Source organism: Ammospiza caudacuta, chromosome 24, assembly GCF_027887145.1.
Source record: "Ammospiza caudacuta isolate bAmmCau1 chromosome 24, bAmmCau1.pri, whole genome shotgun sequence".
Lineage (NCBI taxonomy): Eukaryota > Metazoa > Chordata > Aves > Passeriformes > Passerellidae > Ammospiza > Ammospiza caudacuta.
Window position 1 is genome coordinate 6,237,387 of NC_080616.1, and position 60,948 is coordinate 6,298,334.

The 60,948-nt window shown below is 45.9% G+C and overlaps 4 protein-coding genes across 4 annotated transcripts; 2 read left to right on the forward strand and 2 right to left on the reverse strand.

Moving 5' to 3' along the window:
• Positions 1 to 10,351: 10,351 nt before the first annotated feature.
• LOC131567705 (acidic mammalian chitinase-like) lies at positions 10,352 to 16,210 on the reverse strand. The gene is made up of 11 exons (XM_058819417.1): positions 16,127 to 16,210; positions 15,476 to 15,505; positions 14,720 to 14,921; positions 14,321 to 14,377; positions 14,051 to 14,216; positions 13,814 to 13,938; positions 13,558 to 13,681; positions 13,265 to 13,450; positions 12,154 to 12,273; positions 11,931 to 12,072; positions 10,352 to 10,682 (listed from the first exon to the last, which is right to left on the reverse strand). Exons 1-11 carry the CDS (start codon positions 16,149 to 16,151, stop codon positions 10,435 to 10,437), a joined length of 1,425 nt encoding a protein of 474 aa, XP_058675400.1. The 5' UTR covers positions 16,152 to 16,210; the 3' UTR covers positions 10,352 to 10,434.
• Positions 16,211 to 19,109: 2,899 nt separating this feature from the next.
• Positions 19,110 to 23,408, forward strand: LOC131567715 (acidic mammalian chitinase-like). The gene is made up of 11 exons (XM_058819431.1): positions 19,110 to 19,145; positions 19,754 to 19,783; positions 20,389 to 20,590; positions 20,876 to 20,932; positions 21,036 to 21,201; positions 21,314 to 21,438; positions 21,702 to 21,807; positions 21,882 to 22,067; positions 22,246 to 22,365; positions 22,447 to 22,588; positions 23,254 to 23,408. Exons 1-10 carry the CDS (start codon positions 19,121 to 19,123, stop codon positions 22,579 to 22,581), a joined length of 1,152 nt encoding a protein of 383 aa, XP_058675414.1. The 5' UTR covers positions 19,110 to 19,120; the 3' UTR covers positions 22,582 to 22,588; positions 23,254 to 23,408.
• A 2,469-nt stretch (positions 23,409 to 25,877) lies between these two features.
• Positions 25,878 to 35,658, forward strand: CIMAP3 (ciliary microtubule associated protein 3). The gene is made up of 6 exons (XM_058819232.1): positions 25,878 to 25,911; positions 27,239 to 27,381; positions 29,512 to 29,610; positions 31,216 to 31,355; positions 33,320 to 33,446; positions 35,590 to 35,658. The coding sequence occupies exons 1-6, from the start codon at positions 25,887 to 25,889 to the stop codon at positions 35,656 to 35,658; spliced, it is 603 nt and encodes a 200-aa protein (XP_058675215.1). The 5' UTR covers positions 25,878 to 25,886.
• Positions 35,659 to 38,728: 3,070 nt separating this feature from the next.
• Positions 38,729 to 50,776, reverse strand: TAF8 (TATA-box binding protein associated factor 8). Its single transcript, XM_058819461.1, has 8 exons — positions 50,717 to 50,776; positions 49,281 to 49,434; positions 48,236 to 48,334; positions 46,874 to 46,936; positions 45,256 to 45,380; positions 43,016 to 43,163; positions 41,301 to 41,443; positions 38,729 to 40,146 (listed from the first exon to the last, which is right to left on the reverse strand). Exons 1-8 carry the CDS (start codon positions 50,774 to 50,776, stop codon positions 40,003 to 40,005), a joined length of 936 nt encoding a protein of 311 aa, XP_058675444.1. The 3' UTR covers positions 38,729 to 40,002.
• Positions 50,777 to 60,948: the final 10,172 nt, after the last annotated feature.

Consider the following 60,948-nt stretch of genomic DNA (forward strand, 5'->3'; position numbering starts at 1 on the left):
CAGGACACAGCAGTGATGGGATAAGGGATCAAAATTTCTCCCATCTCCCAGAATTTTTAAGGCCATAAAACCAATCAGGACACAGCAGTGGTGGGATAAAGGACTAAAATTTCTCCCCTCTCCCAGAATTTTTCCGGCTAAAAACAATCAGGACACAGCAGTGATGGGATAAGGGATCAAAATTTCTCCCATCTCCCAGAATTTTTAAGGCCATAAAACCAATCAGGACACAGAAGGAATGTGCAGGACTAAAATTCATCCCGTCTCCCTGAATTTTTTAGGCCAAAAAATAATCAGGACACAACATGGTGGGACAAGGGACACGCCAAGTCCTTGGCACTGCCACAGAGACACCCACAGACAGGAATCCAGGGAAAATTGGGAAAATTTGTGGGAAATTTATTCTCCAGGATGGAGAAAACCAAGCCTGGGAGATGGCACCCACTGTTCCAAGGCAAAAAAACAATCAGGACACAGCAGGAATGTGAAGGAACTAAAATTTCTCCCCTCTCCCTGAATATTTCAGGCTAAAACCAATCAAGACACAGCACTGGCGGGATAAAGGATCAAAATTTCTCCCCTCTCCCTGAATATTTCAGGCTAAAACCAATCAAGACACAGCACTGGTGGGATAAAGGATCAAAATTTCTCCCCTCTCCCTGAATTTTTCAGGCCAAAAAGCAATCAGGACACAGCACTGGTGGGGTAAAAGACTAAATTTTCTCCCCTCTCCCTGAATTTTTCAGGCCAAACCTCCCTCCTCGGGTCTGTCTCACACCTTTCCTTCTAAGGCAGGCTGGACTGAAGGATTTCCCCTTTCCCTGCTGACACACAACTACGAAAAACAGATTTTTTTTCTTTTCTTAGAAACGAGAAGTACAAAAATAAAACCAACAAAGAAAAAACCCCAGACCTCTGGCTGAAACCACAAGACAGGAATTTTATTTTTTATATATATATATATTTTTAAGGGTAACTGGGCTGCCAAAGTGCAGCTCAGCCAGGCTGGGAGGAGCTGCCAGGGCAGCACATTGCCCAAAATCTGCATTTTTTTGCCCGTTTTGAAGAGAGGGGAACGCGGGGTGCAGCTCCATGGCAACCCCAATCCCTGCCACCAAAACAAGGCCAAGGAACACCAAAGCTGCAGCAGCTGGGAAGGGAATTTCTGACCCTGCTGGGCTTGAAGAGGAGGAGGAGAAGGAAAAGGAAAAGGAAAAGGAGAAGGAGAAGGAGAAGGAGAAGGAGAAGGAGAAGGAGAAGGAGAAGGAGAAGGAGAAGAAAAAGGAGAAGGCACATCCAGATTCCTCCATCTTGCCTCTTGAACGCCCATTCTAAAACCCCAAAATTCTACTTTTTCACCCTGTGACAAATTCACCATCATTTTACTCAAACCCCTGTGGCTTGTAACTTCTCACGCAAAGTTGTTTTAATTATTAATGAAGTATTATTAAATATTATAACTACACAATAATTATTAAATTAGTAATAATTTTAGTATTGCAATATTAATTATTATTAAATATTATTAGATTATTTTCAAATGAAAGAGGAAATGGTGAAGAGCATCCCAAACAATAAGAAAAAGCCATTCCAGATATCCCAAATAGCAAACCCAGGCACAGATCTGAGCTGAGCCTTATAAATCCTTCCATCACTAAAAACATTGAATAAAGAAATTCAGTGAAGAGGGCTGGACAGGGAATGGGAGAATTAAATATATTGAATTAAGAAAATAAAGTGGAGGAAGAAAGGGGCTGGTGGAAAGGCCCAGCAGAGCAGGGAAAAATAAAAATACCCCACAAATAAACGGCTCCAAGGCCCCTGATCTGAGCTGAGGATTACATAAATCATAAAAATCCCCCATAAATGGCTCTGATCCCACTGAGGGGTTGTTCCTATTTGGGATCAGGGACATTAAAACGGGAATGGCCCAGCAGAGCAGGGAAAATCCTCTATAAAATCCCCTATAAATGGCTCCAAGGCTCTCCCCGCCCTCTGCCCTTGCCAAGACAACCCCATGGCCGTGCCCTTGGAGCCTGCCGAGGCTGGAAAGGCAAACAGAGCTTTAAAAGGGTCTCAAATTCCAACCTCCCACTCCCTCCTCCTCCTCCTCATCCTCAGGAGAGCTCCTGAGCTGCTCTCACAGGCCCCAAAGGCCTCTGGAGCAGAAAAAAACCAGCTAAAAATATCTCCCACCCCCTCAGCCTGCCGGATCCACAGCCCTGGAGGGTTTTCCTTGGCCTCTGGCCACGCTTTTCAACCATAAATGAGATTTTTTTTTTTTTTTTCACTTTATTCCCCCAAGGCCCTGTTGCGCTCCAAGCGCTCTGCTCAGGAATCCCAGCTCTGAGCTCCTCAAATCTCCCTGTTTTGAGACTTTTTTGCCCCATTGTGAGGGGTGAGCAGAAAAGAACCCAGCTAAAAATATCTCCCACCCCCTCACCCTGCTGGATCCAAACCCCTGAAGGGTTTTCCTTGGCCTCTAAATGAGATTTTTTCCACTTTATTCCCCCAAGGCCATGCTGTGCTCTAAGCCCTCTGTTCAGGAATTCCAGCTCTGAGCTCCTCAAATCTCCCAATTTTGAGGGGTGAGCAGAAAGAAACAACTAAAAATATCTCCCACCCCCTCAGCCTGCCAGATCCACAGCCCTGGAGGGTTTTCCTTGGCCTCTGGCCACGCTGTTCAACCATAAATGAGATTTTTTTTTTTTTTTCACTTTATTCCCCCAAGGCCCTGTTGCGCTCTGCTCAGGAATCCCAACTCTGAGCTCCTCAAATGTCTCAATTTTGAGGGGTGAGCAGAAAAAAACCCAAATAAAAATATCTCCCACCCCCTCACCCTGCTGGATCAAAACCCCTGAAGGATTTTCCTTGGCCTCTGGCTATGTTTGTCAACCATAAATGGGATTTTTTTCCATTTTCCTGGCTAGGCCGTGCTGTGCTCCAAGTGCTCTGCTCAGGAATTTCAGCCCTGAGCTCCTCAAATCTCCTAATTTTGAGGCTTTTTTTTTATTTTTGAGGCTTTTTTTGCCCCCCTGTGTGGGTTGGTTAATTAATTAAGAGGAGGTTTTGGCTGTGGAAAAATCTGGAATTGCTCCTGCTGATCCTCAACAAGGCCTGAAATGCAGGAATGAGCTGAGGGAAGAAGAGAATAAGGAAAAAAAATCTAAATTTCCCTTTGGGCTGGTGCTGTTTTGGGGTAGAGATAAACCACAGGGATTTGATGGATTTTAGAAGCCACGAAATTCCTTCATTTTCCCTGTGGATTCCCTGAAATTCCCTGATTTTCCCTGTGGAGCAGAAGGTGATGCTCAGAATTTCCTCACCCCAAAGCTGAGTCCCCTTTGCTCCTCCTGTTCCAAGTACAGCCAGAGTAAAACCACAGGAAATTTATGGATTTTAGAAGCCATGACATTTTTTAAAAATGGATTTTATAAGCCATTAAATACCCTGATTTTCCCCATGGACCTGGTGTGTCCCACCTGAACCCGGATTTTTCCCAACCACTCCTCAGGTTTAATTTGCTTCAGAGCTGAAACAAGAGAAACAAAAAATCCTTTTTTTAACAAAAAGGAAGGGAAAAATTGGAAAATTGGAGTTGTTCTCCTCCAGCCTTACCCCAACAGCAGCAGCACAACAAGGTCCACTTCAAAGGTGTCACCTGAGCCACACCTGACCTGAGAAAATCATCAGCAGGGCCCCTGGGGATGCTAAAAATTGCCCCCCAATTACTCTGTGGGCTGCTAAAATTCGGCATAATTGCCTTAATGACAACTAATGACACCTGGGCTATGCAAAGAAAGGCAGCACACGTGGGATGAAAAAGGCTCTGACCACATCTGGCCCAGGGTGAGAAGCTCCTGCTGGTCCCACTCTGCTCCTTGCCCTGCCCAGCAGGTTCCAGCTCCTCCAGAAGATCAAAGCCCTGGGTGTGATCCTCGGTTTTGGCTCTCTCCAGTTTGGGATAAAGGGATTTTCCAGCATCTCCCAGTGTCCTTCAGCTGGGGCCTCTGTAATCTGATTTTTTTCCCTGTTGATTTCTTTATTTTTTGCTGATTTTTTTCATATTTAAGAGCAGGACCTGCCTTATCTCCCACCACCCACATGAGAGGAGGGATTTGCAGCCAGGTCAAGGAAAAAGGGCCTTGCCTTGAATTTGGGGTTTTCCTTCTCCAGATGATGAAAGCCCTGGGGGTGATCCTCATTTTTGGCTCTCTCCAGTTTGGGATAAAGGGATTTTCCAGCATCTCCCTGTGTCCTTCAGCTGGGGCCAACTCCTACTCCCCTTTTAAGCTACATTTATTTTTTTTAACCCCTTTTATTTTTTTATACCCCTTTATTTTTATCCCCATTTATTTTTATCCCCTTTTATTTTTACTCCCATTTAATTTTTAGCCCCTTTTTTTGTCCCACTCTTTTTTATTCCCTTCTTTTTACCCCCCTTTATTTTTACCCCTCTTTTTTATCCCCTTTTAAGACCCATTTATTTTTATTTTTATTTTTAATTCCCATTTATTTTTACCCTCCTTTATTTTTTATCCCTTTTTATTTTTATCCCCCTTTATTTTGTATTCCCCTTTTATCCCCTTTTTATCCCCCTTTATTTTTTACCTCCCTTATTTTATCCCCCTTTATTTTTATCCCCCTTTATTTTTATCCCCCTTTATTTTTTACTTCCCTTATTTTATCCCCCTTTATTTTTTTACTTCCCTTATTTTATCCCCCTTTATTTTTATCCCCCTTTATTTTTATCCCCCTTTATTTTTTACTTCCCTTATTTTATCCCCCTTTATTTTTATCCCCCTTTATTTTTATCCCCCTTTATTTTTATCCCCCTTTATTTTTTACCCCCTTTATTTTTTACCCCCCTTTTATCCCCTTTTTTACCCCCCTTTATTTTTTACCTCCCTTTTTATCCCTCTTTTTTAATCCCCCTTTTTTCACCCTTCTATTTTTCTAATCCCCCTTTCCCAAGCATTTGAAGTCGCCAATTCTCCTTTACTCCCCCACAAACCTTCTGAACCCCCCCAAAAGTTCCCCAGTTCTCCCCCGGGACTCAAAACTCCCAAATTTTTGGGGAACCAAAGGATGTTTTATCTTTTCCCTTTCCAAACGAGCCACAACTGCTTTGGAGAGGCTTGAAATGGGGAGGAAAAAAAATCAAATTTAAAAAGAATTCTGGCGAATAATCCCAACCTCAGCAGCAAAACGCTTCTTAAAGAGAAAGAAAAATACTGTGCTGAGCACAGGGGGGATAAAACAACAACCCTGGAGTGTTTATCCCTGGAGCTGACAGATCCCAGCTGTTCCCAAATCCCAAATTCCCAAAAAAGGGCCGCGCTTCCCTCGCCTGACGCGGCCCCGCGGACGTCAGCGGGAGCAGCAGGGAGCTCCAAAACAAATGACGTGGGAGGAAAAAGCTGCCAGGGAGGGCTGGAGAACAGCCAGGCTGCCAAAGATGGAGATCCTGACGGAATTCCACCCCGGGGAGCCCCGGGAATGTCGGGGGGCTGCTGGAGAGGGGCTGGGGTTGGAGGGGTGAATCCAGCCTGGAAGTGGGGAAGGAGTGGGAGAGAGACAATCCCTGTTTTCCTGGCATAAAATAGAGAATTGTCAGTGGGAGAACAAATCCTGTTCCTAATGTACAGAGCCAAGGGGTTCTGTCCTTTATTTCTGTGGGAGAAATAAAGTATTAGGAAATGGAAGAGGGGAGAGGAACGTCAGGGATTCTTGGGAGTGGGACAGATCCAATCCCTATTTTCCTGCCCAAAAATAGGGAATTATCAGTGTGAAAACAGATCCAGTTCTGTGTACCAGTTTTGTTTTCTTCCCTGTGGGAGAAATAAATGATTGGGAAATAGGAGAGAGGAAAGTCAGGGATGCTTGGGAGTGGGAGAGATCCAGTCCCTATTTTCTGCCAGGATTGTCAGTGGGAGAACAAATCCTGTTCCTAATGTACAGAGCCAAGGGCTTCTGTCCTTTATTTCTGTGGGAGAAATAAAGGATGGATAAATTGGAGAGAGGAACATCCAGGGAGAGGAGGGGGTGAATCCAGCCTGGAAGTGAGGAAGGAGTGGGAGAGATCCAGTCCAGGCAATCTGGCAGAAAATAGGGAATTGTCAGTGGGAAAAGAGATCCCATTCCATGTTCTGGATGGGACCAGGGGCTCTGGAACACAGCCAGGCTGCCAAAGATGGAGCTCCTGACGGGATTCCAGCCCTGGGGAGACCCGGGAATGTCGGGGGGCTGCTGGAGAGGGGCTGGGGTTGGAGGGGTGAATCCAGTCCAGGGAATCTGGGAAAAAAATAGGGAATATCTGGCAGAAAACAGGGAATTGTCAGCAAGAAAACAGACCCTGTTCCATGACCCAGTAATGGACAAAACCAGGGGGTTCTGTCCTTTATTTCTGCGGGAGAAATAAAGGGTTGAGAAATTGAAGAGGAGAGAGGAACATCCAGGGAGAGGAGGGGGTGAATCAAGCCTGGAAGTGGGGTAGGAGTGGGGGAGATTCAGTCCCAGATATCTGGGAAAAAATAGAGAATATCTGGCAGAAAATAGGGAATTGTCAGCAGGAAAAGGGGTTCTGTTCTGTGTCCCAGTAATGGACAGAACCAAGGGGTTCTGTCCTTTATTTCTGTGAGAGAAATAAAGGATTGGGAAAGAGGAGAGAGGAACGTCAGGGATGCTTGGAAGAGGGGAAGGAGTGGGAGAGATTCAGTCCCAGATATCTGGGAAAAAATAGGGAACATCTGGCAGAAAATAGGGAATTGTCAGCAGGAAAACAGATCCTGTTCCATGTCCCAGTTTTGTTTTCTGCCCTGTGGGAGAAATAAAGGATTGGGAAATAGGAGAGAAGAGAAGAACATGCAGGGAGACAGGGATGAACCCAGCCTGGAAGAGAGGAAGGAATGGGAGAGATCCAGTCCAGGGAAGGAAAAGTCCACATTACAAACTTCAAAAGATCCATTATTAGGTTAGTGGGGAAAATAATCTAAGTATCAGTTCTTAATTAAATAGTCTCATCTTAAAAGACCTTATAACAAAAAAGTTAAGCATTTTTACCTTACTAATAAAAAACTACAAAACTCATAGTTATAGGACTTTTTCATTAATAAAAAATAATAAATACCTCAGTCCAAACATTCAAACACCTTCAATCCCAACCTCAAAAAACTAATACACCCTCAAAAGCCATGATCCCCTAACCCTCCCCCTCGAGATATTCCCAATTTCTGCCTTCGTTCCTTAATTTTCATTCAGGTTTTTAATTCATTTCCCTTAATTTTTCATTTCAGGTTTTTTCCTGCTCTGCCGACTGAAGCATTGCTGAGGGAACAGGAAATTCTGTCCCAAATAAAAACCCTTGAGGGGGATAAAAGGGTGTTGGGAGATAAACCCCATCCAGATAGATTTGGAAGGGAAATTTCTGCTATTTCCAAACAAGGCCAAGTGGCTGAGCCAGCGTGGGGACAGAGATGATGTCCCTGCCCCAGTGAAGGTCACCTTAAACCCCGCTCAGGAAAGCTGAACTGGGGGCTCAGCCTGACTCCAGAGCTATTTTAAACCCAGGGAGGTTGAAGGGCACCTGCTCCAGCAGGGAATGTTTTATTTAAAGGCTATTTGGTTGCTCAAGCTGGGCTCAAAATGTCATTAAATTATTAAAAATCCTTTTTTTTTTTTTTTTTTTTGTTTTGTTTTAATTATCCATGCCAGGTCACTCATATCTTCCCCTCCAAGTTGTGTCTTCCTCCTTGATTTTTTCCCCTGCTTTTGCAACACCTGTCAGGTTGGTTTTGGCCTGTTTTGGTCCTTTGCACTGCACCTCATTTCCTCCCAGACCATTTTCTTGTAGTCACTAAATAATCCTTTATTTTAACCAGCAGGAATTTATGGATGCGAATGAGAGGAGCTCACACCGTGTGCTGGGGGGGATGTGACGATCCACAGCCATTTTTAAACCCTTTTATTTTATTTTTTGGGAGTTTTTTTTTTTTTTTTGTAAGAAACGTGGGGTCAGCTGGGTTGTCTGTGGTAAATATTTCATGGGAAGCTGATCCAGCCTCCCTGCCCAGATGGCTCCAGCTCTGGAGCTGGGATTAGGGGGGACAGGCAGATGTTGCCTCAGCACAAGGGGTTAAACTGGGATTAGATGGGCTGGGATGGGGCTGGGGGGCAGAGAATCCTGGGAGAAGGAGAAGGAGAAGGAGAAGGAGAAGGAGAAGGAGAAGGAGACGACGACGACAGCGCACACCCAGATTCCTCCATCTTGCCTCCTAAACCCCCATTCTAAAAACCCCCAAATTCTCCTTTTTCACCCTGTGACAAAGTCACCACCATTCTACTCAAACCCCTGTGGCAGGTAACTCCTCACACAGAGTTGGGAATTGTTTCCATGGGCTAAAATCAAAGGCACAGGTGGTTTTGACTCCGTGCCAAGGTCTCTGAGCCCCTTGCCAGGGCCTTGAGTCAGCCAGGAACGGGCTGGGTTCCCACAGCCCAGCAGGGCCGGGGTTATTTGGGGAACAGGACGGGCACAAATTGAGCTGGAGCTGTTTCGCAACACCCGAGAGAGCTCGGGGTTTGTTCACAGAGCGGAGAAAACGAGGAGTGGGGAAAGATGTGAGAGACGGGAGGGACGGACAATGGGAGAGGGGGCAGCAGGGCATGGAACCATCAGGGGAAAATTTCTGGGCGCTCCTCGAACATCCCCGGGGACAAGAGGGGGACAAAGGGGCCTGGAGGAGCCAAAGGGGGGCGGCTGCAGGATTTCGTAAGGCGGTGAGTCAGAGCCGGCATTGCTGGGAAGGAGGGAGGGAAGGAGGGAGGGACGGAGGCAGGAACCGCCCCGGAGGGCAGCGCGGGGAGCCGGGAATCGGCGCTGCTGCCGGGGCTGTGGAGATCCAGGGGAAGGTGGAGCTGGGGTTTGAGCTTGAAAATAGAGACATTTATAGTTATAGTTATTTCTACTTATATTTATACTCATATTTCTATGTGTATTTCTATTTCTATGTATATTTCTATTTCTAGCTATAATTATATTTCTATTTATTTATCCATATTTATGGGTATAGGTATAGTTGTATTTATTGATACTACTTATATCAATATATACTTATATTTATACTAATATTTCTATGTGTATTTCTATGTGTCTTTCTATTTCTATTTCTATTTCTATTTATCCATATTTATGGGTATAGGTATAGTTGTGTTTGTTGATACTATTTATATCAATGTAGACTTATATTTATACTAATACTTCTATGTGTATTTCTATTTCTATTTGTATTTATAGTTATAGTTATAGTTATAGTTATAGTTATTTCTACTTATATTTATACTAATTTTCTATGTCTATTTCTATTTATATTTTTATGTATACTTTTATTTCTATGTGTATTTCTATGTGTATTTCTGTGTATATTTACATTTATATTTATATTTATTTCTACTTATATTTATACTAATATTTCTATGTCTGTTTCTATTTATATTTTTATGTATACTTCTATTTCTATGTATATTTCTATTTCTATCAATATCTACATCTACATCCACATCTATATCTATATCTGTATTTATGGGTATAGGTATTGATGTGTTTATCTATACAATTTATGTTCTTATGTTTATGTTTATGTTTATTTCTACTTATATTTATACTAATTTTCTATGTCTATTTCTATTTATATTTTTATGTATACTTCTATTTCTATGTGTATTTCTATGTGTATTTCTATGTGTATATTTATATTATATTTATATTTATATTTATATTTATATTTATATTTATATTTATATTTATATTTATATTTATATTTATATTTATATTTATATTTATCCACTGAGCTGGTGGGACTCAGAGAGAGAGGAGCTTTCCTGCCTGTCCCAAACAGGAAGAATGGCCTGTGGTGGAATGGGATGAACTTTAAGGTCCCTTCTAACCCAGCCCACGCTGGGATTCCGTGATTCCATGTCTCCCACAGGCTTTGAAACCCTGGAGAAACAAACTCTGCCTTTATCCTGTTTTTGGGGGTTTTTTACCTATCAAAGTGCTCTATTTCTATTAAAAAATGCTTAAAAAATTCCTCTTTGCCTCAGATATGGATTTGTGACAAAGATGAACAACAACTCAGCTTTCAGGCTTGCAGCCGCTTTTCTTCTCCGAATGTTGCCGGAAAATCTCTAAAAAACTCCTGGAAAATTCCCTCCACCACGGCCGGGAAGAAGAGCAGGCAACATTGACACCTGCTGTCGGGAATTTTAACAGCCACGCACTCCAGGATTCCCTGAGAGCCATGAAAATGCAAAAAAAAAAAAAAAAAAAAAAATAGAGTTACAACAGAGAGGATTGCTCTGAGAAAGCTTTGTTTAATCATGATTATTGCACACAATGAAATCCGAGGGATGGACTGGCTGTGAAAGGGTTGGCAATCACTGGGGCCAGTTGCAGCAGGAGCAGGCGGGGTCGAAGACCAGCCCCTGCTCGCAGCTCTGCACGAAGGTCTGGCCGTTCAGGCAGCTGTAGAAGTTCCTCTTGTTGTTGGGGTCTGCGTAGATCCCGTTGGGTTTCCCGGCACAGAATCCAGAGCCGCCGGAGCCGCCAGAGCCGCCAGAGCCGCCGGAGGTGGTGGTGGGAGCCTCAGTGACGGGAGGAAGGGGCTTAGAGGGGGGAACGCAGTCTGGAATGCAAGAATTCAACCAGGAATAGGGTTATTTTAACGTTCCTGGTGTTTCATCCCACACCTACATAGGAAGCTCCTCCATAAAGAGCTGCTCCTTTTGCTGGTGGTGTTGGGAGACTCAAATGGGAGGAGGGGGAACAGAGTCTGGAATTTAAGCAGTAATGGGTTGGAAGTGTTTGATTCCTCCTCATCCTTCATAGGAAGGTTGGGAGTCTCCATGAAGGAGCTGCTCCTGTTGCTGATGGTGGGAACCTCAGTGATGGGAGGAAGGGGCTCAGAGGGGGGAACGCAGTCTGGAATGCGAGAATTCAACCAGGAATAGGGTTATTTTAACATTCCTGGTGTTTCATCCCTCTCACACCTACTTAGGAGGGTTGGGGGTCTCCATCAAGGAGCTGCTCCTGTTGCTGGTGGTGGTGTTGGGAGACTCAAATGGGAGGAGGGGGGGACAGAGTCTGGAATTTCGGCAGGAAAGGGTTGGAAGTGTTTGATTCCACCCCATCCTTCATAGGAATTTTGGGAGTCTCCATGAAGGAGCTGCTCCTGTTGCTGATGGTGGGAACCTCAAATGGGAGGAGGGAGAAACACAATCTGGAATTTAGGCAGGAAAGGGTTGAAAGTGTTTGATTCCACCCCATCCTTCATAGGAAGGTTGGGAGTCTCCATGAAGGAGCTGCTCCTGCTGCGGGTGGTGGTGGGAGCCTCAGTGATGGGAGGAAGGGGCTCAGAGGGGGGAACGCAGTCTGGAATTCAAGAATTCAACGAGGAAAAGGTTTATTTGAATGTTCCTGGTGTTTCATCCCTCCCACACCTCCATAAGAAGTCCTTCCATGAAGGAGCTGCTCCTGTTGCTGGTGGTGGGAGCCTCAAATGGGTGGGAGGAAGGGGAACAGAGTCTGGAATTTAGGCAGGAAGGGGTTGGAAGTGTTTGATTCCACCCCATCCTTCATAGGAATTTTGGGAGTCTCCATGAAGGAGCTGCTCCACAAGGAGCAGGTTTGTTTTAACGTTCCTGGTGTTTCATCCCTCCCACACCTCCATAGGAAGGTTGGGGGTCTCCATGAAGGAGCTGCTCCTGCTGCTGGTGGTGGGACCCTCAGTGATGGGAGGAAGGGGCTCAGATGGGGAACACAATCTGGAATTTGGGTGGGAAAAGGGTTGAAAATGTTTCATCCCTCCCACACCCCTGTAGGAATTTCGGGAATCTCCACCAAGGAGCTGCTCCTGCTCTCTGGAGCCACTCACCGCTGCTCTGCAGCCCCAGGCCCTTCTTCAGGCTGGAGATCAGGGGGTATTTGCCTTCCTTGCAGAAATCCCCAGTGAAGTCATCCATGTCCAGGGCCCACACCATGGCTCCTCCAAAGTTGTTCTTCTTCAGCCAGTCCACCTATGGGGAGGAAAGTCCTGGTGAGCGCCAGGAATTGATCCCACAGGAGAATCCAGCCCCATCCCAGCACTGCCCCCAGACCTTGAGGCCAAAGCTCTTGACGTTGTCGTAGCCGACCCATTCGCTGCCCTTGTAGGCGTAGGGGACATCCTGGGGTTCATCCCAAGCCTGGGTGGCTCCAGAGCTCAGGAGAGAGCAGATCTAAGGAGAAGGAAGCAGGAATGTTATCCACAAAAAGGGAAAAGCCCAGGCTCTGCCCTTGCCTTGGCTTCATCCTCTGGTTTTGTGCTGCCTCCCCATTCCCTGAGTGCACAACTCCCTCCTGGTGATTCCATGGAGAGCTCTGTGCCTGAGCCACGCAGAGAGCTCCATGGGAGCCTCCTGATCAATTCCTTCAAATGGGAGCTTCCTGATCAATTCCTTCAAATGAAACCTCCATGGGAGCTTCCTGATCAATTCCTTCAAATGGAAACTCCACAGGAGCTTCCTGATCAATTCCTTCAAATGAAACCTCCATGGGAGCCTCCTGATCAATTCCTTCAAATGGGAGCTTCCTGATCAATTCCTTCAAATGAAAACTCCACGGGAGCTTCCTGATCAATTCCTTCAAATGGAAACTCCACAGGAGCTTCCTGATCAATTCCTTCAAATGAAAACTCCACAAGAGCTTCCTGATCAATTCCTTCAAATGAAACCTCCATGGGAGCCTCCTGATCAATTCCTTCAAATGGAAACTCCATGGGAGCCTCCTGATCAATTCCTTCAAATGAAAACTCCACAAGAGCTTCCTGATCAGTTCCTTCAAATGGAAACTCCACGGGAGCTTCCTGATCAATTCCTTCAAATGAAACCTCCACAGGAGCTTCCTGATCAATTCCTTCAAATGGAAACTCCATGGGAGCCTCCTGATCAATTCCTTCAAATGGAAACTCCATGGGAGCCTCCTGATCAATTCCTTCAAATGGAAACTCCATGGGAGCCTCCTGATCAATTCCTTCAAATGGAAACTCCATGGGAGCCTCCTGATCAATTCCTTCAAATGAAAACTCCACGGGAGCTTCCTGATCAGTTCCTTCAAATGAAACCTCCATGGGACCCTCCTGATCAATTCCTTCAAATGGAAACTCCACGGGAGCTTCCTGACCAATTCCTTCAAATGATTTGAGCGAGGAATGTGATGGAACATCCCTACCTCGTAGTAAGCCAGAGTTCCAGCCTCCCTGGTGTAGGGTCCAGCGGGGCCAGGGCCGGATGCTGGAGCTCCAACGGAGGTGTCAGATGGGTTCTGCAGGGTGAAGCTCTTTCCATAGGTTGGGAATCCCACCAGGAGCTTCTCAGCTGGGGCACCATTGCTCTTCCAATAATTCATGGCGTATTCCTGCAAGAAACCATTCCCTCTCAGATCTTTGCTAGGATTTGAAGGATGAATTCCTCGAAATCTCACCCAGGATCTGGGAGCTGTGGGTGTCCCAAAGAAGCACTCACGACGTTGAAGTATTTGTAGTCGCCGCTGTCGGCAGGGCCAGCGAACAGGGGGCTGTTCTCTCCAGTGTTCCTCTCCCAGGAGCCGTGGAAGTCGTAGGTCATGACATGGATGTAATCCAGGTACCTGCAGGGAGAGGGACTCTGTGCTCACCCGAGGGCCTGCAGCTGCCATCACCCCACCCTCAGGGGCTCTTTCACCTCATCACTCTCAGGAAATCTCTCAAATCCCACCAGGGACCCCAGGCTGGTCACTCACTTGCCAATCTCAGCAATCTCGTAGCCGGCCTGGATGGTGGAGAGTCCAGCAGCCACAGCAGCAGTGACCATGAGCCGGGGCCTGTTGCTCTGCTTGGCTTCCTGCTCGAAGGCTGCCACCATTTCCTGAGGGACCCAAGGCACAGCGATCACCTGGGGGCTCTCAGGGCTGAGGCTTTGCAGCCGCCCAGGGCTCAGAGGCAGAGCTGTGGCCAGCAGGGCCTGGAGCCAAGCCCACCTTAACCAGGACGGTGAAGAGGGACTTGTCCTGGGCAGGGCTGCCCCTGGAGCCGGGGTATTCCCAGTCCAGGTCCAGCCCGTCGAACTGATACTGGCGCAGGAATTTGATGACGGAGTTGATGAAGGTCTGGCGGTTCTGGGGCGTGGAGACCATGGTGGAGAACCTGGGCAAGCAGAGCAGGAGAGAGGTGGGGTTCCCATGGAGCCCCTTCCCCTTCTCATTTTGTTCCTACATTGCCATTTAGGGCTGGAAATGGTTTGAACTCACTTGGCTGTGCCGAAATTCCATCCTCCAATGGCCAGCAGGGTCTTCAGGTCTTTGTTCCTGCAGGGCAAGAGGCAGGAACCTGAGTTATTGTATGTCATAAAATCATAGAATGGATGTCCACAGCACCCCTGAGCTGCTAGCCCCATGCTCAGAGGATGGGGCTGTCCCCATGTCCTGCCTTGGCTGTGTCTCTGTCCTTCTTCACTCAGCATCCTTGTCACCAAAAAGGACAGGGAGGGAGCAGAGAAGGGCACAGGATGGCACGGGAGGGAGCAGAGAAGGGCAGAGAAGGGCACAGGAGGGAGCAGAGAAGGGCACAGGATGGCACAGGAGGGAGCAGAGAAGGGCACAGGATGGCACGGGAGGGAGCAGAGCCCTGCTGGGGCTCCCAGCACTCACTGGTTCTTGAGGCCATTGAAGGACTTGTAGAGGGTCTCGTCGTTCCACTCGTAGGTGGTGATCTCGTTGTTGTTCATGCCGGCGAAGGCGTAGATCAGGTGGTTGCACAGGCAAGGGTCGACATTTTCAGGGGTGAACTTGCCCAGGCCAGGCCTGTACTGGGCCCAGTTGGTGAAGTAACAGGTCAGCACATAGGCAGTGCCTGTGGGGAGACAGCGGCCATGGAGGGGCTGCAGTGCCTGGGCACGGCATCCCCCGCTCATTCTAGACTGCAGGGCAAGATCTGTTCTGTTGTCATCTGCGTGGCAGCTGGCTTTTGTCAAGTGGGCAGTTTGCCTTATCTCCACCCTCGAGAGGGGACACCTGCTGATAACAGCTATTGAATGTCACTGCATGGCTGATAAGAACTACAGCATCCCACTGGGAGATGCTCTGCCCAGAAAGAGGAGCCAAGCATTGCTAACCAAATATAATCTGGAGATTCTGGAACACCAGCACAGCTTCTCCACTGGATTTACCAGAGGAGCAGCAGCTGCCTCTTCTTCCACTGGTTCTGACTCTGTTGGTGTTGTTCTAGTGTACCGCACTATTTATATTATCCTTTTGTTTCCTTCCCTATTAATAGAACTGTTATTTCCTCTCCCATATTTTTTACCTGACAGCCCCTTAATTTAAAATTTATAGTAAATTAGAGGGGTGGGGAGGGTTCACATCCCCCATTTCAGGCGAGGCTCCTGCCTTCCTCAGGGCACCTACCGAGCTGGGCGTTCAGCAGCAGGGCCAGACCTGCAGGGCACAAGGAAACAACAACACACGGTCACTGCTGGGCCTGGGCAATGCAAACCCTGCAGCAAGGCTCTGCTCACAAGCTCAGGCACAAGAGTTTCGCTCAAGTTTCTCCATGCACTTCATTTCTCCAATGATTTCAGGTAAAAGCACCAAAAAGAACCCAAACAGATGCGAAAGGAATCGTTGAGCTTTTAGATTGAAGTCTAAAAGCACATTTCCATTGCAGCCTGCAATAAACTATGTCCATGCTCAGGCAGAAGAGTTTCACTAAAATTTCACCAAGCACTTCATTTCTCCAGTGATTCCATGAAAAAGCACCAAAAAGAACCCACACAGATGCCAAAGGAATCATTTGGATTTCAGGTTTATATCTAAAAGCACATTTCCATTGCAGCCTGCAGTGAGCTCTGTCCATGCTCAAAGCAGAGCAGATCCCCAGCCCCAGCAGCGCTAAAGAAGAGAAATTTCCCTCCCCAAAGGAAATTGAGAAATCTCTGACAGAAAAGAGAGAGAGCAGCGTTTTCATGCCTCCAGCCCCCGGGCAGGCAGCAGAGCAGCAGTGCCAGAGCCCCCAGCCCTGCTCAGGAGGGCACAGAGCTCCAGCCCAGCAGCACTCACCGGTGAGCAGAGTGAGCTTGGCCATCCTGGACCAGACTGATGTGCTCGGGCTCTCTCCCTCTTTTATACCCTGCTCCTCTCTGCTGCCACCGTGGGACCCACAGCGATGGACAAACATTACGCAACTTGGCAGGGAGCAGTGTCACCAAACCTGTCACCAGCACAATGGGCCCGGGCTCTCCAGCTGCAGGGGTCACTGCCGTGGGGCTGTGCCACGTCCTGGAGCTGCGAGGGCAGATAAAGAGCGGGATTAGATTGTGGGGTTGTTCAAATGTTGTTCTAACAGCAGCTCTGTGTCCCCCGGTGGCTGCAGGGGTGACCTTGTGCGGTCCTCGAGCCCTTCCCAGGGGCTGGCACTGCCCAAGCCCAGCCTGGGTGTCCCTGGTGGCAGCGGCCCCAGGCAGGGCTGAGCGGGGCTCTGGCTCCAGCCCGGGCACTGCTGGGGGCTCTGCGCTCACCTGGGCTGTGGGACAGAGGGACCCTGGGGCTCTGAGCTCACCTGGGCTGTGGGACAGAGGGACCCTGGGGCTCTGAGCTCACCTGGGCTGTGGGACAGAGGGACCCTGGGGCTCTGAGCTCACCTGGGCTGTGGGACAGAGGGACCCTGGGGCTCTGAGCTCACCTGGGCTGTGGGACAGAGGGACCCTGGGGCTCTGAGCTCACCTGGGCTGTGGGACAGAGGGACCCTGGGGCTCTGAGCTCACCTGGGCTCTCCTCTGGCAAACAGAGGAAGGTTCTTTATTTCTTGGAGGGTAAACTCCACAAGGCACTCTCCGGAGTATGAACCCAGTTTATTTTCCTCTCAACTTTGTCCCCTCATTTTCCCGCTCATCTCTTTCACAAACTGAGACACCCCTGTGTTGCTGAGCATTCCCTTTTTTCCCTAAGTGAAGCTCCATCAGCTGAATGCCTCAAAATATCCTTTCCACATTTGATCTTCTGTCCCAATGGAGACTCCAAGCTCCCTCCCTGTGTGAGGAGCCTGGGGACTGGATTTCTTCCCTTTTCCCAACTCAGGAATGGGGACACGGCTCTGTCCCTGCACTGGGAGGTTTAATTCCCTGTGGGGTGACATGAAGGTGACTTTCCAGGAGGTCACCCAGCCTTGGATGACTGGAAACCTGGAAAACAATCTGGTATCAGATGCTGGCTGATCTGCAGATTAAAATGTGCCAACCTGAGCCTTGGTATTTGCTGCAGGCACGGGGTGGGACACAGCTGATAACAGGACAACATCCTCAAGGAGTATTTTTCCAATGTTTTTCTTGGTTGATAAAGACAAATTCAGCTGGGATAGGTCTGGAAAATCCTGCCCTCAGTGACCTCTGGAGCATTTTCAGCTCTGTTACCCAGGGAAGGTGTTTGGGTATAGACACGAGAGCATTTGGGGCAGGATCAAGGACACTGATTTGTTTTCATGTGGGGGTAACAAATCAGGAGTTTTCCTTCAGGACTTATCCTGCCCTTCTGTTCTAACAAAGGTGTTTTGCTGTGGGTTCCATTGGAGTGCTGGGAAGTAACGAAGGGCACAAGAATTGGTCCTTGCTGAAAGAATTCCAATTAGAAAGAGCAGACAGGGACCTTCCATCTATTCCAGTGTTGGGTTGCAGAGAGATTTCACCACTCTGGTTTTTCCAGCTGCATCTTCCCGGTAAAACTCTCATCCTGCCCATTCCATTGGCTGCTGGGAACACCAACACTGGAATTACCAAAACAGAGGTGTGGCACAAGGCTTGCTGCAAACGAAGTGAATCAGAATCAGCTTCTGCTGCGTTGTCCTCCCACTTGTTCTTGTGACCATGGGTGTCAGGAGATTAGGGAAAGAAGATGACAAAAACAACGCTTCTTACAGAAGAATTTTGCTTTATCAGGTGGAGAATGACTCAGTAAAAACCAATGTGGTTGTTCTTTAGTAATGGGACTCCTCATGTCTGCTTCCAGAGGAGACCCCACCTCACCTGGGTGGGCAAGACACAGCTCAGAGCACCAAGGTCCCTCTGTCCGACAGAGGGAAAAGGGAAGAAATCCAGTCCCCAGGCTCCTCACACAGGGGGGGAGCTTGGAGTCTCCATTGGGACAGAAGATCAAATGTGGAAAGGATATTTTGAGGCATTCAGCTGATGGAGCTTCACTTAGGGAAAAAAGGGAATGCTCAGCAACACAGGGGTGTCTCAGTTTGTGAAAGAGATGAGCGGGAAAATGAGGGGACAAATTTGAGAGGAAAATTAACTGGGTTCATACTCCGGAGAGTGCCTTGTGGAGTTTACCCTCCAAGAAATAAAGAACCTTCCTCTGTTTGCCAGAGGAGAGCCCAGGTGAGCTCAGAGCCCCAGGGTCCCTCTGTCCCACAGCCCAGGTGAGCTCAGAGCCCCAGGGTCCCTCTGTCCCACAGCCCAGGTGAGCTCAGAGCCCCAGGGTCCCTCTGTCCCACAGCCCAGGTGAGCTCAGAGCCCCAGGGTCCCTCTGTCCCACAGCCCAGGTGAGCTCAGAGCCCCAGGGTCCCTCTGTCCCACAGCTCAGGTGAGCTCAGAGCCCCAGGGTCCCTCTGTCCCACAGCCCAGGTGAGCGCAGAGCCCCCAGCAGTGCCCGGGCTGGAGCCAGAGCCCCGCTCAGCCCTGCCTGGGGCCGCTGCCACCAGGGACACCCAGGCTGGGCTTGGGCAGTGCCAGCCCCTGGGAAGGGCTCAGGGACAGCACAAGGTCACCCCTGCAGCCACCGGGGGACACAGAGCTGCTGTTAGAACAACATTTGAACAACCCCACAATCTAATCCCGCTCTTTATCTGCCCTCGCAGCTCCAGGACGTGGCACAGCCCCACGGCAGTGACCCCTGCAGCTGGAGAGCCCGGGCCCATTGTGCTGGTGACAGGTTTGGTGACACTGCTCCCTGCCAAGTTGCGTAATGTTTGTCCATCGCTGTGGGTCCCACGGTGGCAGCAGAGAGGAGCAGGGTATAAAAGAGGGAGAGAGCCCGAGCACATCAGTCTGGTCCAGGATGGCCAAGCTCACTCTGCTCACCGGTGAGTGCTGCTGGGCTGGAGCTCTGTGCCCTCCTGAGCAGGGCTGGGGGCTCTGGCACTGCTGCTCTGCTGCCTGCCCGGGGGCTGGAGGCATGAAAACGCTGCTCTCTCTCTTTTCTGTCAGAGATTTCTCAATTTCCTTTGGGGAGGGAAATTTCTCTTCTTTAACGCTGCTGGGGTTGGGGATCTGCTCTGCTTTGAGCATGGACAGAGCTCACTGCAGGCTGCAATGGAAATGTGCTTTTAGATATAAACCTGAAATCCAAATGATTCCTTTGGCATCTGTGTGGGTTCTTTTTGGTGCTTTTTCATGGAATCACTGGAGAAATTAAGTGCTTGGTGAAATTTTAGTGAAACTCTTCTGCCTGAGCATGGACATAGTTCATTGCAGGCTGCAATGGAAATGTGCTTTTAGACTTCAATCTCAAAGCTCAACGATTCCTTTCGCATCTGTTTGGGTTCTTTTTGGTGCTTTTACCTGAAATCATTGGAGAAATGCAGTGCTTGGTGAAATGTTAGCCAAACTCTTGTGCCTGAGCCTTGCTGCAGGGTTTGCATTGCCCAGGCCCAGCAGTGACCGTGTGTTGTTGTTTCCTTGTGCCCTGCAGGTCTGGCCCTGCTGCTGAACGCCCAGCTCGGTAGGTGCCCTGAGGAAGGCAGGAGCCTCGCCTGAAATGGGGGATGTGAACCCTCCCCACCCCTCTAATTTACTATAAATTTTAAATTAAGGGGCTGTCAGGTAAAAAATATGGGAGAGGAAATAACAGTTCTTTCATAGGGAAAGGAAATAAAAGGATAATATAAATAGTGCGGTGCACTAGAACAACACCGACAGAGTCAGAACCAGTGGAACAAGAGGGAGCTGCTGCTCCTCTGGTAAATCCAGTGGAGAAGCTGTGCTGGTGTTGCAGAATCTCCAGATTATATCTGGGTGGCAATGCTTGGCTCCTCTTTCTGGGCAGAGCAGCTCCCAGTGGGATGTTGTAGTCCTTATCAGTCAGGCAGTGTAGCTCTTATCAATCAATAGCTGTTATCAGCAGATGTCTGTCCATAGTGAGAAGTGATTGTGGGAGAGATAAGGCAAACTGCCTGCTTGCCAAAAGCCAGCTGCCACCCAGATGACAACAGAACAGATCTTGCCCTGCAGTCTGGCACAGGAGCTGTGCCCACAGTGGGGATGCCGTGCCCAGGGCCGGGCCATGCCAGGCACTGCAGCCCCTCCATGGCCGCTGTCTCCCCGCAGGCACTGCCTATGTGCTGACCTGTTACTTCACCAACTGGGCCCAGTACAGGCCTGGGGAGGGGAGGTACACCCCCGAGAACATCGACCCCAACCTGTGCAACCACCTGATCTACGCCTTCGCCGGCATGAACAACAACGAGATCACCACCTACGAGTGGAACGACGAGACCCTCTACAAGTCCTTCAATGGCCTCAAGAACCAGTGAGTGCTGGGAGCCCCAGCAGGGCTCTGCTCCCTCCTGTGCCATCCTGTGCCCTTCTCTGCTCCCTCCTGTGCCATCCTGTGCCCTTCTCTGCTCCCTCCCTGTCCTTTTTGGTGACAAGGATGCTGAGTGAAGAAGGACAGAGACACGGCCAAGGCAGGACATGGGGACAGCCCCATCCTCTGAGCATGGGGGCAGTGGCTCTTGGCCTTTCCCACAAAAGTGACCCAGGCTGCACTGACCAAACCCTTGGGGTCACTCCAGTTCCTGTCCCTTTCTTGCAGGAACCGCAACCTGAAGACCCTGCTGGCCATTGGAGGATGGAATTTCGGCACACAGAAGTGAGTCCAACCAGCTCTTTCCAATTATGACTCCTGGGAGAGGGAGGGAAAGCAGGAAGAGGTTGGATTCCAACCTCACCTCTCTCCTGCTCTGCTTGCCCAGGTTCTCCACCATGGTCTCCACGCCCCAGAACCGCCAGACCTTCATCAACTCCGTGGTCAGGTTCCTGCGCCAGTATCAGTTCGACGGGCTGGACCTGGACTGGGAATACCCCGGCTCCAGGGGCAGCCCTGCCCAGGACAAGTCCCTCTTCACCGTCCTGGTTAAGGTGGGCTTGGCTCCAGGCCCTGCTGGCCACAGCTCTGCCTCTGAGCCCTGGGCGGCTGCAAAGCCTCAGCCCTGAGAGCCCCCAGGTGATCGCTGTGCCTTGGGTCCCTCAGGAAATGGTGGCAGCCTTCGAGCAGGAAGCCAAGCAGAGCAACAGGCCCCGGCTCATGGTCACTGCTGCTGTGGCTGGAGGACTTTCCACCATCCAGGCTGGCTACGAGATTGCTGAGCTGGGCAAGTGAGTGACAAACCTGGGGTCCCTGCTGGTCCTGGGGTGGGTTCCCTGGGTGGGAAATAACAGTTCTTTAATAGCGAAGGAAATAAAAGGATAAAATAAACAATGTAGTAAACTAAAACAACACTGACAGAGTCAGAACTCAACCTGACACCCTGTGGACAGGCAGTGAAAGCCCCTGAGGGTTTCCCAAGTTCAGGGGCTGTGGGGTGATGGCAGCCCCAGCTCCGGGCCCTCAGGTGAGGACAGAGCCCTGCTCCCCACAGGTACCTGGATTACATCCACGTCATGACCTACGACTTCCACGGGCCCTGGGACGGCTCCACGGGCGAGAACAGCCCCCTGTTCAGCAGCGGCAGCACCCTCAGTGTTGTGAGTGCCTTTGGGGCCTCCGGCCCGGGGCTCCCCGTGCCACAGCACAGCCTGAACCCTGCTGCCTTTTCCAGGAATACGCCATGAACTACTGGAAGAACAACGGCGCCCCAGCCCAGAAGCTGCTGGTGGGATTCCCAACATATGGAAAGAGCTTCACCCTGCAGAACCCATCCAACACGGCCATCGGTGCCCCCAGCTCCGGGCCTGGCCCTGCAGGGCCCTACACCGGGGAGGCCGGGCTCCTGGCTTACTACGAGGTGTGTGAGGGACTCATGGCGGCCTGCAAGGGCAGCCCTGACACTGCTGGCACTTCCAGCACGAAATTCCTAACCTGGCTCATGTTCCCACTGCTCTTTCTTGCACATCTGCACCTTCCTGAGCACCCAGGTTTGGGTTACTAACCTGGCTGACATTCCCACTGTTCTTTCTCCTTAGATCTGCACCTTCCTGAGCTCTGGAGCCACCCAGGCTTGGGATGCGCCTCAGGATGTCCCCTACACCTACAAGGGCAGCGAATGGGTCGGCTACGACAACGAGAGGAGCTTTGGCCTCAAGGTCTGGGGGCAGTGCTGGGATGGGGCTGGATTCTCCTGTGGGATCAATTCCTGGCGCTCACTGAGATTTTCCTCCCCCCAGGTGGACTGGCTGAAGAAGAACAACTTTGGAGGGGCCATGGTGTGGACCATCGACCTGGATGACTTCACTGGCAACTTCTGCCACCAGGGCAAATACCCCCTGATCTCCACGCTGAAGAGGGGCCTGGGGCTGTGAGCGTGCTGTGAGTGACAGGGAGGGACATGGGACACGGGCTGTGTGCCCCAAAGGACACAGAGGGGTGGGCAAGGGGGCATTGCAAACATCGTCCCTTCCCCAGTGTGAAAAACGATACTCACTTCCAAAAAAGTTTTATTAAAGTTTGCTTCCGAAAAAGGTTTATTAAAATATTAAATTTTACCATGTTTATATATTAAATGTTATTAATATTATATTTATTAAATTATTAAATATTAGTTCCAAAAAAAGGTTTATTAAAACTTTATCAAAAATATAACAGAAGACTGAATAGAGAAAATTTAAAGGATTTTTTTCCATGGCATGTGCTTGTTTACACAATGGAGGTTTTGCCTTTTAACCCTTTAGCCCTTCCCAAAGTTTTGTCTATTGACTCCTTCTTCCCTATCCAGTGGTGGAGTTTCACTTCCTTAATTCTTAATTGGAAATCAGCTGTTGCCATAGTAACAACCCCACCCTCCCAAATGTCCCAACAGGCCACCCCATAATAACAACACAAGGAGAGGATAAAACATAACTATAAATCTATAAAACTTCTCCTAAGAGATATACATGATATTTACTTTAATTTAATTGATATTTAATTTGTGAGAGTCAGCCATGGCATTACTCATGTGTCACACCAAGGAAAATTCTGCTTTCTTTTCACAGCACAGTCCTCACGTCCCTGCAGCTGCTGGAGGTGCAGGAGGAGCTGCAGTGACAGATCCTGATCCCAATCCTGATCCTGATCCAGCCCAAAGATCCCTCTGATCCCATTGCACACAATGACAATGATTCAATAAACCTTCACCCAAAACCAACAACTTCCTGGTTCCACTCGTTTCTTCTTTTGTGTTTTGTCACTTCCTGATACTCTCAGGATGTTGGTGTGAAAAACAGGCTCAGTCTCCAGTGGAAATGTAAACAGTTCAGTGAAGGATAGCGGGAGACAAGGACCATAGAGCAAAGGTGTGAAAAACACATTCACTCTCCTGTGGAAAAGTTTAAAAGGAAAATAAAGGACAATAGGGCACAAGGACCATAGAGCAAAGTGTGAAACAGTGAAAAACACCTGTGAAAAACTGTGAAAATGTAAAAGTTTAATAAAGGACAACAGGAGAGCAAAGATGTGAAAAACACTTTCACTCTCCTGTGAAAATTAAGAAGTTCAATAAAGGACAATGGGAAACAAGGACAAACGTTATGGGGTCAGCCAAGAGCACCCTGTTATCCTCGGGGATTCCCCTTAAATACCTCTTAGTTAAATCATTCTGTTGAATATTCATAGTTTTTATGCATATCAATAAACTAATTTACATATTCAGGAGCTATTTCACATGGCCCCTCCTTGCTCTGCCTTTTTAGAGCCTGTGTTTCCTGGCTGTGCTTTTGGGCTGTTATCCCATCCAAGCGGGCATTTTAACACAAAATTCATTATTCACTATTTCACTACTATGTCCAAGCTTAACTAACAACAGAAATAAAAACCATATTTTTATAACAAAGTTACTTTAACACCACACATATAAAATCCATTTTAATACTTGCAAAAAGCCAATATTACAGTGTGTCTGTAACACATATCAGCTATTTCACTGCTATGTCTAAGCTTAATTAACAATTGAAATAAAAAATTTATCTTCATAACAAAATTAACATCACACATATAGAATCCATTTAAATATTAGCGAAAAGCCAATATTATGTATCTGTAACACATACTTATAGCATCTATTTCACTACTATGTCTAAGTTGAAGTAACAACAGAAATGAAACCTACATTTTTATAGCAAAGTTACTTTAACACCACACATATAAAATCCATTTAAATATTAGCAAAAAGTCAATATTATGTATCTATAACACATACTTATCTCTTTCACTACTACGTCCAAGCTTAATTAACAACACAAATGAAAATTATATTTTTATAACAAAGTTACTTTAACACCACACATATAGAATCCATTTAAATATTAGCAAAAAGCCAACATTATGTATCTATAACGCATAGTTATGTATTTCACTACTAAGTTTAAGTAACAACAGAAATGAAACCTGTATTTTTATAACAAAGTTACTTCAAAATCATACATACGAAATCCACTTTAATGTTAGCAAGAAGCCAATATTATAATACGTATCTATAACACATATCAGCCATTTCACTACTAAGTTTAATTAACAACCAAAATAAAAACTGTCTTTATAACAAAGTTACTTTAACTCCACACATATAGAATCCATTTAAATATTAGCAAAAAGCGAATATTATGTATCTATTACGCATAGTTATGTATTTCACTACTAAGTTTAAGTAACAACAGCAATGATAACTATCTTTTTATAACAAAGTTACTTTAGTATCACACATATAGAATCCATTTAAATATTAGCGAAAAGCCAATATTATGTATCTATAACACATACTTATAGCATCTATTTCACTACTATGTCTAAGTTGAAGTAACAACAGAAATGAAACCTACATTTTTATAGCAAAGTTACTTTAACACCACACATATAGAATCCATTTAAATATTAGCGAAAAGCCAATATTATGTATCTATAACACATACTTATCTCTTTCACTACTACGTCTAAGCTTAATTAACAACACAAATGAAAACCATATTTTTATAGCAAAGTTACTTTAACACCACACATATAAAATCCATATAAATATTAGCAAAAAGCCAATATTATGTATCTATAACACATACTTATATCATCTCTTTCACTACTACGTCCAAGCTTAATTAACAACACAAATGAAAACCATATTTTTATAGCAAAGTTACTTTAACAGCACACATATAAAATCCATATAAATATTAGCAAAAAGCCAATATTATGCATCTATAACACATACTTATATCATCTCTTTCACTACTACGTCCAAGCTTAATTAACAACACAAATGAAAACCATATTTTTATAGCAAAGTTACTTTAACGCCACGCATATAAAATCCCTTTTAACACCTGCAAAAAGCCGCCATTCCAATGTGTATCTCGGGCAGGTTTTGGCCTCCCTCCCAGCCGGCATTTCTCGCTGCCCCTCCCTGGCAGTGCCAGGGGAACCGGGGCAGAGCCGCTGTCACACCGCCAGCGCTGTGACCTCACAAGGCAGAGCTGCTCCCGGAGCCCGCCCGGCCCGTTCCCGAGGGAAATGCCCAATCCCGGCTTTTCCCCGGCCCCCCGATGCCCAATCCCGGCTTTTTCCCGGCCCCCTGATGCCCAATCCCCGCTTTGCCCCGGCTCCCCGGTGCCCATAACACCCGCAGCTGTGCCAGGCCGGGATGGCAGCGAGGCAGGAGCCCAGAGGTGAGAGCTGGCCCAGGCAGGGGCACCTGGAGGGGCTGGCATTGCTTCTCCTTCATCCCCCATCCCACCATCAGCTGCTCCAGGAGCTTCCCAGATCCCAGTTCCCTGCTCAGAATGGGATGGGGAAAATCCGCCCTGTCAGGAAAATTAATCCACAAACATCAGAGGTTTGTGGCCAAAATGGAGACAGAGGAGTTGTTTTGCTTTATTCCAATAAAAGGAGAGGCCATGGGGTGTTCACCTGGGGTCTCCAACTTTTGGAGGATGCAGCCTCCTTTATATCCCAATTTTCCTCTCTCTTTCCCCATTTCTGAGGTACCTGAGAGGTTCAGACTTCCCAAAACACCTGACACCAAAGATTCCCCTCTAATGTACAACCCTCCCTTTTCATTTTTAATTCTTATGGAATTTAGGGTTTTCTCCCATTGTTTATTTCAACTTTCAATATCCAATTTAATTTATCAGCAAACCTACAGCTTATTTATAAAGGTAAATATCTTTTTTTCCCATTCATCAAGAATGGGAATGGGTTGAATCCAATCCATGGTTGGATTTCCATCCATGGGAATCCTTCCCATAATTTCTTTTCTCTCTCGGTGCTGGTTTTACCTACCAGCAGACCCACAGTTTGTTTGGAAAGACAAATTACTTTTGAAAAATAAATCTGTTTGAAAAGACAAATCCCTCATTCCTCTCAGCCCCTCGTGGCTTTGAAGAAGGGTCTGAGAGGAACGAGGCAGAGGCAAAGGGGAGACCCCTCCCAAATATCCAGGGCAAAGACAAATCTGTCGTTCTTTGTGAAAAACAAATCCATTTTCTTGTGAAAAACAAATCTGTTTGGAAAAACAAATCTGTTTGGAAAAACAAATCTGTCCTTGCTTGTGAAAAATAAATCGGGGATGACAAATCCCTCATTCCTCTCAGCCCCTCGTGGCTTTGAAGAAGGGTCTGAGAGGAACGAGGCAGAGGGAAGGGCAGACCCCTCTTAAATATCCATGGCAAAGACAAATCTGTCGTTCTTTGCGAAAAACAAATCCATTTTCTTGTGAAAAACAAATCTGTTTGGAAAAACAAATCTGTCACTGGTTGTGAAAAACAAGTCCATTTTCCTGTGAAAAACAAATCTTTTTGGAAAGACAAGTCCCTCATTCCTCTCAGCCCCTCGTGGCTTTGAGGCAAAGAGCAAATCCCTCCCAAATACCCCAGGGCAGGGGGATTAAGGCAGAAGGCAGCTCATGGTTACCTTTTTTTTCTCTTTTTTTTTTTTTTTTTTTCTCTTTATTTTTTTTTCTTGTTTCTCTGGCATTTCCCTGTGCCTGTCCCCCAGCTATGTCCAAGCTCATCTCCTTTGGGACCACTCAGGACCGGAAAATGTTCCCCTCCAGCTTTGCCCCGGACAGGCTGGGCATCGAGGTGCTGGGCGTGAGGGGCAGCCCCTTGCTGGGGCCAGGCTCCTACCTGGGGCCGGAGGTGAGCTCCTCCTGCCTTCTGGGGTTTTTAGACAAGTTACGGGGTCGCTCCTGCCCTGAAAACCCGCTGGGAGATGCCCCACATCCTCCTGGGAAAAGGAATCGTCTCCTTTGCTTCAGGCTCTGCAGTTGTGAGAAATTGAGGGGAATTATTAGGAATAATTTGCTGCTCAGATAATTCTGCCGCTGCGGGATGTCCCACATCCCCCTGGAAAAAGGAATTTTTGTCTCCTTTCCTAACCAGTCCTTGAGGATCTGCAGTAGTGAGAAATTGAGGGGAATTATTAGGAATAATTTGCTGCTCAGATAATTCCGCCGCTGCGGGATGTCCCACATCCCCCTGGAAAAAGGAATTTTTGTCTCCTTTCCTAACCAGTCCTTGAGGATCTGCAATAGTGAGAAATTGAGGGAATTATAAGGAGTAAGTTTAATAGGAAAAGTATCTGCTTTTCATGCTGCGCTCCTGCCCTGAAAACCCACTGCAGGATGGAAAAAGGAATTATCTCCTTTCCCAACCAGTCCTTGAGGATCTGGAACAGTCAGAAATTAAGGGAATCATTAGGAATAAGTTTATTAGGAGTAGTACCATGCAGTCCTCCCTGAAAACCTGCTGGAAGATGTCCCAAATCCTCCTGGAGAAAAGGAATTGTCTCCTTTGCTTCAGGCTCTGCAGTAGTGAGAAATTAAGAAATTCCTAAATTATTAGGAATAAATTTATTAGGAATAGAATCTGCTTTTCATGCTGCACTACTGCCCATTAAAACCCACTGCAAGGTGCCTCACGTCCACCTGGAAAAAGGAATTATCTCTTTTCCCCACCAATCCTTGAGGTTCTGTAATAGTCAGAAATTAGGGGAATTATTAGGAATAAGTTTAATTGGAATAGTACCATGAAATCCTCCCTGCAAACCTGCTGGAACATGTCCCAAATCCTCCTGGAAAAAGGAATTGTCTCCTTTGCTTCAGGCTCTGAAGTAGTGAGAAATTAAGGGAATTATTAGGAATAAGTTTAATTGGAATAGTTCCATGCAGTCCTCCCTGAAAACCTGCTGCAGGACGGAAAAAGGAAATTTTCCTGGAAAAAGGAATTATTTCCTTTCCCAATTGATCCTTGAGGTTCTGGAATAGTCAGAAATAAAGGGAACTGTTAGGATTAACTCTATTAGGTTAATTTGCTGCTCAGATAATTCTGCTCTGCAAACCCACTGCAAGGTGTCCCAAATCCTCCTGGAAAAAGGAATTTTCTCCTTTCCCAACCAATCCTTGAGGTTCTGGAATAGTGAGAAATTAAGGGAACAAAATAAGGAAACAATTAGAAATAGTCAGAAATCAATGGAATAATTAGGAATAAGTTTAATTGGAATAGTACCATGAAATCCTCCCTGCAAACCTGCTGGAACATGTCCCAGATCCTCCTGGAAAAAGGAATTTTCTCCTTTCCCACCCGATCCTTGATGTTCTGGAATAGTCAGAAATTAAGGGAATAATTAAAGGAACAAAATAAGGAAATAATCAGGAATGGTCAGAAATTAAGGGAATAATTAGGAATAAGTTTATTAGGAGTAGTACCATGTAGTCCTCCCTGCAAATCCACTGCAAGTTGTCCAAATCCTCCTGGAAAAAGGAATTTTCTCCTTTCCCAGCCAATCCTTGACGTTCAGAATAGTCAGAAATTAAGGGAGTAATTAAGGGAATAAAAATAAGGAAATAATTAGGAATGATCAGAAATTAAGGGAATAATAATAGGAGCAGTATCATGCACTCCTGCCCTGCAAACCCACTGCAGGATGGAAAAAGGAAATTTTCCTGGAAAAAGGAATTACCTCCTTTCCCAACCAATCCTCGAGGTTCTGGAATAGTCAGAAATTAAATGAATTATTAGGAATAACTTTGATAGGAGTAGTATCTGCTGCTCGTTTAAACCCACTGCCGGATGGAAACAGGAAATTTTCCTGGAGAAATGAATTATCTCCTTTCCCAACCAATCCTCGAGGTTCTGGAATAGACAGAAATTAAAGGAATAATTAGGAATAACCCTATTAGGAATAACATTTGCTGCTCAGCTGACTCTGCCCTGCCAAGGATGGTTTTGAATAACGTCAAATAAATTATTTTGGGTCTCAAATTGCAGAACAACGTCCTGCAATCCTCCTGGAGCACCCGGCCCATGAGCGCCCTGGGCTACGTGATGGGAGCCAGGACGGCCCCGAGATTCCAGCAGAGGGCCCGGGTGAGGGGAAAGCCAAAAAGAGGGAAAAACAGGAAAAAAATACAGGGGAAAAGCAGAAAAAATACAGGGGAAAAGCAGAAAAAATACAGGGGAAAAGCAGAGAAAAATACAGGGGAAAAGCAGAAAAAAATACAGAGGAAAAGCGGAAAAAAAAATACAGGGGAAAAGCAGAAAAAAATACAGGGGAAAAGCAGAAAAAAATACAGAGGAAAAGCAGAAAAAAAATACAGGGGAAAAGCAGCAAAAAAAAAGGGAGAAAAGCGGCCGAAAAGAGGTGAAAAGCAGCCAAAAAAAGCGGGGAAAAGCAGCCAAAATATTCCCCAGCCTGGCTGTGCCATGCCCTGGGTGCTGCCACAGGAATGTGGAATTTCGGGTGGGAATGTGGTGGAATTTTGGGCGGGAATATTGAACTTTGGGTAGAAATATTGGAATTTTGGGTGGGAATGTTGGAATTTTGGGTGGGAATGTTGGAATTTTGGCTGGGAATATGGTGGAATTTTGGTGGCAATGTGGAATTTCAGGTGGGAACGTGGAATTGTGGGTGTGAATCTGCAGTTTTGGGGCAGGAAGGTGGAATTTTTATGGGCACGTGGAATTTTGGATGGCAATGTGCAATTTTGGGGGTGAATGTAGAATTTTAGGTGGGAATGAGGTGGAATTTTGGGAGGGAATGGGGTGGAATTTTGAATGGGAAAGAGGTGGAATTTTGGGTGGGAATGTGGTGGAATTTTCGGTGGGAATGAGGTGGAATTTTGGATGGGAGTGAGGTGGAATTCCGGGAGGAATGAGGTGGAATTTTGGGTGGGAATGAGGTTGAATTTTGGGAGGGAATGAGGTGGAATTTTGGGTGGGAATGAGATGGAATTTCAGGTGGGAATGAGGTGGAATTTTGGGTGGGAATGAGATGGAATTTTAGGTGGGAATGAGGTGGAATTTTGGATGGGAGTGAGGTTGAATTTTGGGAGGGAATTTCAGTGGAATTCCGGGAGGAATGAGGTAGAATTTTGGGTGGGAATGAGATGGAATTTCAGGAGGGAATGAGGTGGAATTTTGGGAGGGAATGAGGTGGAATTTTGGGAGGGAATTTCAGTGGAATTCTGGGAGGGAATGAGGTGGAATTTTGGGTGGGAATGTGGTGGAATTTCGGGAGGGAATGAGGTGGAATTTTGGGAGGGAATGAGATGGAATTTCAGGAGGGAATGAGATTGAATTTTGGATGGGAATGAGGTGGAATTTTGGGAGGGAATTTCAGTGGAATTCTGGGAGGGAATGAGGTGGAATTTTGGGAGGGAATTTCAGTGGAATTTCGGGAGGGAATGAGGTGGAATTTTAGGTGGGAATGAGGTGGAATTTCAGGAGGGAATGAGATTGAATTTTGGGTGGGAATGAGGTGGAATTTTGGGAGGGAATTTAGGTGGAATTCCGGGAGGAATGAGGTGGAATTTTGGATGGGAATGAGGTGGAATTTCAGGAGGGAATGAGACTGAATTTTGGATGGGAATGAAGTGGAATTTTGGAGGTGAATTCTCCCTGAACTCCTCTGGTTTTTGGCCTCTTTTCCCCTGGTTTTTGGCTGATTTTCCCCGTTTTTGGCCGCTTTCCCAGACCGTGACCCCCGGCCCCGCCGCCTACGGGCCCTTCCCGGCTGAGCCCCGCCCGGCCCGGCCCGGCCCGGCCCCGGTCCCGTTCAGCTCCAGCAGCCCCCGGTTCCCCACCCGCCTGCGGGACCGGGACCGCTACCCCGGGTAAGGAAAACCCTTTGTAAAATAGAAAATAAAAAAAAAAAAAAAAAAAAAAAAAAAAAAAAAAAAAAAAAAAAAAAAAAAAAAAAAAAAAAAAAAATTAAATTAAATTAAATTAAATTAAATTAAAAAATATAAAATATAAAATAAAAATAAAAACATATAATATAATATGATATGATATGATATGATATGATATGATATGATATAATATAATATAATATAATATAATATAGTATAATATGATATAATATAATATAATATAATATAATATAATATAATATAATATAATATATAATACAATATAATATATAATACAATATATATAATTCATATAATATAATATATGATATTATATTATATAGTATAATATAATATGATATAATATAATATAATATAATATAATATAATATAATATAATATATATAATACAATATATAATACAATATAATTATATTATATTATATTATATTATATTATATTATATTATAATAAAATATATTATAATATATATAATATAATATATATAATATAATATAATATAATATAATATAATATAATATAATATAATATATAAAATATAAGATAAAATAAAGTAATTTTAAAAAATTTTATAAAGAGGTTTTGTCTCCAAAAAAGATGTTTTTTAGCTCCCAAAATAAATTTTTTGTGTCCCAAAAAAGAAGATTTTTTATCTCTGAAAAGAAAATTTTTATGTCCCAAAAATAAGACTTTTTATCTCTGAAAAGAAGTTTTTCTATCTCCAAAAAATAAGCTTTTTATCTCAAAAAATATTGGTTAATATTGGAATATTTTTGTTAATATTGGGATATTTTTAGGTTAATATTAGAATATTTTGGTTAACATTGGAATATTTAGGTTAATATTGGAAATTTTTTTTGTTAACATTGGGACATTTTTGATGATACCGGGACATTTTGATTAACACTGGAATATTCTGGTTAATATTGGAATATTTAGGTTAATATTGGGACATTTTGGATAACACTGGGATATTTTGATTTACACTGGGATATTTTATTTAATATTTTGGCTAACATTGGAACATTGTGATTAACATTAGAATATTTAGCTTAACATTGGAATATTTAGGTTAATATTGGAACATTTTGGATAACACTGGGATATTTTGGATTACACTGGGATATTTTATTTAATATTTAGGTTAACATTGGGACATTTTGGATAACACTGGGATATTTTGATTTACATTGGGATATTTTATTTAATATTTAGGTTAACATTGGGACATTTTGGATAACACTGGGATATTTTGATTTACACTGGGATATTTTATTTAATATTTTGGCTAACATTCAAACATTGTGATTAACATTGGAATATTTAGCTTAATATTGGAATTTTTTTTGTTAACATTGGGACATTTTTGATGATACCGGGACATTTTGATTAACACTGGAATATTCTGGTTAATATTGGAATATTTAGGTTAATATTGGGACATTTTGGATAACACTGGGATATTTTGATTCACACTGGGATATTTTATTTAATATTTTGGCTAACATTGGAACATTGTGATTAACATTGGAATATTTAGCTTAACATTGGAATATTTAGGTTAATATTGGAACATTTTGGATCACACTGGGATATTTTGGATTACACTGGGATATTTTATTTAATATTTAGGTTAACATTGGGACATTTTGGATAACACTGGGATATTTTGATTCACACTGGGATATTTTATTTAACATTTTGGTTAACATCGGAACACTGCGATTAACATCAGAATATTTCGCTTAACACTGGAATATTTTGGATATTAGAATATTTTGGACAACATTCAAATATTTTGCTCATCGCTGGGACACTTTGGCCCAACACCGGGACGTTTCAATTCAACCAAACCAGCCCGAAAATGCAGATAAAATTTATTTAAATTTATTTATTTAAATAAACAAACAATTGCTGCTCCCCAGGCCTGGCTCCTACGACATCCGGGAGCCCCAAACCAAAAAGGTCTCGTGGCCCTCCCGGTTCGGGGCTCCCAACGGGGCAGCGCTGCCGCAGCCGGTGCAGAGGATGGTGAAGATGCAGGTGCAGAAGGTGAGGAAGGCCCAGAGGCAGGAAATTCCCTTTTTTCCTCCATATTTTCACTTTTTTGTTGTCCTTTCCCGCTCCTGAGACAGAAAATTCCCTTTTTTCCTCCATATTTTCACTCTTTTGTTGTCCTTTCCCGCTCCTGAGACAGAAAATTCCCTTTTTTCCTCCATATTTTCACTCTTTTGTTGTCCTTTCCCGCTCCTGAGACAGAAAATTCCCTTTTTTCCTCCATATTTTCCCTTTTTTGTTGTCCTTTCCTACTCCTGAGCCAGGAAATTCCCTTTTTTCCTCCATATTTTCACTTTTTTGTTGTCCTTTCCTGCTCCTGACACAGGAAATTCCCTTTTTTCCTCCATATTTTCACTGTTTTGTTTCATTTCCTACTCCTGAGACAGGAAATTCCCTTTTTTCTCCATATTTTCATTTTTTGTTGTCCTTTCCTGCTCCTGAGACAGAAAATTCCCTTTTTTCCTCCATATTTTCACTTTTTTGTTGTCCTTTCCTGCTCCTGACACAGGAAATTCCCTTTTTTCCTCCATATTTCCACTGGTTTATTTTCATTTCCTGCTCCTGAGACAGGAAATTCCCTTTTTTCCTCCATATTTTCATTTTTTGTTGTCCTTTCCTGCTCCTGAGACAGGAAATTCCCTTTTTTCCTCCATATTTTCACTGTTTTGTTTCATTTCCTGCTCCTGAGACAGGAAATTCCATTTTTTCCTCCATATTTTCCCTTTTTTGTTGTCCTTTCCTGCTCCTGAGACAGGAAATTCCCTTTTTTTCTCCATATTTTCACTTTTTTGTTTAATTTCCTGCTCCTGAGACAGGAAATTCCCCTTTTCCTCCATATTTTCACTTTTTTGTTTCATTTCCTGCTCCTGACACAGGAAATTCCTTTTTTCCTCCATATTTTCATTTTTTGTTGTCCTTTCCTGCTCCTGAGACAGGAAATTTCCTTTTTGGACTCCCCATTTTCACTTTTTTCCTGTTGGGGCAGCTGTTTCCTCCCAAACCTTTCATTTCTGTATTTCCAAACCCAACCATTAAATTAAATTAAATTACATTTTTTTCTTGTCCTCCCCTGCTTTTGAGAGAGGAAATTTCCAAACCCAATCGTTAATTTAAATTAAATTACATTTTTTCTTGTCCTCTCCTGCTTTTGAGAGAGGAAATTTCCTTTTCACTTCCCATTTTCACCATTTTATTGTTCTTTCCTGCTTCTGAGACAAGAAATTTCCTTTTCACTCCATATTTTCACTATTTAATTCTCCTCTCCTGCTTTTGAAATTTTCCTTTTTTTCACTTCCCATTTTCACCATTTTATTCTCCTCTCCTGCTTTTGAGAGAGGAAATTTCCAAACCCAATCGTTAATTTAAATTAAATTACATTTTTTTCTTGTCCTCTCCTGCTTTTGAGAGAGGAAATTTCCAAACCCAACCGTTAATTTAAATTAAATTACATTTTTTTCTTGTCCTCTCCTGCTTTTGAGAGGAAATTTCCTTTCCACTCCATATTTTTGCTATTTTATTGTTCTTTCTTGCTTCTGAGACAAGAAATTTCCTTTTAAATTCGTATTTTCTCCATTTTATACTCCTTTCCTACCCCAGTGCTTCTGAGAGAGGAAATTCCCCAATTTCCTTTTCACTCCATATTTTCGCCATTTTATTTCCCTTTCCTGCTTCTGAGACAGAAAATTTCCTTTTTATTCCCCATTTCCTCCACCTTTTTTTTTTTTATCCTTCCCTACCTCAAAGCTTCTGGGACAAAAATTCCCTTTCAATTCCCATTTTCCACAATTTTGTTTTTTCCTATTTCTTGCGAGAGAAAATTTCCTTTTTTTCCTTCACATTTCCTCAATTTTTTTGTTATTTTCCCCTGCCCAAGAGCACAAAACACAAAGTGATTTTTCTCTCAATCAATCCCTGTTTGCAAAACCCCCCCCAAAAAAATCCCCTTTTAATCAGAATTTTCTCCAATTTCCACCCCCAAAATGAGCAGAGTGGGGCCTCCAGTGCCTCGTGGGGCTAAACTGGTACAAAAATCTCATTTAAATCCCAATTTTGGGTCTCACCCTTTCATTTCCTGGCACATTTTTCGTTGTTTTTAATGGAAAATTTGTTTTTTTTTTGGGTTTTTTTTTTTTTTTAGATGACTGTGGATAAAAATTTCCAGAAAAACCAGGGCAGGGAGGCGTACCTGAAGCTGCACCACGGCTGAGGAAAAAATATCAAAAATATCTTTATTTGGAGACATCACTGCAGCTCCAGGCTGAATAAATCAAGTATTTTAAATGGTTTTTAATGTTTTTAATGGTTTTTAATGTTTTTAATGGTTTTTAATGTTTTTAATGCTTTTTAATGATTTTAATTTGCTCTGCTCATCTCAATCCTCTCAGCCCCGTCCCAGCTCGTTGGGAAGAAACTGAAATCCAGAATTTGTTTTGAAGGTGTTTTAAAATATTTGGATGTGTTTTAAATGTGTTGGAGGTATTTTTTAAAAAAATTACGGTCGTGAGCTGAAAATAATAATATATAAAAATATAGAAATATATAAAATAAATTTTAAGGTAAAAATTCAAATTCTAAACTTTCTTTTACTTAGTTTAACATGTCTCTAAACTATGAATTTATATTCTCACTTTTAGTATTTAAAAGGTTTTTTAAAGCCTCAAATTAAATCTTATATTTAATTTTAAACTTTAGATTCTAAAACCACATAATTTTATATACCAAATAATTTTATATCCCAAATAATTTTATATCCCAAATATTTTTATATCCCAAATATTTTAATATACCAATTAATTTTATATCCCAAATAATTGTATATACAAAATAATGTTATAAACCAAAGCATTTTATATCCCAAATAATTTTATAAACAAAGTAATTTTATATACAAAGTAATTGTATACACAAAAAAAAATTAATATATCAAATATTTTCATATGCCAAATAATTTTATATCCAAAATAATTTTAAAAACCCAATAATTTTCCAAGAATTCCCTACATTTCAAATTCTAACACTCAGAGAATTTTTTAATGTTTTTTGCCCAAAATATCACCCTGAAAACACCGAGGGAAAGGGGCCAGGTTGGGACAGGTGGATTTTTGCATTTTGGCTCCTTCCCTGCTGAAATGAAAATATTCTTAATTAAAAAAAAAATAAAAATTGCTGGAAACTGAGAATATTGAGACAAAAATAAACGTGGCCTGAAACAGAAAGTTCCTGGTGTTGAGGCAGCTGTTTCCCCTCAAACCTTTAATTTCTGTATTTCCAAACCTAATTGTTAATTTAAATTAAATGAAATCAATAATTTAATTCAAAGTAATTTAATTAACAATTGAATTTTAATTATGAATGAAATTCTTTTCAATGAAATTGATTTAATTTAATTTAAATTAGAGAAAATCTCAGATAAAGTTACTTTTATTATGAACATAATAAATTATTATTATATTCCTTTATTTAATTTAAATTTATTTAATTTAAATGTATTAATTTTTATTAAATTGATAAAGGAACATAATAATACAAAATAACTTTACTAAATACCTTTATTAAATAATTCTAAATACCTTTACTACATAATAATTATTATTCCTTTCTGACGAACACAAAAATCACAATTTGCCCATAAGGACATAATTTTTTTAAATTATGAACACAATAAATTATTATGATATTATTTTCTTAAATTAATAGTTATTAAATTTAAAATTATTGTTTTTTATTAAATTGATAAAGGAACATAATAATACTAAATACCTTTAGTAAATAATAATTATTATTCCTTTCTGACGAACACAAAAATCACAATTTGCCCATAAGGACATAATTTTTTTAAATTATGAACACAATAAATTATTATTATATTATTTTCTTAAATTAATAGTTATTAAATTTAAAATTATTGTTTTTTATTAAATTGATAAAGGAACATAATAATACTAAATACCTTTACTAAATAATAATTATTATTCCTTTCTGACGAACACAAAAATCACAATTTGCTCGTAAGGACATAAATTTTCTTTTATTATGAACATAAAAACTACAATTTTCATTCCACTTTTTTTTTTTTTTATTTCCCCTACCCAGCAAGGGATTTTTCTCCTCGCAGAAACCACAAAAAGAAAAGTTAAAAAAAAGATAAAATTTGTGGATATATACAAACATTTACAGTTTTCTGTACATTTTTCACTCTGTACAAGCAAGGCACCAGCAGAAGTGACAGTGGCACACACAGGGGGGAGTCTGAGATTTAATTTCAGATTTTTTTTTTGGCAGGAAATCATTGAAAAAAAACCTTTTTTAATTAAATTTTTGCCCTGGGGAAGAGGGGAGGATCCTTTTAACACCACGGAGGTGAAGTTGGAATTTTTGGAAGATTTTGGACCAAACCTCAGGAGCTTTTTCTGATGGGAACTGAGCCCAGATTTTGGGTTAAAGAAAACCCAAATGGTTTTTCCAAAGAAACCAAAGAAAAGCTTTTTTGGTTTTCTTTTAGCCTAAAATAAAGAGGATTTTTCTTCTTTATTTTCTATAAGAAAATGCTGGAGGGAAATGAAAGCAAAGCCCTCGAGAAGCAGCAAACAATGACAACAGTGGTGTGGAAATAAAGGGAATAAAGGGGGGAAAGAAAGGGGGGAAATAAAGGAAATAAAGGGAGGAAATAAAGGGAATAAAGGGGGGAAATAAAGGGAATAAAGGGGGGAAAGAAAGGGAATAAAGGGAGGAAAGAAAGGAAATAAAGGGAATAAAGGGGGGAAATAAAGGGGGGAAATAAAGGGAATAAAGGGGGGAAATAAAGGGAATAAAGGGAGGAAATAAAGGGAATAAAGGGGGGAATAAAGGGAATAAAGGGAGGAAATAAAGGGAATAAATAAAGGGGGGAAATAAAGGACGTAAAGGGGGGAAATAAAGGGGGGAAATAAAGGGAGGAAATAAAGGGAATAAAGGGGGGAAATAAAGGGAATAAAGGCAGGAAATAAAGGGAATAAAGGGGGGAAATAAAGGCTGGGTCCTCCAAATCCAAACCCAATCCCAATCCCTGGTCCCCAAATCCAACCCCTGTGTCCTCCAAATCCAAATCCAATCCCTTGGTCCTCCAAATCTAAATCCAAATCCAACCCTGGGTCCCCACATCCAACCCCTTGTGTCCTCCAAATCCAACCCTTGTGTCCTCCAAATCTAAACCCAGCCCTGTGTCCTCCAAATCCAACTCTGGATCCTCCAAATCCAAATCCAACCCCTATGTCCTCTAAATCCAAATCCAACCCCTGTGTCCCACCAAATCCAACCCTTGGGAGCTCCAAATCCAACCCCTGTGTCCTCTAAATCCAAATCCAACCAGTGTCCCTACATCCAACCCCTGTGTTCATGTAAATCCAGCCCTGTGTCCCCCAAATCCAACTCTGTTTCCCTCCAAATCCAGTCCCTGTGTCCCCACATCCAACGCCTGTGTCCTCCAAATCCAACTCTGTGTCCTTCCAATCCCTGGGTCTCTCAGCTCCAGCTCCTGTGTCCCCCAAATTCAACCCCTGAGTTTTCCAAATCCAAATCCAACCCTATGTTCCTCCAAATCCAGTCCCTGGGTCACTCCAATCCCTTGGTCCTCCAAATCCAAATCCAACCCCTGTGTCCTCCAAATCCAAATCCAAATCCAATTCCTGTGTCCTCTAAATCCAAATCCAACCCCTGGGTTCTCCAAAGCCAAATCCAGTCCTTGGGTCCCCACATCCAACCCCTGTGTCCTTCAAATCCAACCCCTGGGTTCCTCCAAATCCAGTCCCTTGGTCCTCCAAATCCAAATCCAAATCCAAATCCAAATCCAAATCCAAATCCAATCCCTTGGTCCTCCAAATCCAGCCCCTGTGTTCTCCAAATCCAAATTCAAATCCAAACCCAATCCCTGCGTCCTCTAAATCCAAATCCAACCCCTGGGTTCTCCAAGTCCAAATCCAACCCCTGTGTCCCTCCAAGCCCTGGATCCCTCAGCTCCAGCTCCTGTGTCCTCCAAATCCAACCCTTGGGCACTCCAAATCCAATCCCTTGGTCCTCCAAATCCAAATCCAACCCCTGTGTCCTCCAAATCCAAATCCAAATCCAAATCCAAATCCAAATCCAAATCCAAATCCAAATCCAAATCCAAATCCAAATCCAAATCCAAACCCAGCCCCTGTGTTCTCCAAATCCAAATCCAAATTCAAATCCAAACCCAGCCCCTGTGTTCTCCAAATCCAAATCCAAATCCAAATCCAAATCCAAATCCAAATCCAAATCCAAATCCAAATCCAAATTCAAGTCCAAACCCAGCCCCTGCGTTCTCCAAATCCAAACCCAGCCCCTCCAAGCCCCGGCTCTCTCAGCTCCTCAGAAATGAAATCCCCCCGGAGCGGAGCCCAAAGCCCCCCAGACAATTCCCAGCTGGTTCTCCTGGACCAGTGAGCAGAGGGAGAGCAGGGTGGGAGTGGGGCCCAGAGACCCCTCCTCAGCTGGGCAGCCTCTCCTGAGCCCCGGGGGAGCTCCCCAGGGGGATTTGGGGAACGTCCCCCCCTCACTTCTTCCTGCGGATTTTGGGTTTCTTGACGGGCCTCAGGTAGGGGTTGTCGATGACGCTCTCCTCGCCGTTCCTGCTGCCCGCCAGGGAGCTGCTCTGCTGCAGCACGGAGCTGTTCTCCTTCTCGGGCCCTGCGTCGTCCTGACACGGAAAAAACAGCAAAAAAGTCACAAAGTCAGGCTTGGAAATCCTCCTGCTCGCAGAACCCGTGGTTGCTCCAAGTCGCTGGAGCATCCTGGGCTGGGGCAAGGTGTCCCCGCCCGTGGGACAGGATTTTTATGGTCCCAGACTGCTCCAGGATTGCAGGTTCTAAGCCCTGAGGCTGTGGGCAGGAGGGACAATCAACAACCAAGCCCACAAGGAGCTGCAGCAGAGGCCAGGACTCCTGGTTTGTGAGACAGGAAAATCCCCTGGGAAAATGAAAATTCGGGGTGCCCTGAAAGCTCCAGCTCAGCCTCGCTCTGCGCTGGACTCTGCGGGGAGCTGGGGAACCAGGACAGTGCTCAGTGCCATTCCCCATCTCCCAAGGAACAGAGCCAGAATTCCAAGCTGGAGAACCAGGACAATGCTCAGTTCCATTTCCCATTTCCCAGGAGACAGAGCCAGGTTTTCCAAGCTGGGGAACACTGACACTATTCAGTTCCATTTTCCATTTCTCATTTCCCAATTCCCATTTCCCAGGAAACAGGGACAGGTTTCCCAAGCTGAGGAACCCTGACACTGCTCAGTTCCATTTCCCATTTCCCATTTCCCATTTCCCAGGAGGCAGAGCCAAGTTTTCCAAGCTGCAGAACCCTGACACTGCTCAGTGCCATTTCCCATTTCCCATTTCCCATTCCCCTGGAGGCAGAGCCAGGTTTCCAAGCTCAGTTCCATTTCCCATTTCCCATTTCCCATTTCCCAGGACGCAGAGCCAGGTTTCCAAGCTCAGTTCCATTTCCCATTTCCCATTTCCCATTCCCCAGGAGGCAGAGCCAGATTTTCCAAGCTGCAGAACCCTGACACTGCTCAGTTCCATTTCCATTTCCCATTTCCCATTTCCCACTTCCCATCCCCCAGGAGGCAGAGCCAGGTTTTCCAAGCTGCAGAACCCTGACACTGCTCAGTTCCATTTCCATTTCCCATTTCCCATTTCCCATTCCCCAGGAGGCAGAGCCAGGTTTCCCAAGCTGCAGAACCCTGACACCGCTCAGTTCCGTTTCCCATTTATTTCCCATCATTTCCCACTCCCAGGAGGCACAGGCAGGTTTCCAAGGTGCAGGAATGGCCCCGGGAGCCCCCCGGGGTGGCCCCACCGTGCTCATGTGCAGCGGGAGGTTCTCGGTGTCCGCCTGCTCGTCCTGCTCCGAGGAATCCGTCTCCTCCATCTGCTGCATCTCCAGCTCCGAGGGCAGCAGCGCCGTCAGGTAGGGCACGGTGAAGGGCCTGGCAGCAATCACTGGCAGCAGGGAAAACAGGAGACACAGTCAGCAAGCTGGGAGAAACTCCTGCCCTCAGAAACGAGGGGCGAAGTTATGGAGATCAAACATTTCGCTGGTTCTGGGTTTGGACGCATTTCATTTTCCTTTTCCTTTTTTTTTTTTGATACTTTTCCTTACACTTCCTAAGGATCAGGAAGGAAATCCTGATCCTTGAAAGATGGCACTCTCACCTTCCCAATTTCTGATCCCTAGAAGATGGCAGTCTCTACTGCTTCCCAATTTTCTGATCCCTGAAAGATGGCATTCTCACCTTCCCAATTTTCTGATCCCTAAAAGAAGGCAGTCTCTATTATTTCCCAATTTTCTGATCCCTAAAAGATGGCACTCTCACCTTCCCAATTTTCTGATCCCTAAAAGATGACAGTCTCTACTACTTCTCAATTTTCTGATCCCTGAAAGATGGCACTCTGTCCTTCCCAATTTTATGATCCCTAAAAGGTGCAATCTCTATTATTTCCCAATTTTATGATCCCTAAAAGATGGCAGCCCCTACTGCTTCCCAAATTTCTGATCTCTAAAAGATGGCACTCTCTATTTCCAATTCTCTGATCCATAAAGGATGGCACTCTCTACTTCCCAATTTTCTGATCCCTAAAAGGTGCAATCTCTATTATTTCCCAATTTTCTGATCCCTAGAAGATGACAGAGTCTACTGCTTCCCAATTTTCTGATCCTTAAAAGATGGCACTCTCTACTTTGGATTTGGGATGAGATTTGGATTTGGGATGAGATTTGGATCTAACTTCTCCACCAGGAGAAAAAAGGGAACCTCGAGGAGCTTCTTTCTTCCTTTCCTCCCCATTTTAACCCCAAATCCCTCCTTCCCCAACCTCCCATTGTGGCAATCTTTAAATCCTTTCCTCAAACCCGAATTTTCTGACCCCTAAAAGATGGCACTCTCTCCTTCCCAATTTTCTGATCCTTAAAAGACGGCACTCTCTATTTCCCCATTTTCTGAATCTCTTCATGTTTCCAGCAGTGTTCCAACACAGAAAATCCTTCCTGGGCTCCACCATAAAATCCCAATTATCTGGGAGATTTGGGCTCCTCTTAAATGAAGCTGTGGGGCCAGCAAGCGTTAGGAAAAGTGGGAATCCTCATCACTGCTCTGCAGGCAGAGAGAGGAAAATTTCCAGCAGCAGGAAAATGTCAGGGAGAAGAAATTCCTGGGGGAGGTTACAGGGATGGAGCCAGGATTGGGATGAGATTTGGATTTGGGATGAGATTTGGATTTGGGATGAGATTTGGATTTGGGATGAGATTTGGATTTGGGATGAGATTTGGATTTGGGATGAGATTTGGATTTAACTTCTCCACCAGGAAAAGAAAGGGAACCTCGAGGAGCTGCTTTCTTCTTTTCCTCCGCACTTTAACCCCCAACCCCTCCTTTCCCAACCTCCCACTGTGGCCATCCTTAAATCCTTCCCCCAAACCCTCTGATTTTAAGGATTCCCACACTCAGCAAGGCCAGCACCACCACGGGATGATTCCCAAACCCTGCAGGGAGGTGAAACCATGGGGTGACTGACGTGGGAAGGTGCTGACATCGTCCTTGAAGAGGCTCTGGGTCTCGCCAGTCTTGGCCATGAAGCGGGTGAGGGCCCTCTCCACGTCCCGGCGCTGCGACGCCGCCTTCTCGCGCAGCACCTGGTAATCGCACACGGGCTCGCGGTACGTCTGCACGAGGGACAGCAGCGGGAGACGGGCAGGGTTACACCTCCAAACCCCACAGGGATGGAGCAGCTCCACCTCCAAACCTCACAGGGATGGAGCAGCTCCACCTCCAAACCCCACAGGGATGGAGCAGCTCCACCTCCAAACCTCACAGGGATGGAGCAGCTCCTCCACCTCCAAACCTCACAGGGATGGAGCAGCTCCACCTCCAAACCTCACAGGGATGGAGCAGCTCCTCCACCTCCAAACCTCACAGGGATGGAGCAGCTCCACCTCCAAACCGCACAGGGATGGAGCAGCTCCTCCTCCTCCAAACTGCACAGGGATGGAGCAGCTCCACCTCCAAACCTCACAGGGATGGAGCAGCTCCACCTCCAAACCCCACAGGGATGGAGCAGCTCCACCTCCAAACCGCACAGGGATGGAGCTGCTCCTCCTCCAAATATCACAGGGATGGAGCAGCTCCACCTCCAAACCCCACAGGGATGGAGCAGCTCCACCTCCAAACCCCACAGGGATGGAGCAGCTCCACCTCCAAACCTCACAGGGATGGAGCAGCTCCTCCACCTCCAAACCTCACAGGGATGGAGCAGCTCCACCTCCAAACCGCACAGGGATGGAGCTGCTCCTCCTCCAAATATCACAGGGATGGAGCAGGTCCTCCATTCCCAAACCTCACAGGGATGGAGCAGCTCCTCCTCCTCCAAACTGCACAGGGATGGAGCAGCTCCACCTCCACACCGCACAGGGATGGAGCTCCTCCACCTCCAAACCTCACAGGGATGGAGCAGCTCCACCTCCAAACCTCACAGGGATGGAGCAGCTCCTCCTCCTCCAAACTGCACAGGGATGGAGCAGCTCCACCTCCACACCGCACAGGGATGGAGCAGCTCCTCCACCTCCAAACCTCACAGGGATGGAGCAGCTCCACCTCCAAACTGCACAGGGATGGAGCTCCTCCACCTCCAAACCTCACAGGGATGGAGCAGCTTCACTTCCAAACCTCACAGGGATGGAGCAGCTCCTCCACCTTCAAACTGCACAGGGATGGAGCAGCTCCTCCTCCAAACCCCACAGGGATGGAGCAGCTCCTCCACCTCCAAACCTCACAGGGATGGAGCAGCTTCACCTCCAAACTGCACAGGGAATGAGCAGCTCCACCTCCAAACTGCACAGGGAATGAGCAGCTCCTCCTCCAAACCTCACAGGGATGGAGCAGCACCACCTCCAAACAAACATCCCAAGGATGGAGCAGCTCCTCCATTCCCAAACTTCACAGGGATGGAGGAGTCCTGGAGCAGTTCCACCTCCAAACTTCTCAGGGATGGAGGAGTTATGGAGAGCTTCATCTCCAAACAAACATCCCAGGGATGGAGCTCCACTTCCAAACATTCCAGGGATGGAGCAGCTTCACTTCCAAACAAACATCCCTGGGTTGGAGCAGCTTCACTCCCAAACTTCCCAGGGATGGAGCAGCTCCACCTCCAAACCAACATCCCAGGGATGGAGGAGTTGTGGAGCAGCTCCACTTCCAAACTTCACAGGGATGGAGCAGTTATGGAGCAGCTCCACCTCCAAACAAACATCCCGGGGATGGAGCAGCATCTCCACTTCCAAACATCCCAGGGATGGAGCAGCTGCAGGCTCTGCTCTTCACCATCTCCAGTGTTTTGGACAGTTGGAGTCCAGCAGGCAAAAATCCAGGGATCCTGCACTGGGAATGCTCTGGGAGCAGGCAGTGGGAAGGATCCCATCCCAAGGAATGCCCACAACCCACAAACAAGGAATATTCAAAGCCAGGAAAAACAATACTTTGGATAAATGGCACCAGCACTGAAGTAATAATAAAAAAAACACTTCTGGGGTTCTGGACATCAAACAGATCCCAGCCAGCACAAAAATGAGAAATCCAGGGGTTCTGGCTGATTTCTGGATGGCAAGGGATGCCCACAACCCACAAGGAAGGAATGTATCAGGTCAGCAGGAATATTTTGGATAAAACGGCAGCAGCACTGCAGCAACACCTCCCCAACTCCTGGAATTCAGAGAGAGCCCCAAACAGCACCAAAAAAAAAAAAAAGTTGTTTTCACTCACTGGTGTCTTGATGTAGGTGTGAGGATCTGGGAACTCTGGGAAATGGCCGGGAATGTGGGGTGGGTGAGGTTTGTTCTGCCCGGCTGTCAGGGCCTTGGGGGTCACGGGCTGGTTTGTCACTGGAGCTGCAGGGGGGAAACAGCACGGGAATCAGGGAGCACAAAAAGGGAAAACAACAAAGGAATCAGGGAAAACACAGAAATAAGGGAAAAAAACAAAACCCACAGGAATTAGGGAAAACAGCACAAGAATCAGGGAAAAAAAAACCCACAGGAATCATGGAAAACACCCACAGGAATCAGGGAAAACAAACAAGGAGTCAGGGAAAATACCACAGGAATTGGAGAAAAAAGCCACAGGAATCAGGGAAAACAGCACAGGAATCAGAAAACAACAAAGGATTCAGGGAAAACACAGAAATTAGGGAAAATAAACAGAGGAATCAGGGAAAACAGCACGGGAATCAGAAAACAACAAAGGATTCAGGGAAAACACAGAAATTAGGGAAAATAAACAGAGGAATCAGGGAAAACACCGCAGGAATCAGGGAAAACAGCACAGGAATCAGAAAACAACAAAGGATTCAGGGAAAACAAACAGGAATCAGGGAAAACACAGAAATTAGGGAAAACAAACACAGGAATCGGGAAAAACACCACAGGAATCAGGGAAAACAAATACAGGAATCAGGGAAAGTAACATAGGAATCAGGGAAAACAGCACAGGAGTCAGGGAAAAGAACACAGGAATCAGGGAAAAGAACACAGGAATCAGGAGAAACAATAAAGGAATCAGAGAAAACACCACAGCAACCAGGGAAAATACCCACAGGAATCAGGGAAAACAGACACAGGAATCAGGGAAAAAACCCCACAGCAATTAGGGAAAACACAGGGATCAAGGAAAACAGCACAGGAATCAGGGAAAACAACAAAGGAATCAGGGGAAACAAACACAGGAATGAAGGAAAACACAGGAATGAGGGAAAACACCGCAGGAATCAGGGAAAAGAACACAGGAATCAAGGAACACAAAAAAGGAAAACAACAAAAGAATCAGGGGAAACACCACAGGAATCAGGGGAAAGAACAAAGGATTCAGGGGAAACCACAGGAATCGGGGAAACAAACACAGGAATCAGGGAAAAAACCCACAGGAATGAGGGAAAAGAACACAGGAATCAGGGGAACACAAAAAAGGAGAACAACAAAGGAATCAGGGGAAACCACAGGAATCGGGGAAACAAACACAGGAATCAGGGAGAAAACCCACAGGAATGAGGGAAAAGAACACAGGAATCAGGGGAACACAAAAAAGGAGAACAACAAAGGAATCAGGGAAAACACAGAGGAATGAGGGAAACAAACACAGGAATTCTCCTTCCCAGGGTCCCCCCAAAGCTCTGACCCCATCCCTGAGCCGGGGATTGGATCCCAAAGGGAAAAGGATCCCTCGATCCCTCAGACCAATCCCCTCCCGAGTGAGCCGGGTCCCTTCACCCAGCACAGGAGCCCCAAATCCCGGGCTTGTCCCACAGAAAGCTCCTCAGGAAGGCAGTGGGAGGAATCCCAGGAGTTCCAGGCTGGAATTCCCAGCCCAGGGAGGGCCCCCCACGCACGGGCAGTGATCACCATCCTCTGGGAACGCTTGGCGTAGGCTGGAAGGGTTTCCACGTTGAAGCCTGGAGCACAAAAGGGGAAAAGAGGAATCGGTCCTGTCCGAATCCAGAATTTTTCCCAAATTGAACAAGAAAGGGATGGGCCAGGGGAGCAGATCATGGGGAGGATCATGGAAAAGCATCGGCTGTGTGTGGCCACAGCACAGGGCACCTGTCAGGGACATATTTTATGAAAATTCCTTTTTCTTTAGGATTTTTCCTCCTGAGAAGCTGAGAGGCCTCAGGAACAAAATGCAAACAATGGTTATCTGCTGCTGTGGGATGCAACAGGTGCATCTGGGATTGAATCATGTGGTTGTTTCTAATTAATGGCCAATCACAGTCAGCTGGCTGGGAGTCACAAGATTTCCTTTTCCTTTTCCTTTTCCTTTTCCTTTTCCTTTTCCTTTTCCTTTTCCTTTTCCTTTTCCTTTTCCTTTTCCTTTTCCTTTTCCTTTTCCTTTTCCTCTTCCTTTCCTGCCTTCTGATGAAATCCTTTCTTCTATTCTTTTAGTATAGTTCTAATATAATATAAATCATCTGTGGTGGTGTTCACAGGGGTTCCAGGACGAGGGAAGAGATGAGAATCTGACTCCATGTTCCACAAGGCTAATTTATTATTTTATTATTTATATTATATTATATTATATTATATTATATTATATTATATTATATTATATTATATTATATTATATTATATTATATTACATAGTATTATATTACATAGTATTATATTATATTACATAGTATTATATTATATTATATTATATTATATTATATCATATCATATTATATTATATTGCATTATAGTACATTATATATATATATTAAAACTATACTAAAAGAATAGAAAAAAGGATTTCATCAGAAGGCTTGAAAAGGAATAGGAAAAATAATGGAATAAATAACAAAATCTTGTGACTGACCAGAGACTCTGAGCCAGCTGACTGTGATTGGTCATTATTAGAAACAACCACATGAAATTAATCAAAGATCTACCTGTTGCATTCCACAGCAGCAGATAATTATTATTGTTATTTACATTCTGTTCCTGAGGGTTCTCAGAAAAAATCCTAAGGAAAGGATTTTTCATAAAATGTGTCTGTTATCATAAAACAATAAAATAATTATTTTATTATCATAAAATATTAAATATAAATATAATTAAAATTAATAATTTTATTATCATAAAACAATAAACAACCCTTCTGAATACGGAGTCAGATTCTCATCTCTTCCCTTGTCCTGGGACCCCAAATGCCAGATTTTGGGGGGAAATGTCCCAGTCCAAGTGGGAAGGGGTGGGAGGAGGGAGCTGCTCACCCATCTCCACCAGGGTCACCACGATGTCCGAGAGCGTGGGCTGCGTCCTGGCCGTGTGCTCGCAGTAGGATTTGCCGCTCCTGCCGATCTCCGAGATGTCTGCAGGGCAAAAACACCAGGGCTCAACTCTGCAGCTGGGGCAGCTCCAGGGATGGGGAACTGCGGGCTCAATGCAGGGATTGCTGCCTTTGGATTTGGGGCTGAATGCAGGGATTGCTGCCTTTGGATTTGGGGCTGAATGCAGGGATTGCTGTCTTTGGATTTGGGGCTCAATGCAGGGATTGCTGCCTTTGGATTTGGGGCTGAATGCAGGGATTGCTGCCTTTGGATTTGGGGCTGACTTTTGGGATTGCTGCCTTTGGATTTGGGGCTGAATACAGGAATTGGTGCCTTTGGATTGGGGCTGAATGCAGGGATTGCTGCCTTTGGATTTGGGGCTGATTTTTGGGATTGCTGCCTTTGGATTTGGGGCTGACTTTTGGGATTGCTGCCTTTGGATTTGGGGCTGAGTCCAGGAATTTGTGCCTTTGGATTTGGGGCTGATTTTTGCGATTGGTTCCTTGCATTGGGGCTGATTCCAGGAATTTGTGCCTTTGGATTTGGGGCTGATTCCAGGAATTTGTGCCTTTGGATTTGGGGCTGATTTTTGGGATTGGTGCCTTTGGATTTGGGGCTGACTTTTGGGATTGGTGCCTTGGATTGGGGGCTGATTCCAGGAATTTGTGCCTTTGGATTTGGGGCTGATGTTTGGGATTGGTGCCTTGGATTTATTTGGGATTTGTGCCTTGAACTGGGGGCTGATTCCAGGAATTTGTGCCTTTGGATTTGGGCTGATTGCAGGGACTGGGGGCTGATTTTTGGTATTTGCGCCTTGGACTGGGGGCCGATTTTTGGGATCGGTCCCCTGGGTTTGGGGCTGATTTTTGGGATTTATCCTCAGCACCAGAGCAGGGCTGCACTCCGTGCCCTGCCAGCTCTCTCCCCACCCTGTCCCTGTGTGAAAAGCAGGACCCAGCCCCTCCCTGGGCGGGCAGGGGGCACTCACAGCTCTGGATCATCTCGGTGAGCGTCTCCACCGCCGCCTTCTCGGCGCTCTCGAAGCCGGCCTCGGTCAGCAGCGAGCTCACCACGACCTGCAGCGTGCGGCGCCGCGCCAGCTGGTAATTGTCTGCGGGGGTGCCAGCCTGCTTGCTGCCCCTCTGACAGGGAAAAAACAGAGTTATCCATGGCATGGGATCCATGGGGATTGTCTGCGGGGGTGCCAGCCTGCTTGCTGCCCCTCTGGGACCAGGGAAATGGGAAAAGTTATCCATGGAATCCATGGGATGGGACGGGATGGGATGGGATGGGATGGGATGGGATCCATGGGAATTGTCTGCAGGAGTGCCCGCCGGCTTGCTGCCCGCCCTGCTGGGATGGAGGAATGGAGTTAGGGATGGGGAAAGGAGGGTTTGTACCCCCTGAGAAGGGTGGGATGGGATCCATGGGATGGGAGGGGATCCATGGGATGGGATGGGACGCAATGAAATAGGATGGGATCCATGGAATAGGATGGGATCCATGGGATGGAATGGGATCCATGGGATGGGATGCAATGGAATGGGATGGGATGCAATGGAATGGGATGGGATCCATGGGATGGAATGGGATCCATGGGATGGGATGGGACCCATGGGATGAGATGCAATGGAATGGGATGGGACCCATGGGATGGGATGGGATCCATGGAATGGGAGGGGATCCATGGGATGGGATGGGACGCAATGAAAAAGGATGGGATCCATGGGATGGAATGGGATCCATGGGATGGGATGGGATCCATGGGGTGGGATGGGATCCATGGGATGGGATGCAATGGAATGGGATGGGATCCGTGGGATGGGATGGGATCCGTGGGGTGGGATGGGATCCATGGGGTGGGATGGGGCAGGGAGCAGGGAATGGAAGGGTTTGGGAGCAGGGACTGGGAAGAAACATGGAAGAATCCCTATTGAAAAAGGTCTCGGAGCAGGTAATGGGAAGGGTGACATTGCAGGAACACAGGTACACGAACATACACGTGTGTCCTATACACTCACATACACACGCGGGCACGTATACATATATTATATATATATATATACAAACATTTAGATATATATATGTATGTATGTATATATTTTTTTTACACACGTGTCCTTATAGAACCTCCCAGACACTTTTTGGGACGCGGCCCTTTAAGGAAACACCCACAAGCCCCGCCCTGTGCCCCGCCAGCCAATTGAAGCGCGCCATCCTCAGCCAATCAAACCCCGCCTCCTCTGGCCTTCCAGCCAATCAGCGCCTCCCTCCCTCCACCCGCCGCCTCCACGCTCCGCGGCCTGGCCGCGGCCGCCTCCGCGCCCCGGAGGGATCGGACGCTGCCGCCCCGCCCGGCCCCGCCGGGGAGCCGCCGGGAACCCGCCCTCATAGCCCCGCGCCCCGGGAATCAGGCGCCGTTACCGTGCCGGAGCCCCCGGACGCTGTGTCAGCCATCTTGGAGCCATATGGAGCTGTGCGCATGCGCCAGGTGCGGGCGCGGCTGTGGGCGGGAGCGCGGGGCATTGTGGGAGTTGTGGTGCAGCCGGAGCGACGCGCGGGGCATTGTGGGAGTTGTAGTGCGGAGGAGAAGCAACATCTGGATGCGCCCGCCCTCCCTTGCCCCGCACATCTGGAGATCCCAATGGGTGGAACGAGATGGGATTGATGGTCCCGCCCATCCCAAACCGCGCAGGACACGGGGAGCGCGAGGATTTTGTTGAGTCGGCAAAGTCTCCATTGAAATCTGATTTATCACATCCCAATTCATGATATTCTGATTTATAACATCCCGATTTATGGCATCCCAATTTATTATATCCTGATTTATGATACCCCAATTTATTTATTTATATATATATGTATATACATATAATATTATTTATTATTATTTATTGATGACAATCCCAGATTTTGATTGTGATTTATTGTGATATATCTCACATTTTGGTCATGATTTATTGTGATTTATGCCACATTTTGATCCTGATTTAGTCCACATTTTGGTTGTGATTTATCGTGATTTATCCCCTATTTTGATAATGATTTATCCCACATTTTGATTGTGATTTATTGTGCTTTCTCCCACATTTTTATCGTGAATTATTGTGATTTATCCCACATGTTAATCGTGATTCCTCCCACATTTTGATCACGATTTATCGCGATTTCTCCCCCATTTTGCACGGAGCCCCGCTGCCAGCAGAGGGCACGTTGGCACCGAGAAATTCTGATTATTTCTTCACTCACCAACCAGATCAGCAGCGCTGAGTGGATTCATGGCCATTTTCCCATCCCTCAGCTGTGAAAATCCAAATATTCAAACGCTGAGAAATTCAAATATTCAAATGTTGATAAAATCCAAATATTCAAACGCTGATAAATCCAAATATTCAAACGCTGATAAATTCAAATATTCAGACGTTGATAAATTCAAATATTCAGATGTTGATAAATCCAAATATTCAGATGTTGATAAATCCAAATATTCAGATGTTGATGAAATCCAAATATTCAGACATTGATGAAATCCAAATATTCAAATGCTGATAAATTCAAATATTCAAATGTTGACAAAATCCAAATATTCAGATGCTGATAAATCCAAATATTCAAACGCTGATAAATTCAAATATTCAGACGTTGATAAAATCCAAATATTCAAACGCTGATAAATCCAAATATTCAGACATTGATGAAATCCAAATATTCAAATGCTGATAAATTCAAATATTCAAATGTTGACAAAATCCAAATATTCAAATGCTGATAAATCCAAATATTCAAACGCTGATAAATCCAAATATTCAAATGCTGATAAATCCAAATATTCAAACGCTGATAAATCCAAATATTCAGATGTTGACAAAATCCAAATATTCAAATGCTGATAAATTCAAATATTCAAATGTTGACAAAATCCAAATATTCAAACGCTGATAAATCCAAATATTCAAACGCTGATAAATTCAAATATTCAAACGCTGATAAATTCAAATATTCAGACGTTGGTGCAATGGTTTCCCAGGGGCCCTGCCAGGCTCGGGGGCACCCGGGGGGGGGGGCAGGCCACGCTTCACGTGCACACAACTGTCACCTGCTGTCACCTGCTGTCACCTGCTGTCACCTGCTGTCACTTGGGGCCTCTCTGGGGTGACAGAGGAGCCGCCACAGCTGGGGCGGCCGTTGGGGCTGGGGGGGATTCAGGGAGGGGGGACAGGGACAGACAGACAGACAGGGGACAGGGACAGACAGAGGACAGGGACAGACAGACAGACAGGGGACAGGGACAGACAGGGGACAGGGACAGACAGAGGACAGGGACAGACAGACAGACAGGGGACAGGGACAGACAGGGACAGACAGACAGACAGGGGACAGGGACAGACAGGGGACAGGGACAGACAGGGACAGACAGACAGACAGGGGACAGGGACAGACAGGGGACAGGGACAGACAGGGGACAGGGACAGGCAGAGTGACAAGCAGGAAATGGGGAAAAAACAAAACCCCAAAATCGCCCCATTTAGTGGCATTGGGATGCTCCAAACCCTTTATTGACTCAGGGAAAATGCAACCCCAATGTGTAGGATGCTCCAGATGCAATCCCAATCTTTGGGATGCTCTAAACCCTTTCTTGAGGCAAGGAAAGAAATCCCAATCTTTGGGAAAATGCAATCCCAATCTTTGGGATGCTCCAGATTCAATCCCAATCTTTGGGATGCTGCAGATGCAATCCCAATCTTTGGGATGCTCCAGAAACAATCCCAATCTTTGGGATACTCCAGATTCAATCCCAATCTTTGGGATAATCCAGATGCAATCCCAATCTTTGGGATAGTCCCAAAGCAATCCCAATCTTTGGGATGCTCCAGATTCAATCCCAATCTTTGGGATGCTCCAGATGCAATCCCAATCTTTGGGATGCTCCAGATGCAATCCCAATCTTTGGGATGCTCTAAACCCTTTCTTGAGGCAAGGAAAGAAATCCCAATCTTTGGGAAAATGCAATCCCAACCTTTGGGATGCTCCAGAAGCAATCCCAATCTTTGGGATGCTGCAGATGCAATCCCAGTCTTTGGGATAATCCAGAAGCAATCCCAGTCTTTTGGGTTTGGGTCCATCCACCAGGATGGACCCAAACCTTTCCAGAACTTCTGCCCTCGTTTCCTCATCAGAAAAACAGAAAAATCCCAGCTAAACCCACCAGCCTGGCCTCCAAGGATGGGGATTTTGAGGACTGAAAACTGGATTCTGAAAGCAGTGTTTTCTAGGAGGAAAAAGCCACAGAAGAAATATTTTCAGACTCCTCTGTTTTGTTGTAATATGGAATCAATTTCCTACAGCCCCTGTAATGACCCTCTCACCTCTGGCTCAGGAAAATGTTGAATTTCACTGGTTTTCATCCTTGACTCTCAATTTCCTAGTCCATTAGGAAATCTCTAGTCCACTTCTAGGAGCAATGAAATCATGGACCTGCAGCTGGACCTGCAGCAAGCTCCTGTGACACGGGGAATAAGTTTTAAAAAATAATCTGGAAAGGGGATGGGACTAATTTCCTCCCTTCCCCATAAATTCCCCATCCTTTGGTTGATTTCTGCCCAGCCTGACCACGGCTGTGACAATCCCACAAAATGTCCCCAAAAAGGGCACTCAGGAGGGGTGGCTGCAGCTTTTCCAGCCACGAATAATCCCCACAGTTTTGTGGAGAACAGCTGGGAGGGCGTTTGGGAAGCTGTGCCACATCTGGGTGTCCCCAGAGCCGCGCAGGTGGCACCTTGGTGTCTAATCCTGCCAGCCCAGCCTGGGCTATCGAGGCCCTGTGGGGGCAGAAAGGGCACAGATAAAGCAAAAACTCCTTTTTTTTTTTTTTTTTTTTTTTTTTTTTTGGTGCTCCAGGCAGAGACAAAACAAGAAGTCCTTTTCTTTTTGGGTGCCTGTGCAGCTCCAGACAAAGATAAAACAAAAATACTCGCATTTTATTTTGTGTTCCTGCAGCTCCAGGCTCGGGTTTCTCAGAATGCAAAGGAGAAATGAGACAAACAAAACGTGTGGGGATGGGGACAGGGAGTGATAGCGCTGCCAGCAGGGCTGGCCCTGTCCCTGTCCCTGTCCCCAGGCGCAGGGAGAGGCTGCCCTGGGCTATCAGCACCCCACAGGGTAAAGGGGGAAGAGCTGCCTGCACTTCCAGAGGCAGCTGGGCCATCAAACTGCAATGGAAATCCCACAATTTTCCTCAGCCCTGCAGGGTTTGGAATGGAAATCCCAAATTTTGGAATGGAAATCCCAAATTTTTGGAATGGAAATCCCAAATTTTGGAATGGAAATCCCAAATTTTTCCTCAGCCCTGCAGGGTTTGGAATGGAAATCCCAAATTTTGGAATGGAAATCCCACCATTTTCCTCAGCCCTGCAGGGTTTGGAAAGGAAATCCCAAATTTTGGAATGGAAATCCCAAATTTTTCCTCAGCCCTGCAAGGTTTGGAAAGGAAATCCCAAATTTTGGAATGGAAATCCCAAATTTTGGAATGGAAATCCCAAATTTTTCCTCAGCCCTTCAGGGTTTGGAATGGAAATCCCAAATTTTGGAATGGAAATCCCAAATTTTTGGAATGGAAATCCCAAATTTTTCCTCAGCCCTGCAGGGTCTGCAATGAAGATCCCAAATTTTGGAATGGAAATCCCAAATTTTTCCTCAGCCCTGCAAGGTTTGGAAAGGAAATCCCAAATTTTGGAATGGAAATCCCAAATTTTGGAATGGAAATCCCACCATTTTCCTCAGCCCTGCAGGGTTTGGAAAGGAAATCCCACATTTTGGAATGGAAATCCCACCATTTTCCTCAGCCCTGCAAGGTTTGGAATGGAAATCCCAAATCTTGGAATGGAAATCCCAAATTTTGGAATGGAAATCCCACATTTTGGATTGGAAATCCCACCATTTTCCTCAGCCCTGCAGGGTTTGGAAAGGAAATCCCAAATTTTGGAATGGAAATCCCAAATTTTTCCTCAGCCCTGCAAGGTTTGGAAAGGAAATCCCAAATTTTGGAATGGAAATCCCAAATTTTGGAATGGAAATCCCAAATTTTTCCTCAGCCCTGCAAGACCCCCAGACTTCAGGGGGTCCCCACAAACCCGTTGTGCCCCACAAATTTATTTTTACCCGCCAAACGCCACAGCGAGCGCTCAGAAGTGTTTCTTTACTTCCTGCAGAGCGAAAAATCGGGCGGGAAAAACCAAAAAAAAAAAAAACAAACACAAAAGCTGCTGAGCAACGATTTCTGCTCACCTGCAGGGCTGGGAAATCCAAATTTTTGTACCTCTGAGCACCAAAATCCTGTTTGAATCCTGCCCTGATGGAGCCAGGAGAGCCCTCAAGGTTTTCCCCCTCAGGATGGTTCCCCTGATGGTGTCAGGGAGAAAAAAAGAAACAAAAAATCTTCAAGACCACAAGGCTGCCTTTGCCGCCCCCCAAGATTTCAGGGGGTCCCCACAAACCCGTTGTGCCCCACAAATTTATTTTTACCCGCCAAACGCCACAGCGAGCGCTCAGAAGTGTTTCTTTACTTCCTGCAGAGCGAAAAATCGGGCGGGAAAAACAAAAAAACAAAACAAACACAAAAGCTGCTGAGCAACGATTTCTGCTCACCTGCAGGGCTGGGCGCGCAGCTGAGCGCTGCAGAGCAGCTTGTGCACCCCTAAATCTCCTCTGAACCCCACACCTGCAGCCCAGGCTGGTTCTGACGCGTTTTTGGGGGGAGTTTTGAGCTCAGGGATTCTGCTGGGGAGGGGTCCCGAGCTCGGGGCTGAGCTTGGCAAAGCTCGGCTTGAAAGGGTTGGAAAGGGTTGGACAGGGTTTGATAAAAGGGTTTGGGAGCATCCCAGAGATTGGGAATGCATCTTTGCCTGGCTCTGTGAAAGATTTGGGGCATCCCGAATATTGGGGTTTCTTTCCCTGCCTCTATAAAGGATTTGGGGCATCCCAAATATTGGGGTTTCTTTCCCTGCCTCAATAAAGGATTTGGGGCATCCTGAATATTGGGGTTGCACCTTTCCCTGAGTCAGTAAAGGATTCGAAGCGCCCCAAAGACTGGGATTCCATCTGGAGCATCCCAAATATTGGGGTTGAATCTTGCCCTGCCTCTATAAAAGATTTGGAGCATCCCAAATATTGGAATTGAATTTGGAGCATCCCGAATATTGGGGTTTCTTTCCCTGCCTCAATAAAGGATTTGGGGCATCCCAAATATTGGGGTTTCTTTCCCTGCTTCTACAAAGGGTTTGGAGGATCCTAAATATTGGGGTTGCAACCTTTCCCTGAGTCAATAAAGGATTCGGAGCACCCCAAAGACTGAGGTTGCATCTGGGGCATCCCAAATGTTGGGATTGCATTTTCCCTGTCTCTATAAAGGGTTTAGAGCATCCCAAATATTGGAATTTAATTTGGAGCATCCCGAATATTGGGGTTTCTTTCCCTGCCTCAATAAAGGATTTGGGGCATCCCAAATATTGGGCTTTCTTTCCCTGCCTCAGTAAAGGATTTAGAGTATCCTAAATATTGGGGTTGCACCTTTCCCTGAGTCAATAAAGGATTTGGAGCACCCCAAAGACTGGGATTCCATCTGGGGCATCCCAAATGTTGGGATTGCATTTTCCCTGTCTCTATAAAGGGTTTAGACCATCCCAAATATTGGAATTGAACTTGGAGCATCCCAAATATTGGGGTTTCTTTCCCTGCCTCAGTAAAGGATTTAGAGTATCCTAAATATTGGGGTTTCTTTCCCTGAGTCAATAAAGGATTCGGAGCACCCCAAAGACTGAGGTTGCATCTGGAGCATCCCAAATGTTGGGATTGCATTTTCCCTGTCTCTATAAAGGGTTTAGAGCATCCCAAATATTGGAATTGAACTTGGAGCATCCCAAATATTGGGGTTTCTTTCCCTGCTTCTACAAAGGATTTAGAGTATCCTAAATATTGGGGTTGCACCTTTCCCTGAGTCAATAAAGATTCGGAGCACCCCAAAGACTGGGGTTGCATCTGGAGCATCCCAAATGTTGGGATTGCATTTTCCTAAATATTGGGGTTGAATCTTGCCCTGCCTCTATAAAAGATTTGGAGCATCCCAAATATTGGGATTTCTTTCCCCGCTTCTATAAAGGGTTTGGGACATCCCAAACGTTGTGATTCCATCTTTCCCTGCCTTGATTTGAATGTAGGAAAAACAACTCCTCTCGGGATTTTAGGGGACAAACAGCCAGTGAAGTTTGGGGCTTTGGGAGGCAAATATCCCATGAAATTTGGGGTTTTGGGAGACGGACACGCAGTGAATTTGGGGTTTCTCCAGGACAGGTCCCAGCACAGCTGCTGGCAGCCCCACCCTGGCAGCCTCAGGGACAGCAGGGGTGGAGTCTCTGACTTTGTTGTATTTGGAGATTATTATTTATTTATTTTCTCATCAGTTCCAGTTTTAGCTCACCCAGTATTTAGGCAGCTCTGATCTCCTTTTTAATTAATTGCAGGAGTCTCACTTTGAGTGTTTCTCCTACTAACGAGCATTTCCTTATTCCTGTTTTCAGTTTTAGTTTCATTTTTAGTTTCATATATTCATATATATATATTTATATATATTTTATATAAAATATTTTTATTTTTTATAAATTTATTTTTATAAATGTATTTTTATTCCATGTGTGGGAACCTCAGGAATCACTGCTTGCTGGGCTGGAGGAGCTTTATTCACCCCTGAGATGTTTTTACACAAATTTAGCCTCACTTTACATCAAAGCCCGTTGATTTTACATTTCTGCTGATTTAAATACAGTCACGCCGAGCTGGTTTCACCACCACAACATCCTCTGCTGGCTGCTGGAAGGAGCAAAGCTCTGATCTGCCCGGATCCACCTGATTCTGAGGCAAATTCTCCCCTAAATCCCTTTTCCCATGAGCCAGCCAGGCCCTGTCCTTGTCCCCAGGCTGCTCAAACCCCTTGGCAGCTTTTCCCAGGGAACCAAATCCCACATTTCCCCTTCCCTGGGCTCCCAGCAACTCCTTTGTCCTCCTTATCTCCAGGTTGGCACCTCCTGCGTGTGACAGTGCCCAAAAAAAAAAAAAAAAAAAAAATCCAGATTTTGGCTTGGGGATGCTGTTAAAATAATAATAATAATAATAATATTCCCAAATCTTGGGTTTCCACCCCTTGGAGCAGGCAGGACTTGAAAGTCTCCCTGGGTTTTGTCACTACAAAAGGCAGCTCGGAGCTCTGAGAGTGCCTAAATCCTGTGTGAGGCTGATTAATTTACACCCTGTTAATTACCAGGTGCCTTTCCAAGGGGCTGCTGCAGCCTTGCAGTGCACAATGGCATTTTCAAGGGGAATTAAACCCTTTGTTTCTGTGTTTGTGGAGTTGTTTTGAAAGGCATCATCTCCCACCTGGGAGTTTTCTCCCATCCTGAAGGCCTTTATTACCTTTAATCAAAGACAACTATTAATAATTAATCACCGAAATAAAAACGGGCTCCGTGCCTTGGAAATGCAGAATAAATATGGTGAATTTTAGGTTTCCATGAGGGTGCCTGGAGTGTCTGAACGTTGTGATTTCACCTGGCTGGGGGGAAGCTGAGGCCAGGAGCAGCTGAATGCTCTGAGCAGAGCAAAAACCAAAAATCAATCCCCAATCCCTGGCTCTTCCCAGTATGGATTTCCACCCTGAATATTGAATTTCACAATCCTCAATCCCTGGTTCTTCCCAACATGGATTTCCAACCTGAATATTGATTTCCTCAATCCCTGGTTCTTCCCAGTATGGATTCCCACCCTGAATATTGAATTTCACAATCCTCAATCCCTGGCTCTTCCCATTATGGATTTCCACCCTGAATATTGAATTTCACAATCCTCAATCCCTGGTTCTTCCCAACATGGATTTCCACCCTGAATATTGATTTCCCCAATCCCTGGTTCTTCCCAGTATGAATTTTCACTGTAAATATTGACCCCATATTTTTATTACCCACCCCATTAGTGGAAAAACCCTCATTTTTCTCTCGACAAAACTCATTTAGGAGACTAAAAAAAAAACAAGAAATTGCTGCCGCAAGTGTGAGAGCTGAGCCAGGGACCTGCCCGGGGATGATTTGCAAGAACCGCTGTGGTTTCAGCTCTGAGAGCCCCCAGGCTTGGGGACAGGGGACAGAACCAGGCTGGGTGTCGCTGTCCCTGAGAGTCCCCAGGCTGAGTGTCCCTGTCCCCTGAGGGCTCCCCAGGCTCTGCAGAGAGGTGACAGCACCCAGGCTGAGTGTCCCTGTCCCCTGAGAGTCCCCAGGCTGAGTGTCCCTGTCCCCTGAGAGTCCCCAGGCTCTGTGTCCCTGTCCCCTGAGGGCTCCCCAGGCTTTGCAGAGAGGTGACAGCACCCAGGATCTGTGTCCCTGTCCCCAAGAACCCCCCAGGCTCTGTGTCCCTGTCCCCTGAGAGTCCCCAGGCTGTGTGTCCCTGTCCCCTGAGGGCTCCCCAGACAGGGGACACCCCCCAGGCTCTGTGTCCCTGTCCCCAAGAACCCCCCAGGCTCTGTGTCCTTGCCCCCTGAGAGCCCCCCAGGCTCAGGGACAAGGGACACCCCCAGGCTGAGTGTCCCTGTCCCTCAGAGCCCCCCCAGGCTGATGTCCCTGTCCCTGAGAGGGGACAGCACCCAGAATATGTGTCCCTGTCCCCTGGGAACCCCCCAGATTGTCCAGACAGGGGACACCCCCAGGCTGAGTGTCCCTGTCCCTTGAATCCCCCCTCAGGGGACACCTCCAGGCTGAGTGTCCCTGTCCCTTGAATCCCCCCTCAGGGGACACCTCTAGGTGAGTGTCCCTGTCCCTTGAATCCCCCCTCAGGGGACAGCACCAGGCTCTGTGTCCCTGTCCCTTGAATCCCCCCTCAGGGGACAGCACCCAGGCTCTGTGTCCCTGTCCCTTGAATCCCCCCTCAGGGGACAGCACCAGGCTGAGTGTCCCTGTCCCTTGAATCCCCCCTCAGGGGACACCTCCAGGCTGAGTGTCCCTGTCCCTTGAATCCCCCCTCAGGGGACACTGCCAGGCTGGGTGTCCCTGTCCCTTGAATCCCCCCTCAGGGGACACCTCTAGGTGAGTGTCCCTGTCCCTTGAATCCCCCCTCAGGGGACACCTCCAGGCTGAGTGTCCCTGTCCCTTGAATCCCCCCTCAGGGGACAGCACCAGGCTGGGTGTCCCTGTCCCTTGAATCCCCCCTCAGGGGACAGCACCAGGCTCTATGTCCCTGTCCCCTGAGAGCCCCGCAGGCTCAGTGTCCCTGTCCCAGTGCCAGCAGCTGGCAGGGCACACAGCAGCCGGAGGAAGTGGCAGGGCCAGCTCTGCTGCCAGCCCCGGGGACAGTGGCGGTGCCCAGGCAGGGTCAGACATTGCCAGGGCTGTGCTGGGGTCTCCAGGAAACCTCTGCAGGCTCAGACCCAGCAGCCCCAGATCCCCTTCCTGCCAGCACCAGGGGGTTTGGGGGTTTTGGGGGGTCTGGGGGCTTTGGGGTTTTGGGGGGTCTGGGGGCTTTGGGGTTTTGGGGGTCTGGGGGCTTTGGGGGGTTCGCAGCAGGATTTGTTGGCAATTTCAGCCCTTCCACGGCCTGCCCAGGGGCTGGGGGAGCCCCCCAGG

Bases quoted from the DNA above. Each gene is read 5' to 3' on its own strand.
- TAF8 (XM_058819461.1), bottom strand. From the start codon at position 50,776: ATGCGCACAGCTCCATATGGCTCCAAGATGGCTGACACAGCGTCCGGG. The intron at 48,335-49,280 runs GTGAGTGCCCCC...TTTGCCCTGCAG, and splicing joins CACCGAGATGATCCAGAGCT to ACATCTCGGAGATCGGCAGG. The intron at 46,937-48,235 runs GTGAGCAGCTCC...TTTGTGCTCCAG, and splicing joins GGTGACCCTGGTGGAGATGG to GCTTCAACGTGGAAACCCTT.
- LOC131567705 (XM_058819417.1), bottom strand. From the start codon at position 16,151: ATGGCCAAGCTCACTCTGCTCACCG. The intron at 15,506-16,126 runs GTGAGTGCTGCT...TGTGCCCTGCAG, and splicing joins CAAGCTCACTCTGCTCACCG to GTCTGGCCCTGCTGCTGAAC. The intron at 13,451-13,557 runs GTGAGTGCTTCT...GGTTTCTTGCAG, and splicing joins ACTACAAATACTTCAACGTC to GAATACGCCATGAATTATTG.
- LOC131567715 (XM_058819431.1), top strand. From the start codon at position 19,121: ATGGCCAAGCTCACTCTGCTCACCG. The intron at 20,933-21,035 runs GTGAGTCCAACC...CTGCTTGCCCAG, and splicing joins TGGAATTTCGGCACACAGAA to GTTCTCCACCATGGTCTCCA. The intron at 21,808-21,881 runs GTGAGTGCCTTT...TGCCTTTTCCAG, and splicing joins GCGGCAGCACCCTCAGTGTT to GAATACGCCATGAACTACTG.
- CIMAP3 (XM_058819232.1), top strand. From the start codon at position 25,887: ATGGCAGCGAGGCAGGAGCCCAGAG. The intron at 29,611-31,215 runs GTGAGGGGAAAG...CCGCTTTCCCAG, and splicing joins GATTCCAGCAGAGGGCCCGG to ACCGTGACCCCCGGCCCCGC. The intron at 31,356-33,319 runs GTAAGGAAAACC...GCTGCTCCCCAG, and splicing joins GACCGGGACCGCTACCCCGG to GCCTGGCTCCTACGACATCC.